The sequence below is a fragment of the Lucilia sericata genome, unplaced genomic scaffold, assembly GCF_015586225.1.
Source record: "Lucilia sericata isolate MDLA Ls3-8-SP2 unplaced genomic scaffold, ASM1558622v1 Contig000000F_arrow, whole genome shotgun sequence".
NCBI classification, from domain to species: domain Eukaryota; kingdom Metazoa; phylum Arthropoda; class Insecta; order Diptera; family Calliphoridae; genus Lucilia; species Lucilia sericata.
In genome coordinates this window covers 4,077,774-4,140,000 of record NW_023994042.1, presented here as the reverse complement: position 1 = coordinate 4,140,000, position 62,227 = coordinate 4,077,774, and the positions used below count along the sequence as shown (strand labels likewise).

Here is a 62,227-nt window from a genome sequence, read left to right as displayed (position 1 = left end):
ATAAATGATAAAATTTTAGATTGAATTTAATATATTACAAATTAAAAATTAAAATCTATACCGTTTATACTTATCATTTTCAGTTTTCATTTGACAATCTGTTTAAAAAATTATCAAGAAAAAGAACTTATGTACATACATATGTATGTATTTACATACATATATACAAGTTTTTATCTGTTTAAAAATACGATCCGGTAGTTTTCCGTTCAAGCAATAGGTTCGCATTCTACTGAATCAATATCTAAGTATGTAGAACACAACCCTTCCAAAATGTTAAATACTTCCTAGTTGATTTGGCATAATTCGTCATTTCAGGGCTAAAGGATAGCAGATTTGAAGTATTTTCATCAAAAATACTTTTGACCATGAAATCTTGCGTCGGCGTATCATTTGGTGAGTTCCAAACTCTATGCTTAGCGTCACATTGCCCATCTTTAACAGCCAGTTTCTGTATAAGTTTACAGATCGAATGTTTAATTCAAGATATATTAATTATATACAGTGGTGGAAAAAATAATAGAAACGACTTTATATAGTGGTGAAAACTAAATTTTCTCAAAAAGTACCCCTTACAATTTGATGATTTGTATCTTAAATAAAAGGTATTTAGGTCTACTTTCCTATGATAAATGGACTTTGTAAATTTTTTTGCTCCATCGTATTTTATTGGTATTTAAAAAATTTGTCATTGGAAAAAATAATAGAAACGATTCACAGTATTACACTGGGGACATAAGCTGAGATTTCTTAAACTGCGTTTTGTAGTTATTTTTAAAAATTTGAATTGTAAATGATATTCCCAATATCAAAATATACTGTTTCCTCGGTTCTTTATGTTAACGTGTGTTTTTTCAACGCCTGGTTGACCATATGAGCTCTGACGGCTGAATTGGAGCCACGAATTTCAAATTTTCTTTAATAAAAAGTTAGAACTGTGAAAGAAATTGCTTAACATTGCTAAATTACTTAAAAAATTAGTTCTTGAAAAGATTTCGAGCCGAATCCGCTTATAGATAACTATAATCCACCGATTTTTGGCCCCGATTTTGAGCAATATTTCACTTTTTGGCAATTCAACCCGTTCTTGGTGGTTAAAAAGGGGCTTAAATATCAAAGTATCTTGATGGACAGGTAAAATAAGTTGAATTTAAAACTAAAATTTCAAGAAATGTAAAAATTTCAAAAATTAATTTTATATTTAGGTATAGTACTGTTTGGGAATTGATACTGGTATAGACCCAATACGATCTGTTGCAAAAAATAAAACAGAATTCTTTTAAACGAGGGAAATAAAATATGTTTTTTATACCCTCCACCACCATCAGTGGTGATAGAGGGTACATATAACTTTGTCATTCCGTGTGTAACACCAAGAAATATTCATCTGAGACCCAACAAAGTATATATATTCTGGGTCCTTATCAAATTCTGAGTCGATTTAGCTATGTACGTCTGTCCGTCTGTCTGTGTAAAACACGCTCACGATAAAACGAAGCAATGGAGTTTAACCAAATTCACCCAAAATGTTCTTCATTTTCATAAGTTGTTTGGTATTGAAAATGGGCAAAATCGGTTCACACCGGGAAAAGTTATGAATCAAAATTTAAAACAACCTCGAAAAAAATAAGCATTTTTTACACATTCTGATGAAATTTTCTCGAAAACTATGCAAGATAATTCCATGAAAATCTCCATACATTCGTTTCTACACAAGAGCTTGATCCCTGCTGAAAATTGCTAGAATCGGTCCACAATTTCATATACCTCCCATACAAAAGTACATATTCCCGGAAAATGGGTTTTTTGTTAATAACTTCCGTCAGAATGTTGATATCTTCACAAAATTTTACAAATTAAAATCTTATGTCAATGGAATTCATTCAAAGAAAAATTTTTCTGGATCGGTCCATAATTGGACATAGCTCCCATACAAGGTCCCCTCCCGAAAATCACTTAAATGGCCATAGCTCATTACTAAATTAAGATATCCATATAAAATTTGGTATAAATATTACTCATATGTACAGAAATATTACTGTGAAATTTTTTCCCGATCGGTCCATAATTGGTCATAGCTCCCATAAAAGGTCCCCTCCCGAAAATCACTTAAACGGTCATAGCTCATTACTAAATTAAGATATCCATATAAAATTTGGTATAAATATTACTCATATGCACAGAAATATTACTGTGAAATTTTTTTCCCGATCGGTCCATAATTGGTCATAGCTCCCATACAATGTTCCCTCCAAAAAATCACTTAAACGCACATAACTCATTACAAAATCTTGATATCCATACATTTAGCAAAAATATTGCTCTTATATACATACGAAAATCTCTTAAACACACATTACTCATTACCAAATAAAGCTGTACACTATATTACGATATAGATACAAAATTTTACTGAAATATAGCTTTTATGTACAGAAATTTTGATTAAAGAATTTTTTACGATCGGTCTATAATTGATCTTATCTCCCATACTAGGAACTGCCCCTAAAAGCGCTTTAACCTTATTTAACTATTTGCATTATCAATTTGTGTAGAACAAAGTTATATATACCCTGGTGGAGGGTATTTAAGATTCGGCTCAGCCGAATATAGCACTCTAACTTGTTTTTCATTACCTTTTCTAAAATCTAATACGTTTATTTTATGGAAAAAGGTGCATTTTATCTGAACTACAGTAGACTACCTACAATTCAAACTGAATTTTAAAATGTTTTAGGTTTTGTGAACTTTTTGTGTTAAATTTAACTTAATTTAGCATTATTTCACAAGTCCAAAAAAAATTTAAAGTAAAAAGTATACCTTTATATTAAGAATTTCATTTATAATTAAAATTTTTTAAAATAAGTACTAAACGAAGTTTAATAAATCTCAGCTTATGTCCCCAGTGTAATACTGTGAATCGTTTCTATTATTTTTTCCAATGACAAATTTTTTAAATAGCAATAAAAAACGATGGAGCAAAAAAAACTTACAAACTCCATTTATAAAAGAAAGTAGACCTTTTATTTAAAATACAAATCATCAAATTCTAACGGGTACCTTTTGAGAAAATTTAGTTTTCACCCCAAAATAAAGTCGTTTATATTATTTTTTCCACCACTGTATGTATATATATTAAAGGCCTGCACAAGACAACAATAATGCGACAAGCACACGGAATTTTTTAGAAAATTGTCGCATGTTTGTGGATTTACTAAGCTCAAAAGAGGTTTCGATGCATTTATAACAGATATTTTTTCTCCATAAAAAAATATCAAAATGGTTGATATTTGAAAATGTAAACAAACCAAACGAAACAAAAATTTAGGAAATTTTAAATTTTTGAAAGAAAATATATAAATTAATAACACACTAATATTAAAAAATATTTTGTAATTGGATTAATTTTATTTGTCATAAATTAGTTTTATATAAGTTTTTTGTGAAAAATCATAACAACCAATGTCAATATAGCGTTTTTAGAACAATTTATTTTTTTTATTATTTATTTATTTATTTATTTAATTGTACTGCTTTTTTAACTACGATATACTTTTTTTGTTGATTTCAAATCTGGCAAGCTTAACATACATAGAAAGTATAGCATTAAATTTTAAAAAACACCATTTATTTATTTTCAACCACCCTGTGTTTCATTCCACTTCTTATTCTGGAAAATTAGAAGTTTATTACTAAATAAAACGTGTTTTACTTTTGTTTTTCCTTGCTTTTCTTATTTCTTTTAATTTGTAGCAATGGTGGTTTCTAAAAGATGTAAAGTTTGTGCAGCACTTGAAGCTGAAAATATTCCGATATCTGGGGAGTATTTTGGTAAATTACTTCCAGAATTGATATTGAAAATATCCGGCATAGATGTAAGTCAACAAGATTAATAATTTCTCACAGACAATTTTATTATCTTCATTTTTGGATATTATTAGTTGGACCCGCGTAAAATAAATGGTGTGCTCATATGTAAATCTTGTGCGGTACAGTTGGTACACACTGATTTGCTGGTTGATAAATTACGAAACACACTGCAGCGACTGAAGAAATTGGTGAAGGAGACGAAACCCAAAACGTCAAGTGCTTCTCAAACTAAGGCCAAAAATTCACCAACCAATAATGGCGAACAGGTAAACTTGAACAAATCCGAATTAATAGATTCTGTAACAAATTTAGATGAATCAAAAACACAAGATGAAGTTAAGCCAAAAACTCCCAAAAAAGTCGCAAGGCGTAAATCCGTATTTCCCGATGACAATCAGATGAATAACGATAATATCGCTGAGGGGAATGGAAAGACTCCTCCCTCGGACAAATCTGAAAAAGGGGAAAGTGATTCTGTAGCAAATTTGAGCGATTCAAAAATACAAGAAAAAATCAAACCTAAAACTCCCAAAAAAGTAGCAAGACGTAAATCTGTATATCCCGATGACAAACATATCAGTAATGATGAAGACACTATAGAGAATGCGAAGACTCCTAATGATAACTCAACATTTACAAAGTTAAAGAAGAAAATTGATTGCAATGCGGCAACCCCTTTGAAAAAGACACCCGAGAAGGCAGAAAAACGGAAGCTGGCCACATCAACAAAAGAGAATTCAAATAATACAAATGGCAATTTGGTCGAATCCACACCATTGAAACGTAATAAAACAAAGTCAATATCTGTAAGCGAAGACTTTCCAATGGATTTAACTATTGATGAACAGGATGGCATCGCCTCAAACAATGACACAAGCATAATTGATGGTAAAGTGAAAGTTATAAACTGCAGTATTTGCGGTAAAGCATTTCAACAAAAGAGCCAATTGCGCGAACATATCGAGACAAGTCATATGGGAGAACGTCTAAAGGCATGTCCGCATTGTTCGTCCGAATTTCGGTCGCAGCAAAAATACGAGTCACATATATTTAGTGAAAAGTGTAAGAATACTAATCATGTTTGTCAGTACCCAAAATGTAACAAACGTTTTAAAACAGTTCACAAAATGGAACTGCACATGCATGAAAAGCATTCATCGCAGAATGAATCGGAGGCAGAATAATGCCCTCCTACTTTTAAGTTGTCGGATAAAAATTTATTTTACTATATTAAGGATTAAGTTTAATATTGAATTTAATAAATTACATACAAAGTTCTTTGTATCGACAAAAGATTTTGTTTTTATAAAAAACTTTTTAAAGAAAATTTAAGAATTATCACACTAGTTTGCATATTTAAAAGCATATTGGTGGGTTTAATAGTGAAACAAATCATTACTAATAAATGGCAATTATTTCATATGTAAGACATTTGGTTGGATGGCAATATCTGACCTAGACATGGCTTCTACTAACTTCCGACTAAAGATGGCTTAAAGTTGATCATCTCATTCCTCCGCAAGAACTATTTTAAAAGTTTAATGATTTTTTTTTACTTTAACTTCGAGATAACTTCTGGGATCTGGCCTTGCGTCTACATTACTTGCAGACATTTATAGAAAAATCAAGTCTTCAAATTCGTATCGTTTCCTTGGTGAAGTTTTGGTTCTCTCTAAGGGAATGAATTGGCTTTCAAATGGGCAAATTAGACTTCAAGGTGTCTAAATAAGAGCATGTTTCGTAATGCATCACTGCAATGCATCTGATGATAACTTTTGATCAGAAGCAATCGTTCGATTGATCGTTTGCAGTCGCCAAAATTAATCAAAGTAAAATTGATACTTCTACGAATATATATTCCAACACCACCGTAACCATCTGACATGATCTTGCTGACGATGTTATAATCCCTGAGGTTTCAGCAGGCTTCCAGCCAAGTCTTAGAGAGCTTAGTGATATCATATTAGTTTTGTTTCCTAAAGTTGCTGCCGATGGCATTCGCGTCCAAATAGTTAATACATAAATTAATATTCTCCGTTAGGGAACTAAAAATTAATTAATGCAATAAAAATGCTGTGAAGACCTTAGCTGGTCCTTCCAAAAAATGTATCGAATATGAGCGATTTTCGTATTTTATTATAATTTCCGTGAAGGCCAAATTATACCTGTACTCCTCACAAATCTCATTTAACGGGGTGAACTAATTTCCATAAACGTACACACTCAAACCTCGTTTTATGCGATTAGTTCGTTTCGCAAAAAAACGCATAATTCAAATTCGCACAAAACGATACACTAGCTCCATACAAAATTTTCCTCAAAATCATTTTTTCAAAGAAAAATTTTAGAATTTTGAAACCGCACTAATTCAAATTGGCATAAAATGAGGGTTGAGTGTATAGCGAAAGCTTATCTCTGACCAGGCAAATTTTGATCATTGGCGCATGACCCCCTTTAAGATTTCTGCATGGTATTTCAATGCTCCTTTCCCTACTGACTGTAACACGAACGACATTATTTAAATTTTTGTTTGCAAAGTTATTATATCTGTAGAGCCGGTTACACTAAAAGTGAGAGATATGTAGTGCGTCGCTGGAATCTTGACGTATCCGAATCATTGTTATATTCCCAATCGATTCTTTCTGCCTGTTATCCTCCTGCAAGGTAACACAAGGTGGCACAATTTTTGAACAAATAAAAAAAAACTGAATGCTATTTTACTTGATGCATTTGAAGTTGGTTTGAAAAATCAAAATAAAACAGTAAGAGCCAATGTTTCAAGACTTGCTAATCGACACACACCTCAGAGGGAGTTCTGTCTCCCTTTTATGGGATATGGCTATGAACTCCTTATTGGTCTAACTAGATAGATGGAGAATTAAGACAGTCGTCTATGCTGACTATGCGTTCTATAAAACTCTAACTCTAAAACGATGTATCATCCATGTCCGTCTCTATTCTTGCACTTTTATTATGCAATGGACAAAATCGGTCAACATTTGAACACAGTAACCATACAAGGTCAGCTTTAGAAAATAACTTTAACAAACATATCAAACTTCGAAATAGAATTAGAGTCATGAGTAGAGGAATAAAATCAAAATGCAGAATAGTGGGAAATATTTCTCTTAAGTAGTAAAAAAAAATGAAAAAACATAAATAAACACCTACACAGTTCGCAGATTTTCATATATTTTTACATGTACTTAGAAATCACTTCTATATTACTTCTATTATACCATTATTTTGGCCAACAACTTTCCGATTTTTTAAAATATAGTGCCGATTGAATGGAGCATAATGACAAAATTCTTTTTTAAATACTGGTATGTCTGCAAAATCTATACCACTCTGTCTGTATACGTGAATATAAAACACATTTTATAATCATTTGCTTAATGCTTAATAATGCCATTCCTTTATTTAAATATTTTTTATTTATTAACCGACTCATTCGAAAACAATTATTATAGTTAACAATGGTTTAAATGCGTTTAATAAACCGTTGGTAAATATAATATTCGTATATAAATACGGATGTAAATATGTATGTATAAACGTATAACTTAAATAAATGGTTCAACTTCAATCAGTTAAATAGTTACATATTATGATTATAGATTTAAACAAAATTAATAAAAATGATAAACATGATTGATTGCTCTAATGTTTTTTACAGAATTACTTCTAAAGGTAACTATGGTTAACATAATAAAAAATGAAAAAACTATTTATGCAAATGATAACAAAAAATAACGAAAAAAAAAAACAAAAAAGTGTACATATACAACTATGTAACAATGACCAATTCAACGAACAAATTTAATATAATGCCCCTATATGCGTTAAGATTTCTGGAAACTTTGAGTTAGGAAGAACATTAGCAGATTTAGAATGCCAACCAAGTAGAAAATGTTTATTAGGATTTGCTATGGATTTCAGCCTGAGCAGACTTCATTACATCTAAGGCACCTTTTTTAATTAAGTCCTCGGCCAATTGTTGTCCCAGTCGATTGCTTTTCACATAGAATTCACGATTGTGGCAGGCATGTTGATAAAGTCCACAGAATAAATTGTCTACATCTTCAATAAGAACATTTGAAATGTGTTGCGATTGGGGCTTTTCGTCGTCAGAATAATCAAACATTTTAACAGTCTTCTGTAAAAAGGGACACTTTCCATGTACTGCGGATTCACTATTATTAGCTTTTGTAGCAAACACAAGATCATTTGGCTTGTGCATCGATGCGAAAGGACATTTCGATGCAGCAGACACAGATGGAGTACAATCAACCTGATCTCCACTAGATGTGCCACTGTTGCTATTAGGATTAGTTTTTGTCATTGGACATTTCCCGGCTGCAGCAAGTGCTACTTTCGCATCATTGCCTACAAACGGACATTGCCCCATAACATCTTGACCAATATCAATCGGTAGTGGACAAGCGTTTGCCATAGTTTTGTCGGCATCCCCGCCGCCACTTTCAATAGTCAGATTTCCGTTTGCATCATCATTATTAATTTCTGAACTCACAACAGGACATTTTCTGGCCAGATTAATATGCTTTTCGACCAATTCGCCAATGTTATAAGATTCCGTTAATGCTTCGACATCAGCATCATCATTAATTATGGGAGGACTATTTTGGCTTTGCAATCCGGGGCTGTTGCTATTATTCCGTCTTGTGCGCTTCGTCGGCGGCTCATCACTGCTACTGTCGTCAGCTTCTACATTATTGTTCTCAATATCTACGGCAAGCGAACAAGACTTTTTCTCTCGAATTTCCAGAGAACCATCAAGACTCCAAACGGCACCATCCAAATGTAAATTTAGAGATTCACAATTGTTGGCATCTTTTGTCAAATCACCGTTTAGATTGCTAAAGACAGCAACAGGAGCACTACACCCACCTCCGAGTGTTTTGAGAAAACTCCGTTCAGCCAAGATGCGGCACGTGGTAGACAGACACATTAGGCTTCGAAGCATGCTCAAAATTTCGGTGTCATTTGAACGACATTCTACCGCCAAAGCACCTTGCCCGACGGCGTACAATAAATCAGTTGGTTCCAAAACTTGACTAATGCGATCATGCCATCCCATACGCACCAAACCAGCTTGTGCCAAAATAATACCAGCAAACTTCGAATCAACAGCGTCCAATTTAGCTAAACGGGTGTTGAGATTGCCCCGTATATCACAAACGACCAAATTTGGATACTGCCTTCGAAGTTGTGCAGTTCTTCGCAAAGATGAAGTGCCTATAAACAAAAAGGGTTTTTGAGAATAACTTTATTCAAAGAGCAATTTCCCAACACATACCAATTACACTTCCTTTTGGCAAGGTATCAATTGTATGACCTTTGTAATTTGATCTAAGTACAAGTGCATCTCTAGCGTCTTCTCGTTCAAGAACTGCACCAATGGCCATACCAGTCGGTAATGCTGTAGGTAAATCTTTCAACGAATGCACGACAAAATCAACACCACCGTTACGTAATGCATCTTCAAGGTCTCTTGTAAAAAGACTTTTTTCACCAATCTTAGGCAGTGATATATTCAAGACCCGATCTCCAATAGTTGTCATGGTATCTGAAATATTATAGATTTAATTTTAATCATATTTTTTTACCTTTGGAATATAGTCAGCAATAGTAAAGCTGTTTCTATAAAAATTATTATTTTGAAAATAGTAAATATGAAATAAATAAATATAACGATTTCGGATTTTCAAATATTTGGCACAAAATCGTCTATTGATTATTTATGAATAGTACAAACCGTTGCTAGTGATTTTCTTAATAATAATAATAATAATGATAATAATAATATTAATAATAATAATAATAATAATAATAATAATAATAATAAATTTGATAAATTTTAAACAAAGATGCTGAGAAATGTGTCATCTGAATTTTGGGTTTTGGAAAAATGGTCAATTCTAAAGGTCTTAAAAAATATCATTTTTAGTTGGCAAGGAGATTTGTGTCAATAGTTTACAAAGGTATATTTTGTAAAAAATCTTAATAAATATCTGCTATAATATTTGAAACTGTATCATTGATTTTGTAATCAAATTAAGAACTCATTATTAGGTTACAATAAATAACAAACGAGTGCTCACGCTTTTTGAAAATAAGTAGGAGTAAATTTAATAGGCCATTAAAAGACTAACAAAAGTGAATCCTGCTATTACTCTGTTATATAAGCCGATTCGAGAAATATAGAAACAAGACACAGATCTCATATACATAAATATATAAGTATTTAAGAACATTCTTTTATTAACATACATTTAAAAAATTGTATAGGTACGCTTTCATTTCATATTTCATCATCCTATTTTCATAAATATAAGGCATTTTTAAATTAGCGAAAAAGATAAATAGAAAACAATCAATGATTTTGCGGTAGGAAAAAACAAACGTACGGTAAAATAGTATTATCTGTTTCTATTTCTTACAAGCTACATATATATTCTTCTTATCATTATTGTACTTTGAAAAGTGTTTTCAACAATGACTAATCAATATTTATTAATTACTTGCCGTTTTTATTCAAATGTTTGAAGTAATTATTATAGATGTTTTTTCTGCTGTTTTATTAGAAATTCGTAGTATGAATACTTGGTATTTTAGCTTAGTATATTTTATTATCAGAAAAGTATTACAATGTCCATTAGTCCTTTACTAATTTGTTAATTTGAAAATGTCGTTTTTAAGTCATATTAATGTTAACTAAATAATCGATTTGCAATTATTTTTTTGTGTGTTATTGTTTTTGAATAATAAATTCAAGTCCATAATATAAATGTTTTTATTTACACTTGTGTAATTTGAATTCTATAAAAAACATTGTACATACGTACAAAATATCGCCTATTTACTATAAGACTGACATAAATAAAAAAATTATTTTTAAGTAAGATAGAATTGATTGTTTTATAACATTTAATAGTTTTTATATAACTTTCAAACAGATTGTCGTATTTGAAAAATAAGACCAGATATATAAACCGGGTATTAATATGATTCTTATCTAAATTTAAAATAAATTTTTACTTAGCAAATATATATATGAAAACTTGGGTTTAGTTTGGACGTTTACAAACCACTCACACACTAAAAGTAATAAAGATTTTAGAAAATAGACAAAAATATATCAAAGACTTTAATGTGCCACATATGTTCTAGTACTCAGTTCAAAAACCAGATATATATGTATGTAAGTATATAGAAATATTATTTTATACCTAAAATGTTTATTGTTATTCAGATCTGAAAAAGACTTTTTGTAGATTCATTTAAATTTTATATTTTTTCACTTACGTATTTCAAATTTTTTATTAGGATAGAGTTTTTGTAACCGTGAAATCACATGTTTCGTTTGAATGAGAGCCAGCTGAAAGAAAGAAAAATTAAATTAATTTTATAGTACAGAAAAAGTTTAAAAGTGCAATAATTCAATATCAACATACTACATAAATAATATAAAATTAAGCATGGATTTTCATCCAAAAATCTTAAATATTAAAAAAAATTACTAAAATAAACTTACTTCAGCTAAAGGTCAAACTTTTATTATAAATAAGCTAGGTATCAGGTTATAATGAACAGTACTTTGGAACTAATTTTTTTACAACACTTTTAAATAACATTATAGAAAATCAAAGAAGTACCAATAAGTCTCATCTTGTACATTCTCATTTACTCAGGATACTGCATGTTTAATTTCATATTTCTGGGTTCAATGCTATAATAAGTATTTTTTTAAGAACGAAAAAGTACCTATAGACCTTGGTATTTGAGTTTCGTATAAGACACCATTATCATATAAGCCCCAAATTTTTACATGTTATCAAACATAGATCAATGAATATGAATAAAATTATATCGTCACCTATAATGCAAAAAGGCGTAACTTTATTGACATAAAATTTAAAAGGCATTTCCACTAGTCCTAAAGTCTTTAAAAGCATCATAATAGACAATATCTGGCGGTACAGTTATATTCAAACATGTTTACTGATGTTGAGATAAAATACTTTTAAGAAAAAGTCATTTTTATTATAGTATTAATTTTATTTAGTTTTTTGTCTCTCCTGTAAAATTTTTAAAGTTGTTTTTACGCCCTTTTGCATTTCAGGTGACAATATTAAATATTCATATGAGTAAAGTAGTGAATAAGAATTAATGTTTTATAAAAACCTCCTTTTTCAAAAAGTAACCAAATCTAATGTTATATTCATAAATATTATATATAGCATATACAAATTATAAAATGTTTAGAACTTTTTTCGCAAATCAGCGATTTGAATATTATTTACTACATTTAATACACAAATCTTCTTAATATAGGTATATTACAATTTTAATTAACAAGTCATACATTTTAAAGCCCAATGTACGGGTTTTATATTGAGATTCAACACCCCAAACAACCTGTAGCTGCCTAAACTGCTTCTAATAATGTGTACAAAGTTCATAGTAGGTATAAAGTTTCCCAATTACTTCATTATAATGAATGTATCATTTGTTTGAACAAATATTTTTAAATTCGTGATTGTCGTTTTCTTTGTATATCTTAAAATAACTGGTCTGTGATTAATAAAAAAATTTTTGTATATTGTAGGTATCTTTTAAAATTTTATCTCCAATTGTAGGTACTTGATAATCTTAGCTTCAGCAACAAAGTTGTATGTATACACATGAATGTACGTACGTACATACATAAATTTTATGTATGTATGTAAAAATATACATTGTTTTTATTTACGAACTTGAAAATTATATTGTATTATTATACATGTGTACATTCATTTTCAAATACTACGGATATGTGTCTGTATGATAATCACTTAAAGAAATGTATACAGTTCGGTGTTTATACTTTAGTTTGGTTACATTTTGTGGCAAGATGATTGTATAACACTGCTCTTATGATAGGTGCATAGGTATATTGTACATATATATTTGTAGTTGTCATTGAATAAAGAAAAAATTCTTTTAAGCATAGTTTTTAAAAATTAAATATCACATACATGCACTAACAATTGATTGTTGCTTAACACCAAAACCAACAACAACAAACATTTCAAAATAATTATTTAATACATACAATATGTTATTACCTCACTCTTTCTAGATCCAACACGAATAGGTTTCTCTTCACTGGTCATCATTTCCTTTTATTACTATTCACTTATTAAAATGCTTTTTTTATTTTTATAACAAAAATAAGACAAAATACAGATACACTTGACTTCTTTGCTGGTGGATTTAAAGAGAAAGCGTTTTGTTGTTGGAGATGGAGACTTTGTTTATAACTTAGGAATTGAGAAACCTTTGGCAGTGAGTTCCGATTCCAATAAGACTTAAAATTGGAAACGTGTCAGCATTGAAGCACCGTGAATAATTTCTCTTTAAGATGTAAAAAATTAACAATGATTACAAAATCCGTTCCAAGGAGACAAAAATAAAACACCAACAACCAACTGTAATCGTGAACGTGCTGCTTAAACTAATTTTTTTCTTCATCACAGTTGGCAGCGTTGTCAACTTTAAAATTTCAAAAAACACCACATTGAAGAAAAAAACGCTATTTTTCGTAAAAAAATTTCGAAAAAATTTTCCTTAAAAAAAATTATATACTACTAGTGCCGCCCGACCCGTGATTAGACATGTGGACTCTACATGTAAATACCTAAATACCCCTCAAACTTTAAAATAATTGGTTTAGCAGTTTGGGCGTAATTGACTAAAAATTAAAACTTCGACGCTACTGTTGTAGAAATTTAAATCTTTACAGGAACACTTCTCACGATCCCTGAAACATATATTGGAAATATTGTACTATCAGGCGTCGTAGTTGCTGAGTTTACCGATTACGAACAAACATTACATTTAGTTACATACATATATAGATAAAAAATTCCAATTCTTTACTTTACCTAAATGATAAAACTAGGAACAGAAAAACTTTGTATCAAAAACACATAAAACCGATCATTTCAAAATGATGAAACAGACAATACATTTAACAATTTCAAGAAAATTGTACTAAAAGCACTAAGTTGTCAACGCTGACAGTTGTTGCCATAGCCCTGCGCCGACAAATATTAACGGCAGCTGACACCAAAAATGCCGGCGTCGGCTTAAAATCAAGCGCCTCAGGTGTGAATCCAACCCACCACCAGTGTTGCCACAACAAAATTTTTTTTCTAACCAAAATTCGAATAAAAAATAACCAAATTAAGAAAAAAGTAAACAAAATTATTTTTATTTGTTTCATGTTTACATTTGGACATTAAAATAGCAAATTCATTTTCTGAAGTGGAACTTGTAACTATGTTAAATTTCGTCGCTAAACTGGTATTATGAAGACAGTTATGAGTGTTAAAGTAATTTTCTGTAGGGGATCTTATATGAGACGTATGGTCAATTATGGACCAATTCTCATAAAATCTGACAGAGATATTTTAGTTCCTTTAAAACTTGAATTTTGTTGCTAGATTGCAGTACATTATGAGCTTTAAAGTCATTTTCTGAGGAGACTTTTTATGAGGGATAGAGTCAATTATATACCGATCCTCATAAACTTTGACAAATACATTTCCAAAAAAACTTTTTCATATTGAATTTCATCGCTATACATGCTTTTATAAGCAATATAATAATTTTCTGAATAGGGCATAATATGGGGGCTAGGTGAAATTGTTGACCGATATTTCGCAAGCAAACTGGGTCAACTAAAAATATTCTGGCAAAATATTTCAGTTTTACATTCATAACTTCAGCAATATTTGTAAACGTAATCTATCCAAATTATACGACAAATTGACCAAAATTTTGAATTTAAGACGGTAAAATAAAAACAAGTATACATCATTTAGAAAATGAAAATAAAGAACTAAAAGTCATGGTGAGATATTTAGTAGAAGTCAAAGTAAATTAATAAAGTAGCATCACTTGAACAGCTGACTATTTTTTTTAAACTAGATAAATGAAGCAAATTGTCAAAGTTTGTTTTGAAAATTATTAACATTGTTTACGTCGCCATTTTTAAATTGTGTTTTGCTGTTTGTTAAAATTTGTGAAAAGTTGAAAAAGTGAATTATGAAAATTTTAAAATTTAACTTTCTATAAAAGATACAAAAACAGTTAAAGCTTATCGTCGTTCATTTAAAAAAAAGCGGACAGGTGTCCGGTAATTTTTTTCAAATTCGGCCCCTTTGGGGAATAAACGGGTAAAAACTGTAATTTGGTACTTCTTTTGCACTCCATGTATCTTTTAAACAAGAGAACATTAAAAAATATTTTTGAATCCTTCATAACTTGACGAACAAATAAAAATGTGAATTTAGTACTTTTTGGATATTCGGACGTTTAAGGGCTGAAAATTTTACCTATTTTTGGTACTTTTTTATGAAACATTGTCTTTGGTTTATTAACTTATACATATGAATACATAATAACAGGCTCCCAATACGATGTTGCAACTTTTTGGAACAGAATTTGTATTTCGTTAATGGGGAGCAAAAAAGTACAAAAAGGGGTAAAAACGGGAAATTTGATTTTATTCAAGAAATACTAAATATGCTAATGGGATGTTATTTGAAACACCGGTACCAAGTGATATTTTTTGGTACTTTTTCATTCTCCAATTGGTACTTTTTGAGTTTTCTATGATATTGAAATCGAAACATGAAATTAATAATTAAGGGACTTTTCGGAACTTTTTGGTTCTACAAAGGTACTTTTTGAGTTTTCTATAAAATTTAACCTAGAAACATGAAATTAAGCAAGTAGAGTCTGGAGTAAATGAGAATCTATAAAATGGGACTTATTGGTACTTTATCGTACTTCGACTGGTACTTTTTTGACTTAAAACTTAGAAACATGTAATTAAGCACTTGAGAATCTATAAAAGTGGACTTTTTGGTAATTTTTCGTTCTTCAAAAGGAACTTTTTGAATTTTCTATAATATTAAACCTAGAAACATGAAAGCGTGTAGAGCCCCGATTAAGTGAGAACCTGTAAAAGGGGACTTTTTGGTTCTTCAAAAGGTACATTTTAAGTTTTTGTATAATAATGAACCTAGAAACGTGAAATTAAGCACGTAGAGCCCGGAGTAAATGAGAATCTATAAAATGGCACTTTTTGGTACTTTTTCGTTCTTTGACTGATACTTTTTGAGCTTGCTACAAAATTTGAACCTCGAAATTAAGCACTTAGAGCCTGGAGTAAATGAGAATCTATAAAAGGGGAACTTTATCGTACTTCGACTGGTACTTTTTAAGTTTTCCATAAAATTAAACCTAGAAACATAAAAATAAATATGTAGAGCCCGGAGTAAATTATAATCTATAAAAAGGGACTTTTTAGTACTTTTTCGTTCTTCGACTGGTACTTTTTGAATTTTTTATAATATTGAACCTAGAAACATGAAATTAAGAATGTACAGCCCGGATTAAGTGATAACATATAAAAGGGGACTTTTTGGTACTTTTTCGTTCTTCGACTGGTACTTTTTGAATTTTTTATAATATTGAACCTAGAAACATGAAATTAAGAATGTACAGCCCGGATTAAGTGATAACATAAACCTAACCTATAATATTGAACCTATAGACATGAAATTAAACCTGTAGGGCATGGAGTAAGTTGAACATATAAAACGGGACTTTTTGGTGCTTTTTCGTTCCTCAACTGGTATTATTTGAATTTTCTATTATAATGAGCCTAAAAACATAAAACTAAGCAATCAGGGACTTGAGTGAATGAACATTTAAACTGGAGTATTTCTGATAATTTTTCGTTCTTTAACTGGTACTTTTTGAATTTTCTAAATTATTGAATATATAAACATAAAATTAAACACGCAGTATCCTAATTGAACGAAAATTTATCTCGCTTACGTCCATTTTGCAAAAAGGGCTCGATATCAATCGAAATCTCTATAGGCCATAATTGACCCTGCCGCCTTCAATAATTGATTTTAACGTCTTCTACGTACTTAATAATACCATATTAAAACAATTTTTGTTGGAACGAAAATATGTAATGTAAATATGTATATGAAATCTTCTTCAGAAAATGACTTAAACGCATATAAATGGCTTTCAAATGTCGATGTCGAAGAAAAAAGCATTTTTAAGAACCGAAACCTACATTTATGAAAAATAAAATTTTGAGGATCGGTCCGCCAATATAACCCTCTTACAGAAAATCAGTTTATAGCTAATACATCATTCCAAAAGTTATCATTATGATAGATTTATGGTAGAATTAAAAAAAATACTTTAAATTATAGAGAACTTTGTCCATAATTGACCCAATTCCACATTTAAGTCTCTAATCCGAAAATCACGGCGACGTTCTTATTAATCTAATGATCAAAGTCCATACATATATATATATACATATGTATATGACCATTTCCGAAATTTGCTTTTTTACGACAAATGATTTGCCGAATATAACTCTTACTCCTTACTTATTTTAATCATAAAGAAATTACCGCTAAAATATGAATAGTCTGCCTTTAGAGTTGCGAGTTTTCATACACTCTAATAATGTTTTCAAAGTGAAACTTTTGGAATATATTTCAATCTCTTTGTGATCCCTTTAAATGATGTTGTTCTGGAAGAACTTTAACATCCATGTAAACTTTTTGGATAATAAATTGGGGGACTACCAATGAGGGGAGCGGAACCTCCCATATGTATTAAATACAAAAAATCGTTTATCTGGGAAATTAATAGAACTAAATTCTTCAAATTTTGCACGAAGAACTTAATGTTCATCTGAACATTTTGGAGAAAAAAGGGCGGACTTTCATCTGGGGGGCTTGGAGCTCCCATATGAATTAAATAGAAAAATTCGTATATCTGAGAAACTATTATAGCTAGAATCAAAGTATATTAATAAAGTAGCGACATCTCTTGTTGTACAACAACATCTACAACAACCACATATATTTTGTTTTTGGAATAATTTAAGATTGTGTCAAAATAAAATTTCCTTGAACAACAATGTGAACAAAACATAAATAAAAAATATTACTTTTAAGTTAAAAATATTAACAATTTAATTATATTATTATATATTATACAATTTATTACACTTTTATACTACTTTAAAACCACTTTTAATTCACTTTTTCAACTTTTAACAAATTTTAACAAATAGCAAAACACAATTTAAAAATGGCGACGTAAACAATGTTAACAATTTTCAAAACAAACTTTGACAACTTGCTTCATTTAACTAGTTTAAAAAAAATAGTCAGCTGTTCAAGTGATGCTACTTTATTAATATACTTTGGCTAGAATCTTCAAATTTTACGGAAGAACATTTAGAGAAATTGCAATAATTTGCGTGGAATCTCCCATATGTAACAAATTGTATATCTGGAAAACCATTGTAGTTAGAATCATCAAAATCGTTAAGTGGGGTTTTTTTAGACCTGGTCCACACTAGTAAACTTTTGTTAAGAAACTTTTTCTTAATTCTCTTTTGAAGTTTCCTTAATGTCCACACATAGAAACTTTTGTTTCAAAAACTACGTATTAATTGCATTGAATGATATTCTTTCTCTCTCACGCAATATAAATAACTGCCGTGGATTGCTTTTAGGGTAGCATAGCACACTGGGTATAGCTAGTAAATAAACAAATAAAATATCTTTGCTTTTACGTTATTGATAATTTTCTTTATGCAAAATTTTTTAGAAACTGATTTTCTGCAAGATGTTTTATAAGGAGGATAGGGTTAAATATCGGCAGATCGTCGTAAAACTTGGAGAAAGGATTTGTTTTTGATTTTTAAGAATTTTTTATTCATCCCTGCATAATTTCTCACACAACTTTTGAGCTTGCTCTGTTTTGTTGTTATAAACAATATATTTGCTTCCAAAATCCCACTTTCTGATCTCTCGGATTCCGTTTTTATTTAAAATCGTTGAAAATTTAAAAACTAAACGTAGTTGAAAACTTAGCCGGCTTACAGTCGATTTTAAGCCGTCGCAGACATTTTTAGTGTCAGTCGCCGCCGCCGTTAATATTTGTCGGCGCAGGGCTCTGCAGCCCACGGCTACGGATAGCGCGTAAAGTCAAAAATATCTTAGCGAAACATATACATCAAACGTTGAACAAGTTTTACGATGTTCAAATTTCAATTAGCGGTTTATTATTAGATAAAAGAAAACTTTAAATTAAAATAAATTAATTCCATATTCTGTAAATTATTCACAATATAGCGAAATTTTCAAGCTGTCAAAGCTTCGGCTTTGACATTTTGTTCGGCGGCTTTAAGCTGAATCGGCGCAGGTCTGTGGTTTGTGCACAAAGTTGCCGTACTTTGTAGTTGCCATATTTATTGTATAGAATATCACAAAAAATTAATTAAAACGTCAAAATACATATGGGAAATTTTATTACCCACAACACAGAACCGAAAATGTGTTCACATATAAATAAATTTTCTAAATAACTAAAAAAAGTTAAATTCGAATCTGCCCTTAGAATGTCACCATATTACGTTTTGAGATAACGTGTCGAATATATAATTTGAAAAAAAAAACTATTTTTTGTTTGTTTATAAAATTTATCATATGAAAGTCTACATATTGACTTTGAAATAATCGTTTAACGTCTGTAAGATAACATACATTAAAAGCATCAATTCTGCGTTTTTTACAAACCATAACTACAATTTTGATTCGAAAAATCTAGCTGGCAACTACGGCAATCATATGATTTATAGGTCGCATGCGATGCCAACTTCTTGCAGAAAAACTTTGCCAGACAGGCAAAGTTTAGTTTAGAAATTCTCAGATAAGAACTGATTCAGTTTGAAAATAATTAAATTTTCAATTTCAATTTTATTGAAACTTTCAAGGAAATCAATCGATAAACATTTATTTATTTTTATTTGTTATTTATTTTATTATTATATAATACAATAAATGGCATTATATAACATGTAAAAAAACGAGTAAGAGCAACTAGGCCTTCAACTCTGCGGTTAGTATAAATAAAGTTAAATAAGTTAAATATGATAAACATTTAAATTATATTGCTCAAGATAATATAAAACTTTATAATGAGAACCTAAAATACAACTTAAATAACAAATACAAATAAAAACAAGTAAGAAATTATAGTCGGGCGAGGCCGACCATATAATACCCTACACCTTTGACAAAAATATAATGTGATTTAGTTGCCATCATAAAGCATTTAAGTTGAATTGTACCTTGCCTTAGACATACATACTTAAGCCGTTTATTGTTGAATAAAATTATGGACATTTAAGTGAAATTTTGATGGGGGCTTTTCATAGGGGCTAGGGTCATATGAGAACCTATTATTATGGAATTCGTGGGGGTCATCAAGTCTTGTATACAACTTGGTTATTGCAGCTTTTTGTCGAGATATGAGTATATTAAACATAATTATGAACTTAAAAGCCCTATTCGGCGGGTTCAGTTGTAAGGGGGCTAGGTGAAATAATGGACCGATGTGAACCATTTTCAACAGGCTTCATCTACGGTACCATAAAAGATCATGTGCCAAATTTCATTGAATTATCTCCAAAATTGCGACCTGTAGTTTGATTACAAGTTTTAAAAGCCCTATTCGAGGGGTTCAGTTGTATGGGGGCTAGGTGAAATAATGGACCGATGTTAACCATATTCAATAGGCTTCGTCCCTGGGACAATAGAAGATCATGTACCAAATTTCATTGAATTATCTTCAAAATTGCGACCTGTAGTTTTATTACAAGTTTTAAAAGCCCTATTCGGGGGTTCAGTTGTATGGGGGCTAGGTGAAATAATGGACCGATGTTAACTATTTTCAATAGGCTTCGTCTACGGTACCATAAAAGATCATGTGCTAAATTTCATTGAATTATCTCCAAAATTGCGACCTGTAGATTGATTACAAGTTTTAAAAGCCCTATTCGAGGGGTTCAGTTGTATGGGGGCTAGGTGAAATAATGGACCGGTCTTAACCATTTTCAATAGGCTTCGTCCCTGGGACAATAGAAGATCATGTACCAAATTTCATTGAATTATCTTCAAAATTGCGACCTGTAGTTTGATTACAAGGTTTACATGGACGGACGGACGGACAGACGGACGGACATAGCTAAATCGACTCAGAAAATGATTCTGAGCCGATTGGTATACTTTAAGGTGGGTGTAGGACCAATATTATTGTGCGTTACAAACATCAGCACAAACCCAATATACCCTCCCCACTAAAGTGGTGTAGGGTATAACAAGTCAGAGTGCTATATTCGGCTATGTCGAATCTTAACTATAGGGATGCCAAACGGGAATTCCCGAAAATCCCGGGATTTTCGGGATTTGAAAGTACCGAAAACCGGGATTTTAAAAAATGAAATCCCGGGAAATTTCGGGATTTTAAAATCCCGAATTTTTAAGTATTTTTCCGCTATTTTATACATTATAAAGTACTAAATAAGAGAATTTAAAAAGTTTTTGGACTTAAGATGACTCTACTAACTTACAAGCTGAAATATCAAAAAAAAAAAAGTAAGAGTTCTATATTCGGCTATGCCGAATATGCTTTTCTATAAACATCAGGGTGATATTACTCATCAAATTTACTGATAGGACCTTATATGAGAGGTAGGGTGAATCATTGACCGTTTTTATAAAATTTTTCATTATTTTTTTAGACCAATTTTGGTTCATACACTTTCCGGTAGGAAGATTTACGTTTCTTAGCTTTTGTCGAGTAAGAAACTTACTTATCTCAAATTTCATCTCTACACTCGTACTTGTAAGCCAGTAATGAGCGTTAAAGTATTTATCTGGATGGGACCTTATGTAGGGATAGGGTCAATTATGGACCGAAACACATAAAACTTGGTAGAGAGATTTTGACTCGCATGAAACATATGTGTATCGAATTTCATCGCTATACTCGTAATGAGCGCTATACTCGTAATGAGCGTTAAAGTCATTTTTTAACGGGACCTTATATGGGGGTAGGGTCAATTATGAACCGACCCACATAAAATTTGGTAGAGAGGTTTTGGCTCGTCAGGGATTTACGAATATCAAATTTCATTGCTATACTAAATAGGCATATATACTATCGGATATATAAAAATAACAAGTACGAAATTATAGGCGGGCGAGGCCAACCATATAACCCCATACACCAGTTATGAGAGTAAAATGTAATTTAGTTTTCATAATAAAAGTATACCTCGCCTCCGATATATTCTAGCACTTTATTGTTAAAAAACTATTTTTCTGAAATATGCTTGGGGAAAGGACGCCATCATATGAGTCGATCCTCATAAAATTTGGAGGGCGAATTTACGGTTACATAAAATGTTTTATGCTGAATTTCATTGCGACAGTTCTCTTTTTAAGCGAATTGTGTACGCTAATTCTTTTTTAAAGCTGTGTTTTGTATGGGGGCTCGGATCAAAAGCCCGATCATTTCAAATTTCATCAGCGTATTTTAGGACAGTATAAAACAAAAGCACTACTCCGGAGAAACCCAATATACCATCCCTACTAAGGGTATAAAAAGGGCAATAAATAGACATTGATACTATCGGATATCTATAATGGAAGTCAACCTGTCAATAAGATGGCGAGAAGATAATTCCCTTGTTTAGTGAACACGGGATATAAGGTGGAGGAGATATAGGTGCAGTACAGGTGCTCTATGCAGCCTCGTATGGATCCCCATTACACATACTATTTAAATATTATTTGGAAACCATTGTAAATTTGGATATCATGGGTATTATTTCAGGTTTTTATTCTTCTATTCAGTGCCTGGGATGGAAAGATTTTTATTCTAAGTATGTACTTTGAATTAATTTGTTTTTCTTTTCACAAAATGCTTATTGGAAAGTAAACACCTACTAAGAGTATTCATATTGCAATATGAAATAAAACATTTTATTTTTGTCGGTAAATTATTAAGATTTTTTGAATTTTTTTTTATATTTTTCGGGATTTAGAAATCCCGAAAATCCCGGGATCCTGATATCGGGATTCCGGGATTTATTTAAAAATCCCGAATCCCGGGATTTCTAAAAACCAGTCCCGATTGGCATCCCTACTTAACTACCCTCCACATGTAAGCTACTTTTTATGAAAACCCTTATAAATATTACTAGATACGTATTTAATAAATTGTGAAAGTTTAAATTGTTCTTCCGTGATGAGGGTGCTATCATTTAGAAATCATATATACCTTTTGTGGAGATATGGCCAATTATTGGCCAATCCGAACAAAATTTCGCAGTATGATTTATCGATAAAAAAACACGCTATGTCGGATTTTATCCGTATTGAATGAAATATATTGGAAAAAGTGACTTATGGAAATGGGCCTTATATGAGAACTAAGACCAATTATGCATTGATCCAAATTTTTTTTAAGATTTCTTATACATATACACAAAATAAACTTATTCCGATATCTTTATTTATCAATGAAATATGCGATTTTCTGAAGTGGATCTTATATGACAGATATGAACAATTATGGACCGATCCGAAAAAAAAAATATTTATATAGCCTATGTTATATCTTTATTTCTTAATTAGATATTTGCATTTAATCGATTTTCGAAAGTGGTCCTTATATGGGAGCTGTGACTAATTATGGACCGACCCGGAAAACATTTTGCAGGGTGTTTCATATCTACTTTACGTGGTAATCGGAAATGGGCCTTATATGGGATCTGTGCCCAATTATGGACCGATCCAAAATATATTTTGCAGAGTGATATATTTATACACAATACATATTTATGTTAAATATTATTTCAATATCTTTATTTCTAAATTAGTTATGCGCATTTAAGTATTTTGTGACCAATTATGGACCAACTTGAAAAATATGTTGCAAAGTGATATATGTATGTATACACAAAACATATTTATGTTGAATATTATTCCAATATCTTTATTTCTTAATAAGTTATTTGTATTTAAGTATTTTTCGAAAGTGGACCATATATGGGAGCTGTGACCAATAATCGACCTACACAGATCTACGTTGGTAATTTCGTGGTGATACAGATATTTTTGCCGAAGTAATTAACGATAAATCTATTTCCGAGAATATGTGAATTTTTATGGGGGCTATGAGAAATTTTGAATCGATTGTTTTGGATAAAAAAAACGTGTGACAAAATTCATTCCATTATCTTTAGTAGTTTCTGAGAAAACTACTCAAGAATTAGAAAAAAAACTTATTTTTTTTGAGGTAGTCTGAAATTTTTACTCATAACTTTTTACGTTGTGGACCGATTTGGCTGATTTTCAATACCAAACTGCTTAGGACAATAGTGAATATTTTTAGTGAATTTGGATAATTTATTTTGATTAGTTTTAACGTGAGAGTGTTTGAGGCAGACAGACGGACAGACAGACGGAAATAGCTAAATCGACTCTGAATTTCATTAGGATCCAGAATATATATACATTGTTGGGTCTCAGATGAATATTTCTTGGTGTTACACACGGAATGACAAACTTATATATACCCTCTATCACCACTGATGGTGGTGGAGGGTATAACAAAATATAATAGAAAAATATTAGTCTCTATTCGATCCTGGAGTTGAATGTCTATAAAATTGTGGTAAACGGTATTCATTCGCTCTCATTAAACACTTAATGTCCTCATGTAAAATGACTTTCGGCGATAAATAAACATTCTTTGACCAACTAAATTCAGATTGCTCTTGAAGAACATTTGTCATCAATCGGTTTTAATGACACCCATGGCGATCTACATATTTTATTACCCAGACGTTACACCTACGACATTAAATTGACGAAAGCTGCTGGAAATTTTAAAACCATTTTATCATCATGTCATTTGAATACATTTTTTAATAATACAGTAAAAAATAAGTCGAGAAATTATTTTTTAGAAGAACAACTAAAAATTAAGCAAAAGTTGTATTCAATTGATTTCTTCTAGGTTGTAAAATTGATACAGTACAAGGAAAGATACATTGAGAAGAAAGTCCGTTTAAATATTAAAAAGTGTGAGTGTATTAGTAAAAAATTTAACTTAAAGGCAAAACTTACTCGTTTAACGATCAGTTCTTCGACTGTCCTGTGTTTATTTTAATACCCAGTACCGAAAGAAATCAATAATAAACAAAAGGTGATTTTTCAGGGTCTGAGCCGTGTGCGTACTAGGGATGCAAAACGGGACTGGTTTTTACAAATCCCGGGATTCGGGATTTTGAAAATTGCAATCCCGGGATTTTACGGGATTTCGGGATTACATAAATTTTATTATTTTATACATGAAAATCTTAAATCTAAATTAAATAAAAACTTTTAGAATATCAAAATTTCAGAAATTTGGTAACTACATACATACATACTTCCCAAATAAAAACAAATGGGAAAGTATACATATTTTAAAAATTATTTATTTTTCATAAAAAATTTGTTGCATTTTACTTTACTTCCGATGTATTTAAGAAATTTATTGGTGAAAAACTAAATTTCTAGAAGAGGCTTTATATGGGAGCTAGGGTCAAATATGGGCCGATCCTCAAAAAATCGGGATGGTGGATGTAATTTTATATAAAGGTTAGTTAAGCTGAATAGGGTTCTATAGTTGAAACGAAAAGTCGACTTTTCGATTTTTCGACTTTTTTCATTTAATTAAAAGTCGACTTTTCGACTATAAGTATTTTATAAATAGTCGACTTTTCGATCTTTTCCGACTTTTCGACTTTTTGACTTTTTCCGACTTTTCGATTTTTTGTGACTATTTTTTGATTTTTTCGAGTTTTTCCGACTATTTTAGAGTTTTTGACTCTTTTTCCACTTTTTTAAAATTTTGGACTATTTTCGATTTTTTTCGACATTCTTCGACTTTTATCGATTTATCGACTTTTTTCGACTTTCAGACTTTTCGACTTTTCGACTTTTATTAACAAAGTCGACTTTTTTCACAGACGATGGTTGAGTTATCGACTTTTTTGGAACAAAATAGTCGACTTCGACTTTTCGACTTTTTTCGACAAAAATTGATTGTTTAATTATTCGAAAGTCGATTTATAGAACCCTAATGCTGAAGCTCATCGCGATACCAATGGTTGTAAGTAAATTTTTAGTCGTTTAAGATATTTTTTAAAGGGGGGTTCGTATGGGGGCTAGGGTCAAACGACGGTGGACTCAGAAAGTGATTCTGAGTCGATCGGTATACTTTAAGGTGGGTGTAGGACAAATATTTTTATTCGTTACAAACATCAGCACAAATGTATAATACCCTCCACACTGTAGTGGTGATTTCGAACGATTTGAAATCAATCGATTTGAAAAGGTATGATGAATTTTGGTCGAGGAATGGTTTATTATTTTCTTGCAAAATACTACGCAGACAACAAAATACTTTCCATTTAAGAGAATTAATTTAAAAGAATTATATTTTGGGAATTACAAACGGAATGACAAACTTATATATACTCTTCTCACGAATGTGAAGGGTATGAAAATATGATAATTTGTATGAAAAGCCGCAGAAATTTTTGTATTATTTTTGTAGATTGAAATCTATTTTAAAAATGAATTTCATAAAAGAGCTGATTGTAATTTATTGATACTAATATTGGCATCAAATTGATACAACTTGGTTATTGCAGCTTTTTGTCGAGATATGAGTATATTAAACATAATTATGAACTTAAAAGCCCTATTCGGGGGTTCAGTTTTATGGGGGCTAGGTGAAATAATGGACCGATGTTAACCATTTTCAATAGGCTTCGTCTACGGTACCATGAAAGATCATGTGCTAAATTTCATTGAATTATCTCCGAAATTGCGACCTGTAGTTTGATTACAAGTTTTAAAAGCCCTATTCGAGGGGTTCAGTTGTATGGGGGCTAGGTGAAATAATGGACCGATGTTAACCATATTCAATAGGCTTCGTCCCTGGGACAATAGAAGATCATGTACCAAATTTCATTGAATTATCGTCAAAATTGCGACCTTTAGTTTTATTACAAGTTTTAAAAGCCCTATTCGGGGGTTCAGTTGTATGGGGGCTAGGTGAAATAATGGACCGATGTTAACTATTTTCAATAGGCTTCGTCTACGGTACCATAAAAGATCATGTGCTAAATTTCATTGAATTATCTCCAAAATTGCGACCTGTAGATTGATTACAAGTTTTAAAAGCCCTATTCGAGGGGTTCAGTTGTATGGGGGCTAGGTGAAATAATGGACCGGTCTTAACCATTTTCAATAGGCTTCGTCCCTGGGACAATAGAAGATCATGTACCAAATTTCATTGAATTATCTTCAAAATTGCGACCTGTAGTTTGATTACAAGGTTTACATGGACGGACGGACAGACGGACGGACATAGCTAAATCGACTCAGAAAATGATTCTGAGCCGATTGGTATACTTTAAGGTGGGTGTAGGACCAATATTATTGTGCGTTACAAACATCAGCACAAACCCAATATACCCTCCCCACTAAAGTGGTGTAGGGTATAAACAACATGTATTTTGTTTTTGTAATTGTATGAGCTCAATGTCAAAATAAATTAAAATATTTTTTGATGTTTGTCTTTTAAAAAAATTCTTAATTTTATTTCAAAAAACATGCAGTGATTTTAAATGGAATTTTAAGGGATATGCATGTTTATATACTTATATTAAGGTGGATGCTATTGGTAAATGTTACAGAGGAATTGGCAGAGGATCTGACAAAAGCAAGATTTTGGAATAACCTGATTTGTGCCACGAAATTTGTATCTTTAGCTACAAAAGTTTGGCAAACGAAAGTGGGCGAAAACGGGCGCAATACTAAAGATTGTTGATATCTGAATTGGCCTGATTTGTGCCAATAAAGTTGTGTTGTGGCTACCAAAGTGTGGCTAAAGACAACAGCCTTCTCAACGTGCGCAATACGGGGGATAGTTGATATCTGGAATGACCTGATTTGTGCCATTAAAGTTCTATTCTAAACGGATGAAGTTTGGCTAAAGACAGCGGACCTCAGAAAGGGCGCAATGCGGAAGATGGTTGAAATGTATTTTTTGTGCAAACAATATTATTTTTTTACAAACTAAACATTTTAAATTTTTTTATTATTAAAATTTTATTTTGTTTCAAATAAACAAAAACATATTTTGACAGAGAAGGTATGCAAATAAGAAAACAAAAAAATTATCAGCTGTTCGATTGCATATACCTGTTTAGTGTACACTGGTTTGTACTATATATGGTTTCATACCACTTTAAAAAATAAAAGGTTCAAAATGAATTTTGTTCTACATAAGTCAAAAATAAACTAAGATCGTAATTTTCAAGTTATGGCTCAAAAAAGAATTTAAAAAAAAATTTTAGTAAAAAATCCCGGGATTCATTTCCCGAATACCGGGATTTTCTAATCCCGAAAAATCCCGGAATTTTCGGGATCGGGATTGGCATCCCTAGTGCGTATACAAAAGAGTCGTTTCGAAATAACTTTTAAACTATTTAACTATAAAAAAATTACAATATAGTTGAATGAGCTTATAAAGAAGCTATCTCGATGTCTAGAGAAACCGCTTCCTTCTCAAATTTTGAAATTGACGATAACATATTTTTTTCCTGTGATAAATAGCATTGATATTGTTCGGGAATTGTCAATAACATAGGAAATATCCACTATTCAAACAATTATTAAATATAACAACCAAAAAATCTATTGCAGAAGGTCGTATTTTTATTATAAAATTAGAGAAATTATCCGAACCTACGGATTTTTTAGAGTTAAGAACTTCTTAAGCAGAAAGACCAGAAACGCTAGAAAACTGACTTCTAAATTGTTCAACCTTATCAATGTCATGGTAAATCTCATCACCAACTTGTAGTTTTTCAATATCATTGGATTTTTTGCCATCGACAAACTTAAAAACTTCCTTGAATGCTCTAGGACCTGGTTCGATATTATACACTCTTTTGTAACCTTCTGTAACTTTATGTTTTTCTATCGGTTTTTTGATAATTGTCTTAAGTAGCTAAACTCAACTGACTCAACAATTTGTATTCCTCTGAAGTTCTATTATCGTTTCGATGAAATAGTTTCTTAAGTTGAAAAGCTTTCTAATTACATAGGTGACAATATGCATTTTTGTATCATACACATGTATTCCAACAAATAACAAAACAATTAGTTGAAAAAAAAACACATCGCGATGAACTATCAAAACGAATGGGTCGTGAAAACCGCAATAGTAATTCAGAGCGCTAATTAAGTAATACAACTTGACGTTAAAACGTTACATAATATTGCTGGTAAGTCCTTCGTAAACTACGAAATATAGCATTTTATTTCTTACATAATTTCAGTCTTATACTGTAAAAGTATTGAAGTCTATTCGAGGTCTTTTTGCACCTCGAATTGAGTTTCAGCTGATGTTCGTAACGCGCAAAAAAAAAAAAAAAAAAAAAATGGTTAAACACTCATCTTAAATCAACTTTCTGAATTGATTAAGAGCCCTTGATGAAAATGGTTGAAATCGGTCCAATATTTCTCCTAGCCGAAAAATAAATGTAATCAGTTATATTTATTGTACGTTTATGTATTTTTATAACAGTATAAAAATATTTAACACATTTTATTAGCTAAAATATCAACAAATTTAAAACAACTTACAGGCTCTTGTACATTTTTAAATTAACAATTTACACATACATACATTATTAAACATTTACAAAATAATTAATTTAACACAATTCAATAGAGAACAGAAGATTGGAAAATGTGAATAATAATATATAAGAATAGTATAGAATATCAAAACATATTTTACAACTTTAATTATAATTTCGGATAAAGTTAACAGAATCTCTTAGTACATCTTAAGTATAACAGAAAAAGCAGGAATTTGGTCGGACATCACCGCCACTTTAAAATTCGTTGAAATCAACATTCCACAATATTCCAGATGAAAACAAAACAAAAAAAAAAAACAAATATTACTATACATTGGAACATGGATCTACATCAAGTGGAATTATGTGGAGTCATTTATAATTATTGCTAGTAATCATCATCTTCATCTGGTGGTTCTGTCGCATAGGTTAGTTCATTCAGGTAAAACCATTTCTGAAAGAGTCAAGCAATTTGTTAAAACTGATATTTATCATATAAGAAAGATCTATAAGCAATACTTACAGGCGATTCCGTGCAGTTGAAATTATAGTCCCAATCACAAATACGATATTCCTGATTGAATGAAGTCTCGTTAGCGCACAAATGCGGTATTCGATTGCCCTCTTCATCACACATGTGAAATATCTGAAGGTGCAAAAAATTATAAAAATAAATAAGATTTTAAAAGTTTAGTTTACTTTCGAACAACACAAACAAAAGTACCAACTAAAACTAAATGAAAAAACATCTGAAAGTAAAGTCGTCGATAGAGAAGGATCTGATGATATTGTCTTCTCTGCTACATACACTACTACAACTTAACCGTTTGCTTTGGTTAGAGACTTTTTATGCTAAACTTTATTGCGATAATGGTATTTACAAGTAAATTATGAACATAAAAGTTAATTTGTGATAGGATCTTTGTATGGGAGCTATAGTCAAATGTAAATTGTACGATATAAAACTTTTATAATTGTATATAGAACAAATTCACTTTTTAAAAAATAATAACAACCCAAACAAATTATATTTTTGTTTTTTATTTTCTTTTCAAAATCGAATTTATAAATTAGTTGAGTTCAAAGTCGTCTTGCGATAATATAGGATGATAATCGAGAACATCTGTCAGTATTACATTCGGCAAATAGTTTGTCTTTAAAAATGTGTATTTTATAAAAACCCCTGGTCAGACGAAGGCTCTATGGAAATCAAAATATGAACTACGGTATTATCAAAGTCGTGGAGTCTAGACTTATTAGTATTGGATAACAATAACATAAGATTTAAAAATTTTAAATCATTTTATTACGCATTAAATAAATGTTATACTTTACCTGACAATTGTACTCCATATCGGCGTAGAAACCTACGGGACGATTTCTGCAATCGAATGAAAATGTAATGTTATCTAAGTTTGTCCATTCTTTTGTTTTGTGGTTTTGAAAAACTGGACTCGCTATGTCCTGCAGAGAAACAACAGCAAATAAAATTGGTCCTAAAATAAGAAACAAAAATTAAGTTGATAAAATAAAAAAAAATCAAATCATAAATAAAAATGCTACAATTTATGTTTTAAAAAACAGTTTTTATTTATTTTTATAATTTTATTTAATTTTATAAAATTTCAATTATGTAATTTAATTTTTGTATTTTATTATAATTTTATATTTTATATCTGCATCAAAGTGAAAAGAACTAAGTATAACAAATAAATACATCATTTGTAGTACATTTTTCATCGAATTGTATCTTTGCACACATGTCAAATATAACATACACACAAACAAATATAAACTGTATTAGCGCAGAAAGAAATAGTGACTGTTTTCATATCCACTCTATTACCATTCTCAAACAAATATAAGCTGTATTACCAACATATTACTGCATTATCTCGTTGTTGTTTTTTATGCTTTTATTTATAATTTAATGAGGAAATTTTCAGAGGTAGTCTCAGATGTTTGCACATATTTCAGATATTTGTGAAACGATTTGGCTGATTTTTCAATAGGAAACATCTCGAAAGCATGTCTGACAGAATTATTGAAGATTTGGATCCCAAAGATATCTGGGGTCTTCAGAAAATAGATTTCAACAGACAGACAGACGGACATGGCTTAATCGAGTCCGAGTAAGGATCCAGAATATATGTACTTTATAGGGTCGGAAAATTATATTGTGGAAATTACAAACGGAATCACTTATATATACCCTTCTCACGAAGGTGAAGGGTAAAAAATATGACGAATCCATATATATATATTTATATATTTAAAGGCTAAACCTCTGAAGCGATCTTTTTGAAATGTTCAGTGTATGTTCCCCTATATCTGGAAGGAACTATAGGCTACTTTTTATTTTGAAATTGCAAGTGGAAGGGGTGCCACGACCACTTCTTCAAAAGTCTAATATCTAGGAACATGGTACAACTAGAGTCCTCAAATTTTAATTGGAGGACTAGCAATAGGGGGCACCCCCATCTATTTACATAAAAATGAATGCGTGTATGTATGTTTGTTTGGACTTTATAGACAGATAAACGGCTGGAGCTATTTTTCTGAAATTTTCACAGAGTCATCCTATATCTCTGCAAGGAACTATAGGCTACTTTTTACTTCAAAATATCAAGTGGGCGACGTGTCACGCCCAAATAAGTATTAAAAGTCGCATATCTCAGAAACTGCAAGAGCTACAGTCCTCAAATTTTGTATGGGCAACTTTGACATCCATTAGAATATTTTTGGACACAATGGGCAGAATGCCTATAGTGGCATTTATTACAATTTGGGTAATAAATTGGCGGATTACCAATGGGGGGACATTGCTCCTCCCATATGAATAAAATATACAAAAAATCGTTTATCTGGGAAACTAATAGAGCTAGCATCTTAAAATTTTGCACGAAGAATTTTAATATTCAAGTGAATTAAATAGATAAATTCGTATATCTGAGAAACTATTAGAGCTAAAATCCTTAAATATTGAAAAATCCTTAATTTGGCGTTGTCGTTTGTCTGGGAAACTAGACCTAGAATTAAAATTTATTTGAACATGTTGAGGAAAACGGGCGGACTCTCATAAGAGGGGGTTTGAACCTTCCATATGAATTAAATTGAATTAAATGTCTGGGAAACTATTAAAGCAAAAATACATGACTAACAAATTGGAATCTCCCATATGAATCAAATACAAAAATTTTACATAAAAACTTTGACATTCATGTGAACATTTATAGAAAAATGGGCGGACTTTCAATAGGACCTAGGCATTTCCCATCTGGGAAAATATTCATAGGTTACATTAAAATCTAAATTAACGTTTGGAAAAATTGGCGAGCAATAATTTGCGTCGCATCCCCAATATGTAAAAAATGTATATCTGGAAAACTATTATAGTTAGAATCTTCAAAATCGTAAAGTGTTTTTTTTTATTTACATTGCTTTTAATGTAACAAAGCACACTGGGTATAGCTAGTTATATATGTAATTCAGTTCGTAATTGGGGGTTGAATTACCAATTGTGTCGTCAGAACATAGCTTTACATCCAGCGATTTAGTTTAGCAAAGTGTTGCACCAACTAGAATTGTTGTATTTGAAAGTGGAAAAAAGTTATCCTAATAATCAAACGTGCATAATAAGTTTACTTTGATAAACTAAGAATGCGAAAGTATTGTTCGTATATAGATACATATAAATAGTAGTTACTAGTTAGTAATTAACTAGTCTGCATTTACAATGTACAGTATACACACATACATAGTACGAGTACTAGTACTAGGTTGGTTGTGTGCGTATAACTTTTTAGTTTTACTATTTTTTTTGTAATTTGTTGTCTTGAATATTAATTAAATAGAATGCAAGTTTTATTTTCTTATTTATATTTAGTATATTTCTAGGTTAGTACTATCTACACAAGCATACGAATATATACAAGTTAGCAGTTGAGTTTTATTATGCGACTAAAAAGGTCTTTTACCAACCAACCAACTAACCAATTACTTACCAAGTAAAACGCCAAAGAGCCATAACAGTCTATAACTGTAATCCATTTTAGTCCATAGATTTTTTTGTTCGATTTTTATTTGTGTTCTCTTGTCGTTTTTGCTTTCCTCCGTTGACAGTCGTCAGTCACTCTCACTTCTGTCTAATTTCACGGTCGGATCTTTTTATGCCATTTAGTACATTAAAGACACGCGTGGACAAATTCTGATCAAACCAATAACCGTTTACCAACTATAATAAATAGTATTACAAAGTGGAAAATGACATTTTGTTTGTGTACCTGAAAATAATTAATTGTAGAATTATTATTATTAAGATTTTTTTATTTTGAAAATTTTTGAAAAAAGAAATTTCCAAAAAAATCATTTCATATCGGTCTTCTTTTTATTTTTTCTTGGACCAGCACATATGGGATGACTCCTACTTATGCTGTGCATTGTGTTGGGACTAAGAAAATAGGTTGTTGGAGGGGGATAGAGGGAGTAGTTTTTGTGGGCATTTGATTTAAATCTTCTTACATCGGACAGCAGGGAATACTTTTGCAGGAAGTTTGTTTCGCATACGAACGGTGCGGCTGAAGAATGAATTCTCTCTGTAATGCCTTGTGCGGTCCACTGGTCAATCGACCCCAAATGGGTGTGTTCTTGATGAAAGTCGTGTGTATACGGATATCGGGAACAAGTTCCCTAATTTAAAAGGAAAACAGTTCATTGTAATATCGATAGAACAGTGAAATACGGCCAAGGTTGCGACGGTGCTCCAGTGAATCAATCGAGTAGCTCCAAAATACACTTTGAAGCTCGGGCCCATATATGAGAGTTGTATTCCATTTTCGGGCGGATATAAATAATAAGGAGATCATATGGCGTGAAGTAAGCATTACATCGTTTCAATAAACCTAGACACTTGAATACTTCTTTTGACACTTGAAAATTGTGTTTATTCCAGCGGACATCGCACTGTATTTTCATGCCTAGAACATTAAGTGTTTCCAATTCCTTAATATTTATACAACCCATAAATATTAAAACAACGTTATCTGCCATGTGCTTATGTGTTAAAAAACAACATTGAGTCTTGCGGGCGTTGAAATACACTCTATTAATACGAACCCCTTCAGAGATTGTTATGAAGTCGCGATTTAGCGATTCATTCATATTTTGCCTCATTGCCCTAATCTCTAAAGGGCTTGGCCTATAACTGAATAAATATGAATGGCAAATATTCCAATTGAATTGTCGAAAAAAATCATTTCATAAATAAAAATTTAACGTTTTGTAGCTCTTTGTGAAACGTTGCGAAGTTAAGAGATTGAAGAGGAGGCGGAAATGATACTTCACACTGTTCAGGGTGTGAAGTAAGAAGTTCGAAAAAATATTATTTTTCATTAATAAATTTTTTCGATTGTTTCGGTAATAACGTTTTATCGATAACTGAAATAACTTATGTGTAATATTTTACTTTAATGATCAGAAGTAACCACTTCTGCAAACATTCGTTGTTCAGATTCTTTTTGCATAAAATGAAAATAGAAATATTTTAGTCCATTTTAATTAATCATCGTGATGATTTTTTTAATTTTCTTACAAGATACATTATATGTATGTATATTATATGTATGTATGTATATTATAAATAGCAGGTCGATGAACTTTAAAGTAGTCAAATAATTATAAATTGCCTTACAATTAATCTTATACCAACATAATGTTATTTGTATGCTACCGGAAGTGATCTTGACAATACATATTTAACGATGACGTTTAAAGGTTCGTCTGTTTTTTATCATCTAGAAGATTAAGATATATTATAATTAAGATTGACTTTTATTCATATTTTTGTTGTTGTCATTTAATTAAAATAAACGTTAAATTAATTGTAGGATAGCAGTAAGATTTTTGAATGATGACTTTGCTTTTATAAACTAAATTGCCACTTGATGTGAAGTGATTTACTGTTACGTTATGAATGGTGTGAGTTTGTAACGGTTAGTAGATGTACGTTTGTATGTTTTATGTTGTCTTTCATCAATTTGCCATTGTTAATGTGATGTGATGAATTCTTTTTGATTTCGAATGAATTATGTCTGAGTTGCCCTTGTAACAAATTTCATTCATTCATTTAACTTGACTCGTATATCGTTTATTTCGGATTGTAGACTTATGTATGTTAGTGTATGAGTGTGCTAACTTAAACATACAGTGGAGGAAAAAATAATAGAAAAAATAGGATATTTTATTAGGAAAATTAATTTTATTAAATATTTATTTTGCAAATGTTTAACATTATAAAGTGTATCATACAAGTAATACATATGACCTATAAAAATTTTCTGTAAAACATTACGGATAGCGATATTGTAAACTAAAAATCATAGACATTGGGAGAACATACGTATGATAATTTTTTAAAAACATAATTCAAAAAACAAATAGTAAGACTCAGTTTTACTAAGTTTTATGCGCATAATAAATACCATGATACAACCATAGATTATTGTTTTATTATGATAAATACTTTTAAAAACTAAAAATATGAAATAAATACACTAAAAATTCACTCTCGTTTTAAATTCAAAGTTTTATTAAAAAACTAGCTATACCCAGTGTGCTTTGCTACCCTAAAAGCAATATAAATAAAAAACCAACTTAACGATTTTGAAGATTCTTACTACAATAGTTTTCCACATATACAATTTGTTACATAAATTGTCGCAAGTTCGCCAATTTTCCCGAAAGTTAATTAAGATTTTAATGTAACCTATGAAGAATTTTTATAATCTAATAGTTTACCAGATGTACGAAGTTGTGTATTTAATTCATATGGGATTGAAAGTCCGACCGTTATTCTCTAAATGTTCACATGAATGTCAAAGTTCTTCATGTAAAATTTGAAGATTCTAGCTCTTATAGTTTTCAGATATACAAATTCTTCTATTTAATTCATATGGGGGCTCCAAGCCCCAAAATGAAAATCAGCCTTTTTTCAAAATGTTCCGATGAATATTAAAGTTCTTCGTGCAAAATTTGAAGAATCTAGTTTTATGAGTTTCCCAGATAAACCATATTTTGTATTTAATTCATATGGGAAGTGGCAAGCACCCCATTGAAAGTCCGCCCCTTTTTAAATGTTCAGATGAATGTCAAAGTTCTTCATGTAAAATTTGAAGATTCTAGTTTTATGAGTTTCTGGGAGGTGCCAAGCCCCCCTTGAAAGTCTGCCCGTTATTCTCATAATGTTCACATGAATATCAAAGTTCTTCATGTAAAATTTTAAGATTCTAGCTCTAATAGTTTCTCAGATATACGAATTTGACTATTTAATTTATATGGGGGCTTCAAGCCCCCCAGATGAAAATCCTTTCTGTTTTTTACAAAATGTTCAGATGAATACTAAAGTTCTTCGTGCAAAAATTTAAGAATTTAGTTCTATTTGTTATCATTATAAACGAATTTTGTAATTAATTTGTATGGGAGGTACCGCTCAACTAATTGGTAGTCCGCCAATTTATAACCCAAAATGTTTACATGGATGTTAAAGTTCTTCGTGCAAAATTTTAAGATTCTAGTTGTAATAGTTTCCAATATAAACGAATTTGTGTATATAATTTATATGGGAGGTGCCACGCCCTCTGCTGCTAGTCCGCCTACTTTTTATCCTAAATAATCATATTGACTCTAAAGTGGCTCCGACAAAATTTGAGGACTCTAACTGTTATATTATCTCAGATATACTGATTTAATATGGGCGTGGTTCCTCGCCCACTTGAAATTTCAAAATAAAAAGTAGCCTATAACCTCTTCCGGATATACAGGAATACACTGTGCAAATTTCAAAAAAATCGAAAATCGGCTCAGCCGTTTAGTAGTCTATAAACTTCAAATATGTATACAAACATACAAACCTACAAACATACAAACACACTTTCATTTTTATATATATAGATAGATAAATTAAATATTATTGTCAGCAGTAAACTTGGGTCAAATACATATGTACATACATATCGCTCTTTTTGGCGTAATCCCAAAAAAAGGAGTTTCGGGAAAAATGGCTTTGAACAAATTAAGGGATTTGAAAAATTAAACCAGATTCAGATAGTAGATGTTAATATTTGGTTCATTTAAATTTAATATTTAATTATACTGTATGAAAGACTTTAGTATGACACATTTAGTTCAAAAAACCGAATCTTGGATTATGCCACTCTTGTAGTAAATGAGCGAGAGAGAGAGAGAGAGAGAGAGCGCGTTATGTGGACATCCAGCTTTAAAACAATTTAACTGTTTTTATCTAATTTTTCTAATTCCTTCTTTGGCATTTATTGGTTAAATATATGTACATTTGAACTAAAAAATACTTTAAAAAATGCAATTTTTATTTAATAAATTCGTAATAATTATCTTTGTATAAACATTTTAAAGATTTATAAAAAAAGAATCTTTGTCTTACTACAATAATTTTAACCCATCTGCTGCCATATTACATACAAACAAACATATGTATGTATGTATTTACATATTTTAATCATTAATTTCAAGCATTTATATATTTAACTTTAAAGCCAATTAAAATTAATGTTCATTTCAATTACCGTTCTCTCCCGCTGATATTCATACATAACTGAGTTATTGTTTGAATGATCATTGTTAATACGATACCTAATGACGTTTTAAATAATAAAAGAAAAACAACACACTGCCACCAGATTTTTTTAGTATTCACTCCCAATTATTTTTTGTATACTAAAAATTCCACATTACACTAAAACTTCCTATTTTTCATACCAACTTTAAAAAATTATTTATTCTGGTCCTTATTAGATTTTATGCAATCTAGCCCTGTAGAAATAGTAGAACATTTAACATAATTATGCGCTCAATAGCCATATTCGGGGGTATGGGGGTACCGATTTCAAACATAGGCTTCGTCCTTGGGTCAAAAGAAGGGTAAGTGCCAAATTTAATAAAATTATCATGTGTAGCGTGCGCACAAAGTTAGCTAAATCGACTCAGAAACTGATTCTGAGTTGATTGGTATACTGTATACTTAAACGCATAATACCCTTCCCACTATAGTGGTGTAGGGTATAAAAGACAAAATTCGATAAAAATTATATGTTTTTAGAAGTTACCAAACCAAAATTGAGCCCCTTTTAAAAGTCCTCTTTCAAAAATTACTACAACGGGCTTACATGTAGTCTTTGTCGATCTGAAATATAGATTGTTATTATATTATAATAGCCCGATCCATTATATGCATCGACTAATTTATTAATAGTGTTTTCAGAGATACGAATATAATGACCAATAATATATGGAATTTTTGAAAATGTTGCTTTTATAGATGCACCATTTATCGTAGTTAAATTTTACAATTTTAATGCCATTTTTTTTGGCGAAATTTCATTAATTGTAACAATTGGCAAAGCTTCCACTACTGTCAACAACTAAAATGTCAAAATTTAAATGGTATTCTTATATGCTTCTACCAAAATATCTTTTATATATGCTACTAGCTCTACCCATTGTGCTTTGCTACCCTAAAATCAATGTATATAAAAAATCACTTTACGATTTTGAAGATTCTAAATATAATAGTTTTCTAGATATACATTTTTTATATTTTGGGGATGCCACGCAATTTATTGTAAGTTCGCCAATTTTTCCAAACGTTAATTTAGATTTTAATGTAACCTATGAAAAAATTTATTAATATAATGATGTACGAAATTTTGTATTTAATTCATATGGGGGATGCCAATGTCCCATTGAAAGTCCGCCCATTTTTCCCTAGATATTCAAATAAATGTCAAAGTTTTTCATATAAAATTTTCTAGCTCTAAAAGTTTCTCAGATATATAAATTTTTTGTTTAATTCATATGGGAGGTTCCAATTTGCTAGTGCGCCAATTAGTACCTAATGTTCACATTAATGTCAAAGGATTTTAGCTCTAATAGTTTCCCAGACATATATTTTCTACTTATTTCATATGGGAGGTTCCTAATGAATGTCCAGCCATTTCTCCGTGCAAAATTTGAAGATTTTAGGTCTATTAGTTTCTTAATAGACCAATTTATTTACATGGATGTTAAAGTTGTTCTTGCAAAATTTGAAGATTTTAGCTCTAATAGTTTTTCAATTATACGAATTTTTCTATTTAATACATATGGGGGGTTCCAAGCCCACGTGATAAAAGTCCGCCCTTTTTCCCCAAAATGTTCAGATGAATATTAAAGTTCTTCGTGCAAAATTTTAAGGAGCTAGCTCTATTAGTTTATCAGATAAACTATATTTTATTCATATGGGAGGAGCAACGCCCCCCATTGGTAGTCCGCCATATATTACACAAAATGTTTACATGGATGCTAAAGTTCTTCGGACAAAATTTGAAGGTTCTAACTCCAATAGTTTCCCAGATAAGCGAATTTTTGCATTTAATTCATATGGGGGTGCCACGCCCCCTATTGCTAGTACGCCTTAAATAATCATATTGACACTAAAGTGTCAATTATATTAGTATTCTGTTATATTTTCTCAGATATATTGATTTAAGATTTTCTTCATATGGAAGGTGCCACGCCCACTATAGCCATTCCGCCCATTTTATCCAAAAATATTGTTGTGGATGTCAAAGTTGTCCATACAAAATTTGAGGACTCCAACTCTTGCAGTTTCTGAGATATGCGACTTTTATTACTTATTTTGAGTGTGGGCGTGGCACGTCGACCACTTGAAACTTTGAAGTAAAAAGTAGCCTATAGTTCCTTCTAGATATAGAGGAACACAATATGAAAATTTCAGAAAAGTCGGTCCAGCCGTTTAGCTGTCTATAAAGTCCAAACAAACAAACATACAAACACATATTCAGTTTTATATATATAGAAGACACATATATACATAGATCTAAAACTCTATAAGTATAAAATTTCATTAAGAAGATTTTTAAATCTGTAAAAATATTGTATACATATTTAAGTATTTCCGTTGTTTTTAAATAATCGACCATTGTGCAATGTTTCATACATAAGTACATACATACATATGTATGTATGTGCAATGTTGTTAGCAAGTATGATTTTTTTTAATGAATTTTAAGAAATTTCAAGTTCAATGAAGTTGCAGTGGCACCATCAAACGAAGAGTATTAAAAGTAGCAACAATTTCGTACTAATAGCTCTAACAGCAGATCCAATACCGACTAGACCAACAGAAACTAACCACTTTTAATGAAATAGCAAACAAAAAAATTAAACAACATCAAGTTTTTCTAGTTAATTAAACATGTTTATGTATTTTATTGGAATATAGTTTTTACTTTGACATTTCGAAAAATTAACATTATGTTCTTTTTACTTATCGTGTGTACGTATGTACATATGCAGTTGATAATTTACTAAACGTCGTGTAAATATTTATTCCTTATTTTAAATTACCGTTTGTGCTGACGAAAAGTATCAATCATATGATTTGAGATATTAAAATATTTGTTCTATCGCTAACATAATAGTAGATATCGCTCATTTACTACAAGATTTCATAGCAATGGCGTTGCCATTGACAATTTATTTTTTTTTACCAAAGTTTTAACAAAAAATTTCCAAAACATTCATTCAACATTTTCTTATTGCTAATGAATCATTATTCTGAGGATTTTGAACAAATGCTTCTGTTTCGGTTCCAAATTTTTCAACATAACTTGAAATTAAGAATTTTTACTGTTAATGAATTTTGAACAATTGCTTCCGTTTAGAATTTCAATATTTATACATAAAACAAATTATCGTTTCACAAAATGACCAACTTTACTTATGCAAGTCTTGTAGTAAATGAGCGATATATCTACCATATACATATGTATGTACATTAGAGTGCTCCAAAAAAACGAAGTTCTATGGGTTGTAAAACAATTTCATACAAAAAATTAGGCTGATTGGATAACGTTAACAGGTGCCGAAACGGCTCTGAAGTTTGCAAGTGCATTTACAAGGGGAAAATACAGATTTTTTTCAGTTTTTGCTCAAATTTCGGCATTTAGTAATAAATTTTGAACTTTATTGTAAAGAAATCGTAATGTGCACAGAGTAAGCATTTCGGAAAGATAAAACATAAAAATAGCTTGAAAACTTTAAAAGTTATAGCAAATTCCCCAGGCCATTAACGTGTCTCACAGCGCATAAATTCGAAATGTGACAAAAAAATTTGCTTTTTTTGGGATATATTCTAAGAACCATTTTGTTACTTAAAATATATCTATAATTATTCGAATATTAGTTTTTGCCCTTATAAGATAACGCTAACTCGTTCTCAGCTATAAAAAGTTCAAAAATTCGAAAAAACACTCTCTATTTGAATAATGCTCTATATAATTAGAGGAATAACAGAAATATTAGATTGACATATTAGATTGAAAATCGACCGTAAAAAGGATTACGTAAATTATCAGTTTTAGAAACAAAATGTTTCTTTTAAAAATGTGCACCTCAAGTTTACTCCATAGCCAAAAAGGGTTAAAGTGTAATTTTTTATTTTTATACTTAATATATAGAATTTTTTGTTTTATTTCTGTTATTCCTCTAATTATATAGAGCATTATTCAAATAGAGAGTGTTTTTTCGAATTTTTGAACTTCGGTGTTATATTGTTCCCAAGTGCCATAAAGGGTTAATCTACTTTTTTCACTGTATTTTAAATATCGGACTATATACGATAAATTCCAGTCAGTTTTGGTAAATATGGCCGACAAATAAATATTATTCTATATGGATCACAAAAATTGCAAAATTTGACTTTTGAACTCCACAGTTTATGGGTTAAGAATGTCCGATTTTAATAAACCTTCGGATATATATTTTATATTATCTGAACTATAATACTTTATATAAAATGTGCAACAGTAAAGAATTAATGCGTATTCTCTAAAATATTACAAAAAAATGCGATTTTCCCGAAATCCGCCGAGTTCAAATCGCATATACAGCTAAACGGTAAGAATTATTGATCTAATTTTTTTACCGTTTAATAGCCTTATCTATTTAATCTACCATAAATCCCCATGAGATCTAAAAATTTGTTTAACAAAGTTTCAAAATTCGTTTAACAAAGTTTAAAAAAAACTGAAATTGGAGATTTGAAACAGCTGTTGGAAAAAAACAAACTTTTTTGATCATAGCTGAGAACGAGTTAGAGTTATCTTATAAGGGCAAAAAATAATATTCGAGTAATTATAGGTATATTTTAAGTAACAAAAGCAAATTTTTTTGCCACATTTCGAATTTATGCGCTGTTAGACACGTTAATGGCCTGGGGAATTTGCTATAACTTTTAAAGTTTTCAAGCTATGTTTGTGTTTTATATCTTTCCGAAATGCTTACTCTGTGCACATTATGGCGAAATTTAAGCAAAAACTGAAAAAAATCGATATTTTCCCCTTGTAAATGCACTTGCAAACTTCAGAGCCGTTGCGGCACCTGTTAACGTTATCCAATCAGCCTAATTTTTTGTCTGAAATTGGTTTACAACCCATAGAACTGAAGTACATATTAAACCCCTTAAGTACTAAAATGTATTTGAAACATTTGTATCATACAATTTTGAGGAGAACACTTTAATGTTTTTTCTTTGGAATTTAAAAATTGCAAAATTATCGCAAGTAAAATGTAAACAAATAAAACAAGTCATTTGTAATTTCTAAATTAGAAAATTAATACTTGCTTTAAAATGTTTATTTATTATAATTTTTACGTGGAGCTAATTTTCTCGATAATTTAAATCGCATTCTTAATACGGATTTCTCTTTTTTTTGTTCTATAATTTAAAATAGAGCTAATTTAAAAGAAACTAATTTTGCGAACGTCAATTTAAATAAAATATTGGTATGTTGTCCAAATGACAAATATTGACTAATACGTATTCTGAACTACGTGATTTGTTCAAAACTAGTTTCTAATAAAAAATATTTTATTATGTATTTACTTTTGAGTATTAATTATTTTAAATTCTTTATAGGTTGTACAGTGGTACGATTTCAAAAAATGGAAATTAAAATGAAGTGTAAAAAATGGTTTTGACAAAATAGAATTGACATGTTCAGAATGAACCGGTTTCAGTTTTCGTTTTAATAAAAATTTTATTAACAAAATTAATAAACAGATTGTGGATATTTGAGAAAATTTTAAGACAATGTTTAAACTTTAAAGCATGATCGACGAGTTTTAAAAGATATTTTAAAAATATCCCTTAAATCAAATTGGCTCTCTTAAAAGCTACCTATTTTTGTTTGTGTTTGAGAGTTTCAATTTGATGTGTTATAATGGCGCTTTAAAGTTAGTTTAATAAAATATTGGAAATTGGACTCTCTACAAAAGTTGTAATAACATCTAAAGTCGTACGACGAGCAGTACCCAATATACTATTTGCAGAGATTTTGTGATATCTATGACCCCTGACCTCTAATATAATTAGATCATATTTCGATTGTCTAGACAAAGCTCTATGTCAATTTAACCACCAGAAATTATCACATCTAAAACGCATTAAAAATGTAGTTCGTTTTTGAAATTCACATTAATAAAAACCTTTATTAGACCTTATACCACTATAGTGGGGAGGGTATTATGCGTTTGAGCTGATGGTATATCATATTGGTATATCAATCGGCTCAGAATCACTTTCTGAGTCGATTTAGCTATGTCCGTCCGTCTGTGTGTTCATGTAAACCTTGTGCGCACGCTACACTTCGCTATTTTCAAGATTATTTGATGAAATTTGGCACCCTTCTTTTGACCCAAGGATGAAGCCTGTTGAAGTCCATTATTTCACCTAGCCCCGAACAACCGTAACCCCCTAATAAGACTTTTAAGCGGATAAATATTAGCAAAACTTAGTTTTACTTAAGCCTAAACGAAACTGTCAATTTTTGTAATGTTCAGGATTCATTTGACCCTAGCTCCCATACGAAGTCCCTTTCAAAAAATAAAGTGAAGGTAAAAAACGCTAATATCACTATGAAATTCTGCATAAAAAACTTTAATGTAGACGTTAATCCCTCTACCAACATTTATAAGGATAGGCCCATATTAACCCCTTGTCCCCATATAACCCCTCTTTTATAAAATCTCTTTTTTATCAATAAATTGTTAAAATACTTTTGAATTAAGATAAAAATCAAAGTAAATGTTTTATTTTTTAAAAAATAATTCACATTTTAACATATTCACTGGTGTAGGGTATCATATGGCCGGCTATGCCCGACTATACGTTCTTAATCGTTTTGTTGCCTAATTCATCTTCATTTGTGGTCATTTAAACTAAATCAGGTTTTTACGGACAGTGTCCTAATTTTTTTGTTAAGGTTAAATTGATTAAAAACAATAACAAAAAATTTCTTCAAAATATGTACATATGTATGTGTATTGAAGCTGTTTATTTTTCTACATATGTATAAATTTATCTAGCATGTTCGTATATTGCTCATATGATTTAGACACAGTAAAACTCGGTTACTACGAATTTATTTTAAAGTCATAATACTTAGTACATGAATACATTTTTCCTCGTAGAATAAGCAATTATTGGAATAACTCAAAAACATCGTTAAACTACTTTGTAAATAACTTTAAACAAATCAAATCTCAAAGAAGTTAGAAGACATTTTTGAGAATGGATAGAACTATATAACTATATGAATTGTGAGCTATGAGTAAATGTGCGAAATACTCATACATTACACATACATACGTATGTGTAAATGTGGCCTCCGATAGGTTAGTGTTTAGTGTTCTAGTCTAGGTGGTGGGTTCGATTGCCACCTGAGGCACTGGTTAAGGAGCGCACAACAGGCTCGATAGCGGCCTATGTGTATTTCTTCGGATTTGATGTATGTGTATGTTTTGTTTTGAAACAAAATATCCAATATGAGGTAACGTTTGAAAGGGGGTTTGAAGCCGTGTCCAATGATGTATTAATCATAAATAACCGTCTGCTCATAATTGTCATATTCCAAAATATTTAAAATTGTTAAGTTTTTCATTAATAAAAGTAAAATGTATGCGCAATGTATGTAAATTTTGCAAACCACTAGACCTGGCTTTAAAAAACCTTTCGAATTATACCACATATTGTATATTTTGTTTAAGAAAAAATTGTAAAATTTAAAAAAATAACTAAAAAGGGACTTTTTTGTAATTGGCCCAGCTTACGAACGATCACCGATAGACTAGAAATATTTTGGGAACCATCATAAAACAAAACAAAGATTTTTTGAAGCTAGGTAAAATATTGAATTGAACATGAAAAATTGTGTCCCCCATACGATATTTTCTTGAAAACTGTCCAGCTCACTAACGGACAACACTAAACCCAAAATATTTTGGGTAACATCATACTACATAACGGCGTATATACATCCTCCTTTCAAACTAGCTATCTATGTATAAATCCATGCAATTATATCTCGTTATTTTCTTATAACAATGTAGTTATTTAGCAGGTCCCTTTAAAATTCATTATAAGTGTGTTTCACTGTATTAGATATTTGTGTGGATGAATGTGTATCATGTTCGTACTTGTACATTTGAAGACTCGTAAATGTTTGGAATTCATTTCCGTTGGCAAGGTACAAATGAATTTTAGGAGCGCATTAAAGACAAAACAGTAACTAATGATGGTCAAATTGCGATACTTGCACATTCATTCATGGTTAATACCAAAAGCAACAAAGAAATGTATTTATTATTTTTATTTTATATTCATACGAGTATACCGCGCAAACCTATAAATTACATAATACGGTTTTATTTTTTACTATACACTATTTTATTTATTTATTTTTGTTTTTAACAAAATGTGTTACATTTTTATTTTGGAGTAATTATTGAAACATCACATACTCGTAGCATTTTTAAATAAAAAACAAATAAGAAAATATGGTGGGGCTGGGCCGCCATATGATACCCTACATCTGTTGTGAGTTTATTGTAAAATATGTACATATTTATGTTGAATTTTACTTTAATTGCGATGTAGTTTTGCAATTTATTGATGAAAAACTGTTTTTCAAAATCAATTTAAAAAAAAACCTAATATTGACTAGGGTTAGAACCACTAACAAATTCTTTATTAGACATACGACTACAAATCCTATCCTTCCTATTGTTAATGTTAATAACAACCACTCATTACCAAGTAATGTATAAAATAACTACTAGATTACTTATTATCAAAATTTGATGATTCCATGTAAGTATTAATGTAGTTAGAACATCCCTGCAAATATTTTTTTGTACGCTTTTCAGAGATTGTCGGTCTGTCAGTACGGGTATTAGTGTAAAACAACAATATTAAAATAATTATTAGACAGGTCGAAACGCATAAAATGATATGTGTAATTATGTATGTATATGATTTTATATACATGTATATATTAACTGATTGATATCCTGAATCATAATATACATGTAAATACATAAATATGTATGTAAATATGCATTCAAAAATTCTTGTAAGATTTGATTTCTATATTTAATATAATTTTGCTTACCCACTTAATATAAATTATAAAAAAATTAAAATAATTGCATAAGTATTATATATTAGTAAGTAGTATTTAAACAATAAAAATAAACCGTGTGTTTACATAAACAATTCACAAGTTATAAAAAAAATTTCTTATGCAAACAAATACTCACAGCAGTGAATAGAAATAGAACTTTAAAGTCTTTGAATATAATTTAGATGCAAACAAACCAGTGACATCACACTGGTTTATACTTTTACTTTTTTCTAACAACTTGAAGTATGAATTTGAACTTTAGCTCATAAAAATAAAATTGAAACATGAAATAAATCAGCAATTCTGTTGTGTCAATAAATCATTTAAGATTATTTGCTTAAGGAAACTAATCATTCTTTCTATTCTGTAGAGCGTGGTCCATAATTGAAACAAGTCAACGTGAAAGGCCTTATTCCGAAAGTCACTCTAAAATTGGCCAAAAATTTAATAATTTTTCCGAAATTTAATTTAAGTTACATACTTTGATGGTGGTTATATAAGATTTGGCATAGCCAAAATATTCTTGGATAAGAATATGAAAATTATAAATGCAAAGAACAATTCTCCACACTCAATAATTCAGACAGATTCATATCCATTTTAAATAAAAGTTATGTTTTGGAATACTACATACCTTTTGATAGTTTAAGTTATTTATATGTTAATGTAGATAACTAAATATGTAGATGTTTAACAATAATTCACTATAAATATATTTTATTTAAATTTGTTTTTGCACTCATACACTCTTTAATAATGTTCATAAAAACGATCAGTTGTTTTTATTATTTGTAGGATGAATGATGCTGCTTTGTTTACAATTGAGAAGAGTTTAGCAATAAATCTGCTATTTAAGTTGAAGATGATGTTGAAGGTGGAGGTGTTAATATTAACAAAAATATTTAAATATTATTCATACAATGTCTGTATTTCTATTAGACCGATTCACTCAGAAAAATCGTCTTTTTGTAAGTTACGCCTCTTTGCCCCTCTCAAAATTTAAGTTTTTTATGATTATTCCTAAATTATTTTTGTTTCTAGCTAAATACACATCCAAAAATGTTTCAACAGTGAAGAATAGTTTTCTTAACGTTATAATATTCCTCATTGGTACTATAATATATATAATATTGGATTGGTACACCTTTATACATACGTGGCGTAAAAAACTCTTTTAAATGATACCCGATATTACATATGTACATATGTATATATGTATATACAAGTGTAAGTAGTTCCTTAAAACAAAGACCCCAAAATTAAAAAAAAAACATTTCTCTAAATATTTTGAGACTCATTATAAATTAAAACAAAATTTTTTTGAAGCCGATTACAATTTTGAAATGGAGATGTAAAATCGTGTCTCTTTTGGGATTACGAAAGCCAAAATACAAAATATTTTGGGTAACATCATATGACATAATAATGTATATTTTGAGAAAAAATCAAATCAAGAATCATTTAAACCTTCTCAAAATATAGCTTGTTATGTCTTATAATGTTACCCAAAATATTTTGGGCGTAGTGTTGACCATTCGTGAGCTGGAATGATTTTGAAAAATATCCCAAAACGGACACGATTTTACATGAATAATTCAAAATTGTACACGGCTTCAACAAACACTTATTTTACTTTATGATGATTTCTAAAATATTTTGACTCTAGCGATGATCGTTCGTGAGCTGGACCAATTTCAAATTAGGTCGGTGTGCTAGTGATTTTTTGTTGTAAACTACAAAGTTAAAACTCAAGTTTTGTATAAGTACATACATATTCTGTAGACGTTTGACAAAACGACATACGACAATTTTTGTAGTCAACATAGCAACATAAAGGCGGATATATTTATCTAGTCGGGTAAGTCAATGCCTTCTTCATCCAAAGATAATGCACCGATCAAATCAACTTATTAAAAAATTTTGAACATTTTTTGTCATGTTTAAAATGTTTTTTGATCTCCTATAAAATACATTTTTTCAGATAAGTGGATTTGTCACATCCACGGTACTGTAGGAATGTTTATAATTACTAATATTTATATCTATGTATGGTGTATATGATTTTAATTATGTACAATCTGGCAACGTTTTTATTTTTTTAATTTATTTAAACAGGTATTGAATTTGCAATTTATTTATATCGGTTTTATTACTTGGGGATTTCCAAACATCTTAATAAATTATTAACATTTTATTTTGGTTTTATTTTAATATGTTATGTACGAGTACTAATGACACATTTGAAAATTATTTAAAGTTATGCATTTATTATTATTTTTTTATTATTACAGTTTTTCAAGAAAATCTTGATCAATTGATCTTAACAAAAACATTCCAAACATAAACACTCACTGCAAGCATATGTTGCTCTCTAGATACATACATATGTATGTATAAAATCACACTTACATCTACGTATAATGAATGTACATACATACTTTTTATAATTGCACAATAGTGTCTGCAATTTAAAATTTTGCCATTGACTAAAAATTCACATAGGAGTACTAACACTCTAAAAAGACAAACATAAAAACACACACTCTCGCTTATAGACGGGATCATACACTGCCACACAGAAATAGTTGCAGACATAGATATTTATGTACAAACTCACACAATATAAGAATAATTGATGCTTTTTTCAAAAACTCTCAGGGAATGCAGCTGAAAACAGTGCAAATATCGTTAAATACGAAAAGCTAACAAGTTAGCAACACTCCCCGTTGTAAGTACGAGAAAAACCGCAAATTGGTATGTTTCTGTAAATGTTAACACCACGACAAACCAGACCGACTGAACAAACGATTCAATCATACAACAAACCACTAGTCAGTCTATCCGTCTGTCATTCAATCACTGACTTTAAAATACTGTTTTTCTCTTCATGTTTTTATTAGCGTTTCTCATACGCACAGATATAGGCATACATACACACATACAAATGAATACGAAGATATTTTTGTTCGTAACATCGGTGGTATCCGCTGTGCATATCCGTACCACTGTTGATCACCTTAATGCTCAATATTAAATGGCAAATGGGCAACAGATATTTAACTTGACTTCAGACCAAGAAGCAACAGAAACAGTAGTAGAAGCAAAAACAAAAAACAGCAATCGCAATCGCTGGTACAACAACAATTGCACTAACCAATTTCAAAATAATGTATGACGGGTAAGCAACAACATCAACAAACACAATACCAAATAAACAAGAAGAAAAAACACAAAGCACAAAAAATAACGAACAAACGTACCAACAAATGAACAATGTACAAGGAAAATTAACAAATGATATTGTAGTTTTTGTTATATTTACTACGATCTATCGCTCGATAAATGTTGTTTATATGGGAATCGTTAGATATATCTTTTACACGGATAGATGAATAAATCAATCGTACACGTACGGAAAACACACTGATATTGAATAACTTAAAGAAACAAAATTTAAGATACACGGGTATTCAAAGATCGAATTGACTTGATTAACCGATCGACCACAGTGTCAGAAGCTCAAACACAAACTAAAACGTGGATATCGCATTGAAACTGTCTGTATGTGCGCATATGTATAAAAAAGCAAAAAAAAAACAAATTAAATATAAAAGTTATAAAAATTCAAATTTCGAAAAATAATAAAAAATAAGAAACAAAAACTACACACAATACATATTAGTTAGTTATTTATTTGTTGTTGCTGCTAGATCGATGAATATTCGAACTTTACTTGAATGTATTGTGAGTTTTTGGTTGCTCGTACTCGTCGTAAATTGGTGGTTGGCGGTGGTGGTTAGTATTCATTCGTACGTGTTTTAAAATAACAATTCGATTGAGATCTCCCGTTTCGATGTGTGTTGATCGTTTTGTGTGGTTGGTATGACGTTTTGCAAAATACCTCTTGATTTGAGCGTTTCTGGCTTTAATGTTAACCAGGTTCACTTTTTTAGCGTCTTTTACCGTTTGTTGTTTCTTGTTTAAGCGTGTACGTGTCTACCGTTTTCTGTCAAGAGTACAACTGGTTCGAACCCAGCATAGTAATTTAATTTTATAACTTGAAGAGTTTTACTTTTATTTAGCCAAGTATCCAAGTTCTCACTCACGTTTATTTATGCATTCATTCATTTGCTCGTAAAGATACCATCAATGGATGGATGCAGTTACATAGACAGCCGCATTATATTGAATGACTTTTAGCAGTTGCATTCATTTTTAAAGCAAAAGAGATGCAGTTTATCATGCGGGCAGGTATTCATGTTGTCGTAGGTCAGAAAAGAGATACTGTGGAATCATGTAAGAGAAGAAAGCATCGACATAAATAATTTCGAAAACACACATTCGAAGAGAATCTGAATTTTTTGAGTTGATGTTGAGATTTTAGAGATCATAGTCAGAAATTCTTAAACCATCATATATGTATGTTTTACCAAATACAACATTGTTTTGCTCTTTAACTCTCATATGAGATTAAATCGTTTCAATAATGCTTTCGTAGACGAAATACATGTTTAATAACTCAATAATAAATATGTAGCAGGGTTTGAAAAAGTAAATGATGACCAACCGCTTTAAATTCTTAAAGAACAAGTCACAAAAATCAAGGTTACCGCTATAATAATATGTAATATGTGATAGAAAATTGAAGAAAAATGCGAGGGTACGAATAAACTTTCAATTTTCTTCTACATTACTTTTTAAGTGTAATAGAAGTGAAAAAGGGCTATTTTGAAGTTTTAACCTTCATTTCAGATAACTACCGTAGAAACTAATGATACCGTTACCAAAATGGAAACTAGCAATACATTATTACCGAGTCGGATCTAGATATTGTTATCGCCGTTTCAGTAGCTGCGATAAGCCTTCCCAACAACTTTAGGGTTTTTAGGCTGAAATATTTGCGAATATGATCTCAATATTCGTGGCAACATATTAGTTCCTTATTAGTCTTGTTAGTCAGACAATGTCAAGGCTGGATCGTCTGTCTGACATTACCCTTGCTTAATTAACAGGCAAATTATCTAGCCTGAACCGGATCTGCTTTTAATTTTAGTTCCAGTAGCAATTCCATTTGGTTTTATCAAAAGCATATCCCCAGATTATTTCTTCAAAAGGCTGAAAGTAGATAGAAAAACATTCAAGACACTAGGCTGGCTGGCTTCCCTTCAATGAACACTGCTGAAGTTGCGAATACAGAGGAAGTTAAGAGTCTTCTCTGTGAATCACTGCTCTAGACGCTAAGAGAAACTATATCCCTGGCATTTACTTCATAGCCAACTTTGGTGAGATATCTGGTTCTAAACTTAATGACCTCCTGAGATTTCTTAAGGCTACAGGCTAGTTCTAATACTATACAATACTACATTTAAGTAACTGTTACGTGGGTAGCTCGTGCGATCTGGCTTACGATCAATCATACAATGCTCAGTAACGATGCATATATGATGGCTTTTCACAGAGAAAGGGGGTCAGTGCATTTTTGTTTTTTATTTTTACCATCTCCAAGTGGTAAATGTGAACCACTTGATTTCCGATTTTGCTGTCGCCCATTCATCGATAGGGTGCGATACCGCAGACATGGGTGAGAATCACGTTTGAGGTGAGACTCTCTATCGAAGTCTTGAGATTTAGATTTCGGATATTCCCGCGGTGCAAAATTACTCTTTAGTTGCTGTCAGCCATACCAAAAAACTATGTACATTAGGGATATAACTAATTTTGGAGAAATTTTTAGCACACCACCACGTGATGGCCAATGTCATTTGGAATCAAAAACATCACACACCAACACCAATTTCTTAAATAAACTAACTTTTAAATTTTTTTCATCCTATGAACGTTCGAGTTTCCAAAAATTCCTTCCTAATGGTTCTATACAATGACAAAGAAACCTAGTACCAAAAATTCATAATTATAGCTTTAACGGTTATTATATAAACATGTAAGAAAGTATAGTCGGGCGTGGCCGACCATATGATACCCTACACCAGTTATGAATATTAAATGTGATTTATTTTTCATAATAAAGCATTTATCTTCAATATTCCCTTGTTCCGATACATTTAAGCAATTTATGGATGAAAAACTAATTTTCTGAAAGAGGCTTTATATGGGGGCTAGGGGCAAATATGGACCAAGCCCGATAAAATTTTGTGAATATATTTATATTGACATAATATTTTATTGTGCTGAATTGCATCGCGATATTTGTATTTATAAGCTAATTTGGGACATTCAAGTAATTTTCTGAAGGGGACTTTGTATGGGAGCTAGGGTCAAATGTGGCCCGATCTTTATGAAATTTGGCAGGGTCATCAAGACTTCTATAAAACTTAGTTGTGCCGTATTTTATCGATATATCTGTATATTTAACATAATTATGAGCTCAGAAGCCCTTTTCGGGGGTTCTGTTGTAATGGACCGATTTTAACCATTTTCAATAGGCTTCGTCCTTAGGTCAAATAAAACGTGCGTGCCAAATTTCATCCAATTATCTTGAAAATTGCGACCTGTACCTTGCGCACAAGGTTTACATGGACAGCCAGCCAGACTGACATAGCTTAATCGATTCAGAAAACGATTCTAAGCCGATTGGTATACTTTAAGGTGGGTCTAAGACGAATATTTTTGTATGTTACAAACATCAGCACAAATCCAATATACCCTCCCCACTAAAGTGGTGTAGGGTATAATAATTGCAGTCATTGAGGGATGATTCAAAATATAAAACGAAAAACGCGATGAAATAACTAAAATTACCAATGATTCCAAAAGAAATAAGACCACTGCTGTTACTCGTAGAGTAGATGTCAAGACTGAAACAGTTACCACTTATGATGTGTCTGCTGGCGTAGAAACTGATCATAATCAACTGCTGCTACAACATGAGTACAACAAGAGGTCCAAGTCAATTCAGATCGTAATGTTTATGTGTCAAAACAAGGATTGCCCAATTATATATTATAAAATCTGCAATTGCAAGAATATATAAACAACAACAATATCAAACTAATTTAGTAACATACATACATATGTAAGTATTTGAAGCCACACTTACTCAACTTAAGGAATTTCAGAGTCTATTACAATAAACTGAAATAAAAATATAAACTTTTGATGCAGAATCCAAAATTGTTTTTCATAAGTATATTAGCTGATTTTGACAAGGACTTGGACTTCAACCTTATGTGCTCCACAGACCCCCACATGAAAAACAGGAATAGGCATGCATGACAAAGGCACATATGTTAGGTTCTTCGGAGGTAATTTTTGGTGAGGAATTTCTTCCACCTGTTCTTAGTAAGTTTTCTCAGCGGAGATAAGTTTAAAACATAAATCATCCTATGAATCGCTCATGAATATTTAAAAAAAATAAAAAGTATTTCGCACACCCAGTACAAAAGTGACACAACTCAAAAAAATTTTTTAAAGAAAAGGAAACAAATTTTTTACAAATTCTGAAAGATAAAGAAAGACATAACGTTTTTTCTTGAACAGTTAACAACAACAAAGTACACTAATATTTTTGTAGAGTTAAACAAGTATCTTGTGTATAGCTTAAGGCTTAAACTTAAGGCTTAAAGAATATAAAAACGCAAAAATAAAATTTTGAGTTGTGTCACTTTTGTACTAGGTGTGCGATTTTATTCTTTGCGCATAATCAAAATATGTGTTGTGCTGGAAAAAATGGTGCATTATCATTTACTTTTAGATGTGATGATACTCTTTATTTTCTAATTTTAAAGTTTAGAACACTATACTACAAATACTAAGTCCCAAAAATTGTCATTATACAAGTTATATGTATCTATATGGAACATGTGTAGTAGGGTTCTATAGTTGAAACGAAAAGTCGACTTTTCGATTTTTTTCATTTAGTTAAAAGTCGACTTTTCGACTTTTTGCATTTTATGAAAAGTCGATTTTCCGACTATAAGTATTTTATAAATAGTCGACTTTTCTACTTTCAGACTTTCGACTTTTATTAACAAAGTCGACTTTTCGAATTTTTTCACAGACGATAGTCGAGTTACTTTTTTGGGACAAAATTGTCGACTTCGACTTTTTTCGACAAAAAGTCGATTGTTCGATTATTCGAAAGTCGATTTATAGAACCCTAATGCGTAGTGAAAAAAATCTTTGTTAGATGTGAAATTTTTAAACCCTTAACCTAACAAAAAAACAACAGTTTTTTTAAATGTGATTTCGCAGAGCGGTTCCGACCGGGACAAAATTTGACATAGGAGTAGTTAAGGAGTATTTGAGTTTTAATTTTAGAAATACACCTCTTAACATTTCTAGGGGCGGCTCAAAGTAGGCCACCTCTAACACGTAAATCTTTTTTAACGGGTGTCACTTCTTAGATTTCCATCTGATTTGAAAGATTTTTATATAATTTTAGAAATACACCTCTTAACATTTCCAGGGGCGGCTCAAAGTAGTCCACCTCTAACACGTAAATTTTTTTTAACGCGTGTCACTTCTTTGATTTCCATCTGATTTGAAAGATTTTTATATAATCTGAATGTGCTCAATAGGGTTATAACCAAAATTGAGCCTTATCACTACGTGGTATGACACGTATTTTTTTTTTAACGGGTGTCAGCCATTAGTGTTCTGATAAGGAAATTTACATGTACCATTATGATGGCGCACACGATATTTTTTAACAAATTGTCTCATTATTGTTGTCTTGTGCAGGCCTTTAGTTCGTATAAAGCTTATTTATGTATGTCGAATTTCATCGTTGTGCTCTTTATATGGGGGTAGGGTCAAGGGTGGAAGAATCCTTCTAAAATTAGGTAGAGATATTTTGGATGGCATATTTTTAAACTATTCATTTCTGCATGAACTGTATTCCGGGGCCACTTGTGTGGAGGCTAGGTTAAAACATGGGCCGATATTGCCCATTTTCAATACCAAACAAACACCAGCAATGGAAAATACATTCAGCTCCCTATCTTGGACGCACATGGCTAGATCGTCTTAGAATTTGATAAGGACCCTGAATATACATATACTAAATATATACTTTAATGTAAATTAAATATAATGTAATATAAATTTGTTTGCATAGGAATAATGCATATAAAAACTAATCTCACATATGGAGATTATTCGACAAAAATAAAATGAAAGGAACAAGTTATAACGCTAATACAATATGAGAAGGTTGTTTACGAAATTGCAAAGTTTGTAGGGTTGTTGTAAGAAGTTGTGAGTGAGTTGGTTGTATGAAACATAAAAAAATGTTTGAAATGTTTGTTTTACAAATTGGTCGCAACGTAAATATTCTATTTTGCTCTTCACCGTGTGTGCGTAAAACCAATAAAAAATTAAAAATTCAGTCGAAATGCGTAACTATATTAAAATTTACGTTATAACATTAATAAAATTTATATTTATCAGATTTATTCAGATATGCGCACACGCTAACACCTTAACTTATAACTATAATTTCTGCAAAATAAAGTTGTATTAGGGTAACTGCAAACATTTTCGAAGAAAAATGTAGGATTTTGAACACGACCCTCTCCGATTTCGATTTAATGCTTGTTGAAAAAAATCTTAAAAAATGTGAACCTCAATGAAACCTAAACCGTAATGAATTTGGAAATTTTGGTAAACGTTAAACTTCGTATTTATACAAAGAATGTGTGTATCAAGTTTCATCAAAAACGGAAAGGGTAAGGTAGAAAACCAGTTCGAAAATTTTTGAAATGCCCCATTATGATATCATAGTATTCAAAATTGCCATATTTATATACATATGTACAGTAGCGAGCACAAAATATGCAACGCGTGACGATATGATCTTCGATTTCGTCTGTTTCGAAATAACGGTAATGAATCCTTCTTTTTGCTGTTTATTCTCTTAACTCTGGGCTTCCAAACAAGCGAAATTTTGTTTCAATTTCTATTACGCAAAGTGAAATATTTTATATTTGCTAAAAAAAGTGAACTTTTTTCGCGAGCACAAAAAATGCAACGCAATAAAATAACAGTAAATTTATGATTTTTATTGCGTTTTGAATGAAAGTTTCTTGAAGAAATTAAACAATACGAATATTATAATAGTAGTAATTATTATCTAATCAAAAAGAACTATTATTAAAGCTCTAGAGAATAAGAATCCATGCTTGAAATTGGTTCGTTCTTTTGAGTGAAAAATTTGGCGTAAATCGATATGAATCACGATTTCACTTCAGAAAAAGCATGGAAAGGGAACAGATAGTGGTTGTCTATGGAAAACTTCCACTTTTAAAGACCGTCAGGTGATTAAATTGTTTAAAATCGGCTCACGAAAGAAGATAGTGGACGTTGCTAGTTTCACAAAGGAGCATATGGGTGACTCTATTGGAGTTCACATTGCTCGCGGACGTTTTAATAAAGTGTAATTTGCTTGGAAAACATTTTACTAAGGAACCATTCATCAGTAGAGTCAAGAAAAACAAGCCCCGTTATTTTGCGAAACGTATCAGCATTGGTCAAGTGAACAGCGGGTTAAGGTCTTATGTGACGACGTAAGCAAATAAAATTTATTTGGCTCCGATACCATAAATTTCTTACTAGATGGCCTAGACAAAGACAATATATTCGTCTAGTAGTCACATATGTCGAAAAATCCATTTTGGAGTGGTTCAAGAAGCGAGATTTTCGCAATGAAATCACTGATTATATGTCAAGCATTTACAGTACCACCTGTCCAATGCTTAACACATTTCTCAAACTCAAAGCGGTACTTTTTATTGACTCTACTAATCTGGGATTTCTTTGTGAATCATTTTCCAAGCAAATTACACTTTGTTAAACCTTCTGCGGGCAATTTGAACTCCAATAGAGTCACCCATATGCTCCTTTGTGAAACCAGCAACGTCCACTGACATCTTTCGTGAGGCGATTTTGAACAATTTAATCATGTGACGGTCTCTAAAAGTGGTAGTTTTCCAAAAATGACCACTATCTGTTACCTTTCCACGCTTTCTCTCAGGTGAAATCGTAATACAGATCGATTTACGTCAAATTTTTCACTCAAAAAACAAACCAATTTCAAGCATGAATTCTTATCCTATAGAGCTTTAATAATAGTTATTTTTTGATTAGATAATAATTACTACTATTATAATATTCGTATTGTTTAATTTCTTCAAGAAACTTTCATTCAAAACGCAATAAAAATCATAAATTTACTGTTATTTCATTGCATTGCATTTTTTGTGCTCGCGAAAAAAGTTCACTTTTTCCAGCAAATATAAAATATTTCACTTTGCGTAATAGAAATTGAAATAAAATGTCGCTTATTTGGAAGCTCTGAGTTAAGAGAATAAACAGCAAAAAGAAGAGATGGATTGATTACCGTTTTTTCGAATCAGACAAAATCAAAGATCATATGACCCCGCGTTGCAATTTTTGTGCTCGCTACTGTATGTGCAAAATAAACATCTTGATTGTAAGCCGAGTTGTTTAGAAGGTCACAACGTGTATGCTAATTGCTTCCCACCTCATCAATTCCATAACAGGTTCCAGTAGAATCGGTTCCACAAGAATCTATTGTTGTTGGATAAAAAATACATAATACCAAAGGACAACTTTGTGAACAGGTTCCAACTTTTTCAATTCTAATTCTAGTTCCTCTAGTTCCATTATTATCAATATTTTGACCTATTTTTGGCTCAGAAATTTATTTTTGAGCCACTGTGTGCCACCTATCTACAATAATTCCTTTATTGCAATGAATATTGTGATATGTTTTGAATAAGACGTTTTATGTACTTCCAAATTTTTTTAGTGCCAAACACTTTAAAACTCTCTTTTATAAAACTTTTTTAAAAAGAGTGTCGCATATAATATGACTTTTATGCATTTCCCTAGCTACCAAGGAGAACATCTTTCATTAGAACTAGATTGACCACATTATTTTTTTTATGTTGGTTTCGCTTTCAAATTTGTTTGTTGTCCACAAAGATTAAATTAAATTGTATAAACATTCTTAGGATCTTATGTAACGAAACCATTTATTTTGATATAAATTTAATTTCAACAAATTAAATATTGATAAAAAGCAAAAAACTCGTTTAATAAATATGATAATTGTATGAATTCTGCTTTTTTTCTTAATACAATATAAAAAAAGAATAATAAAACAAAAAAGCACTTAAAGAATTAATCGGTACGTACATACGTACGGTTATCATTGTCCAATACCCATACCAATGTCATATCGTCTGAATGTGTATTAATTATAACATTCACATGCATAAATATATAGATCAAAAAAATAAGATTGTTATAATTATAAATGCAAAATCTGGTTTTTGGTATTACTTGGTAAAAAACAACTTTATTGGTATATAAAATATACTATTGAAGCAAGTAAATAAAGACATACATACATATGTACATACGTGTATTGAATCTAAAATATATTTCTTCAACATTTCATTACTGTCAGATCATTCATAAATTTCTATGTATTTCAAATTGTTTATAGGTTTAATTAAATTGTTTAAAACTCTGCACCTATGTAAATATTCTTCGGATCCACCATAATTACATATGTACAAAGAGATCGGCTCACAGAAAAAGTTATTTTGTTACCCCTCTCATTTATTGGTATTCCCAAAAATATTTGGAACGTTTTCAATTCTTGCATTTGCATACATACTTTAAAGGACTTTCAATTTGAAATTACTTTTATTGTACAGAACTAGTAAAATTGTACTATTAACCCACAAAAACTATACTTACGGGGTAAGCAGGAAAGTAACATAAGAGCCAAGTGAAAACTACTTACATAAATTTACTTATTGTATTTATTTTCGACGAGGTTAAAATATAACTGGATACAAATGATGATGCACACGATATTTTTTAACAAATTGTCGCATTATTGTTATCTTGTGCAGGCCTTTAATATGTAGGAAGCAAAAAAGAGAAACTTTCCCTTCAAGAAAGTGATTCTTAGTGATACTTATGCAAAGCAAATAGTATTTACTTATCTATATACAGCTAACCATTATAATGGTTACATCAAAATTCCTATTAGTGTTTATGAAAAAAAAATCACGATAGGTCGAAAACCGATTGGAAGGGGTGTTGTTACAGCAAGTCCCGACAAGGACACCGAAATACCTAAGATAGTTTTTAATCACTTACTAGACAGAAGACAGAGCAGCGGTCTTTCCAAAATTGTAAAGGTATCAATCAATTGGAAGACTAACACCAGTCCTTAAAGGACACCACAGTGACAATACTTACTGCAGCAATAGCTACTTCAGGCTACCCGGAGGAGTTAAATCCGATGTCAATGAATACATTAGGGGTATGTATTGATATCGAAGGTGAATTCATTAACGTGCGCATTGTTTTATGTTTGCTTTTGCTCCTTAACTGGATCAACTATGTACATGCTACGATATAACTACATATAAGGAAAAGGGTATTTCGTGTTACACCACAGAATGGAATTTTGTCCACTTTACTCTGGGTATCAAAGATTAATAGCCTCCTAAACACCATAACCGAGAAATGACTTAGACATGTCTGTCATGCAGACGATTCTTTTCTTAGGGAAAGGCTCCAAATAGACTCTGAATAGGCCTTAAGCTGGGCTCAACCGAGACCCCTCAAGTCTCTCTATTCACAAGAAAGGCAAATATGGCAGTATCTTCCTGTCTATTTCATTGTCTATTTAAAATGGATATATTTTAGAGGAAGGATCAACAGGACTCATCGATGCTGGGCGTTATGTGGGCCCGAAATGGGGTTTTAGTCTTACTATGACATACTGGCTTTGTACAAGTGTGATTAGACCAATTCCAACTTATGCTTTAATAATCTGGTGGACTTCTTTGGACACATAGTGTAATATGAAACTGCTACATGTTTGGGTATAAGAGGTTCCATGAGCACTATGTTAAACAAGGCTCTGGAAACGTTGCTATATATTCCACCATTTAAAGGTATATAAGGCGTCACTTTCAGCCAAACGGTTCATAACTTTAGGCGAACTGACCAAATTCGGTTATAGCACACGTCATCCATGTATACTGGACACATTGGAAGGTTATATACAAAGGTGCCTGATACCAGACACAGAATATGTCGGGAACTTCGAAAAATGTATCCTAAATAGAATATTATGATCAAGTGGGACATTAGAGAAACTACTCGTAGGAATCTGTTGCTACACGGACCCAGAAACAGAAATATACTATCGAAATATACTAAGACCATATTTGATTGTAAGAAAGCTTTAACCGAATACACTCCTAGATAAAAGCTTTACATCATATGGGTATCAGGTCGGCAGCGAAAGAGCGAGTATACTTGCTTTAGCCCACGCAGCGAGGGCTGAATTAATAATATGGGTGAGAGGATGTCATAAGGCCTCTTGGAATAATGAAACGGCGAGTAGAACCACGAAAATCCACCGGGTGATCCTATTTGAATGATTCTGATTAAAATAATTCTGAGGTTATGTATTTTGAGTGGACACACAAGATTACGGGTACAACTATACAAAATTAGGCGTGTGGATTCAGACGAATGTGGATCATGCGTTATTTATAAGATAATTATGAAAGTTTATGTAGTTTTCTGAAGGGAGTTTATATGGGGGATTGGGTCATTACAAAAATCGGCAGTGCCATTTTCAAGATATCCTAGTATATAATATATAGTTATGATCTAAAAAGTCAAAATCGGTAGGTCCGTCGCTAAGTTAAATAATGGACCGATTTCATTTAGCACTTTTTTCAAAAGAAGTTCTGGCAACACTGTATAAATTGTTTCATATCCAAAATAGTGACGATATACTATAAAAGTTAAATGTCAAAGTCATTTATTTATGTATAGAAAAAATAACATAACATATGAATTTATGTACATATGTATTTTTGATTGAACATACTTATAAGTTTTGTACGAAAACAACCTAATTCGATCAAAATAACTAAATTAGAATACGCTCATAATACATACGTACATATGTATGTATTCATGTACGTGTATTTAAATGAATCTATGTACGTCATCTGTGATAATCTGATGACAAATCAGTAGACTACATGGTAACAGAAAACAAACTAGTTTAAAAAAAGGTGTTTTGTGGAAT

The 62,227-nt window shown here is 30.9% G+C and overlaps 3 protein-coding genes across 11 annotated transcripts; 1 reads left to right on the top strand and 2 right to left on the bottom strand.

Moving 5' to 3' along the window:
• Positions 1–3,626: 3,626 nt before the first annotated feature.
• LOC119601009 (zinc finger E-box-binding homeobox 1-like) lies at positions 3,627–5,163 on the top strand. The gene is made up of 2 exons (XM_037951675.1): positions 3,627–3,875; positions 3,942–5,163. The coding sequence occupies exons 1-2, from the start codon at positions 3,756–3,758 to the stop codon at positions 5,052–5,054; spliced, it is 1,233 nt and encodes a 410-aa protein (XP_037807603.1). The 5' UTR covers positions 3,627–3,755; the 3' UTR covers positions 5,055–5,163.
• Positions 5,164–7,257: 2,094 nt separating this feature from the next.
• On the bottom strand, positions 7,258–13,892 carry LOC119600820 (porphobilinogen deaminase). Of its 3 annotated transcripts, none has more exons than XM_037951569.1 (4): positions 13,821–13,892; positions 11,200–11,272; positions 9,191–9,460; positions 7,258–9,129 (listed from the first exon to the last, which is right to left on the bottom strand). In XM_037951569.1, exons 3-4 carry the CDS (start codon positions 9,453–9,455, stop codon positions 7,790–7,792), a joined length of 1,605 nt encoding a protein of 534 aa, XP_037807497.1. In that variant the 5' UTR covers positions 9,456–9,460; positions 11,200–11,272; positions 13,821–13,892; the 3' UTR covers positions 7,258–7,789. The 3 variants fall into 3 exon arrangements, with proteins under 3 accessions (XP_037807497.1, XP_037807419.1, XP_037807352.1); XM_037951491.1 differs by lacking the exon at positions 13,821–13,892 and adding an exon at positions 12,989–13,412; XM_037951424.1 differs by lacking the exon at positions 13,821–13,892 and adding an exon at positions 13,002–13,412.
• Positions 13,893–29,859: 15,967 nt separating this feature from the next.
• Positions 29,860–51,144, bottom strand: LOC119603185 (U-scoloptoxin(01)-Cw1a). 7 transcript variants are annotated; one of them, XM_037955316.1, is made up of 5 exons: positions 51,014–51,144; positions 33,562–33,840; positions 30,893–31,053; positions 30,081–30,203; positions 29,860–30,011 (listed from the first exon to the last, which is right to left on the bottom strand). In XM_037955316.1, exons 2-5 carry the CDS (start codon positions 33,605–33,607, stop codon positions 29,946–29,948), a joined length of 396 nt encoding a protein of 131 aa, XP_037811244.1. In that variant the 5' UTR covers positions 33,608–33,840; positions 51,014–51,144; the 3' UTR covers positions 29,860–29,945. The 7 variants fall into 7 exon arrangements, with proteins under 7 accessions (XP_037811244.1, XP_037811382.1, XP_037811172.1 ...); XM_037955454.1 differs by having other exon boundaries at positions 50,846–51,135; XM_037955244.1 differs by having other exon boundaries at positions 51,076–51,135.
• Positions 51,145–62,227: the final 11,083 nt, after the last annotated feature.

What these genes read in the sequence shown, in the direction of transcription:
- LOC119601009 (XM_037951675.1), top strand. Translation starts at nt 3,756, where the DNA reads ATGGTGGTTTCTAAAAGATGTAAAGTTTGTGCAGCACTTGAAGCTGAA. An exon ending in TGAAAATATCCGGCATAGAT is followed by an intron (nt 3,876 to 3,941) that starts GTAAGTCAACAA and finishes GGATATTATTAG; the next exon opens with TTGGACCCGCGTAAAATAAA.
- LOC119600820 (XM_037951424.1), bottom strand. Translation starts at nt 13,052, where the DNA reads ATGATGACCAGTGAAGAGAAACCTATTCGTGTTGGATCTAGAAAGAGT. An exon ending in TTGGATCTAGAAAGAGTGAG is followed by an intron (nt 11,273 to 13,001) that starts GTAATAACATAT and finishes TCTTTCTTTCAG; the next exon opens with CTGGCTCTCATTCAAACGAA. An exon ending in GCCAAAAGGAAGTGTAATTG is followed by an intron (nt 9,130 to 9,190) that starts GTATGTGTTGGG and finishes TTTTGTTTATAG; the next exon opens with GCACTTCATCTTTGCGAAGA.
- LOC119603185 (XM_037955316.1), bottom strand. Translation starts at nt 33,607, where the DNA reads ATGGATTACAGTTATAGACTGTTATGGCTCTTTGGCGTTTTACTTG. An exon ending in ATATGGAGTACAATTGTCAG is followed by an intron (nt 30,204 to 30,892) that starts GTAAAGTATAAC and finishes TTGCACCTTCAG; the next exon opens with ATATTTCACATGTGTGATGA. An exon ending in TCAACTGCACGGAATCGCCT is followed by an intron (nt 30,012 to 30,080) that starts GTAAGTATTGCT and finishes TGACTCTTTCAG; the next exon opens with AAATGGTTTTACCTGAATGA.